Source organism: Myotis nattereri (genome assembly GCF_964212035.1).
Source record: "Myotis nattereri genome assembly, chromosome: 13".
Taxonomy (NCBI): Eukaryota; Metazoa; Chordata; class Mammalia; order Chiroptera; family Vespertilionidae; genus Myotis; species Myotis nattereri.
Genome location: NC_138088.1, coordinates 34,894,608 through 34,966,406, shown reverse-complemented (window position 1 = coordinate 34,966,406; position 71,799 = coordinate 34,894,608). Strand labels below are relative to the sequence as shown.

At 42.6% G+C, this 71,799-nt stretch overlaps 3 protein-coding genes across 7 annotated transcripts; 1 reads left to right on the top strand and 2 right to left on the bottom strand.

Moving 5' to 3' along the window:
• Positions 1–6,038: 6,038 nt before the first annotated feature.
• Positions 6,039–21,009, top strand: ACTA2 (actin alpha 2, smooth muscle; the record flags this gene model as incomplete). 3 transcript variants are annotated; one of them, XM_081104771.1, is made up of 10 exons in its annotated part: positions 8,798–8,926; positions 10,253–10,381; positions 11,613–11,645; positions 11,854–11,898; positions 12,903–13,013; positions 14,536–14,620; positions 14,956–15,117; positions 16,519–16,710; positions 17,954–18,135; positions 20,719–21,009. In XM_081104771.1, 10 exons carry the CDS (start codon positions 8,798–8,800, stop codon positions 20,860–20,862), a joined length of 1,212 nt encoding a protein of 403 aa, XP_080960897.1. In that variant the 3' UTR covers positions 20,863–21,009. The 3 variants fall into 3 exon arrangements, with proteins under 3 accessions (XP_080960899.1, XP_080960897.1, XP_080960898.1); XM_081104773.1 differs by lacking the exons at positions 11,613–11,645; positions 11,854–11,898 and adding an exon at positions 6,039–6,095 and having other exon boundaries at positions 8,773–8,926; XM_081104772.1 differs by lacking the exon at positions 11,854–11,898.
• A 4,809-nt stretch (positions 21,010–25,818) lies between these two features.
• On the bottom strand, positions 25,819–71,353 carry STAMBPL1 (STAM binding protein like 1). 3 transcript variants are annotated; one of them, XM_081104424.1, is made up of 11 exons: positions 70,888–71,353; positions 46,660–46,742; positions 43,554–43,771; positions 41,302–41,377; positions 39,558–39,653; positions 36,932–37,289; positions 35,741–35,865; positions 33,201–33,338; positions 29,506–29,618; positions 28,458–28,557; positions 25,819–27,619 (listed from the first exon to the last, which is right to left on the bottom strand). In XM_081104424.1, exons 2-11 carry the CDS (start codon positions 46,687–46,689, stop codon positions 27,563–27,565), a joined length of 1,311 nt encoding a protein of 436 aa, XP_080960550.1. In that variant the 5' UTR covers positions 46,690–46,742; positions 70,888–71,353; the 3' UTR covers positions 25,819–27,562. The 3 variants fall into 3 exon arrangements, with proteins under 3 accessions (XP_080960550.1, XP_080960551.1, XP_080960552.1); XM_081104425.1 differs by having other exon boundaries at positions 46,660–46,746; positions 70,888–71,308; XM_081104426.1 differs by lacking the exon at positions 46,660–46,742 and having other exon boundaries at positions 70,888–71,339.
• Positions 55,978–56,553, bottom strand: LOC308529367 (ADP-ribosylation factor 1-like; the record flags this gene model as incomplete). The annotated part of the gene is made up of 1 exon (XM_081105432.1): positions 55,978–56,553. Exon 1 carries the CDS (start codon positions 56,515–56,517, stop codon positions 55,978–55,980), a length of 540 nt encoding a protein of 179 aa, XP_080961558.1. The 5' UTR covers positions 56,518–56,553.
• Positions 71,354–71,799: the final 446 nt, after the last annotated feature.

Genomic DNA, 71,799 nt, shown 5'->3' with positions numbered 1-71,799 from the left:
TGGGAAGGGGTTCAGGTTTCTGTATTATTAACACACTCGCTTATTGATTCCACTGCAGTCAATTCACAGACCATGCTTTGAGAACCCTGGTTTGCTCTGAAAGTTCTCATAGTTGGGTGTACTTTTGATGCCTGTGTCCCATCCCAGGTGGTTTAATTTAATTGATCTGGAATGTGGCCTAGGCATTGATATTTTTAAAATTCTCTTAAATGATTTGAGTTGCAATCAAGTTTAAAAATTATTTTTCTATCCCTGTGCTGTCCAATATGGTAGCCACTAGCTACATGTGGCTATATAAATCTAATTAAAATAAAATAAATCAATTCCTACCCACATTGCAGTGATGTGTGTTGACAGGTGGCTAGTGGCTACTGTATTGGACAGTGCAGATACTGAATATTTTCATCTTTGTAGAAAGTTCTGTTGGACAAAGCTAGCCTACTAGTATATCATTGGTGTGGAGGGACATTTGTGGTCTTCTCCAAAAGCCTCTGAAAGGAAGAGCCCCTACACATTCCCTGTGAGTAATACACAGGGCAGGCTACTCTAATCACTGGTGAAGAATAACCAGCTTACCCTGGTTTGCCTGGGACTTGCTCAATCACTGAAAATCTCACGTCCCTCAGGTATGGGTAGACCATGACAGTCACGCTAGAGATCCAGGGCCTCTGCAAAGGAGAGCTTCAGCCAGGAGGAAGCTGGGAGCTTTGAGTCTAGTTGGGGTAGAAGGGAGGATCTGATGCTGGGAATGTTTTCTCTAACTTAAGCCAGCTGGTGAGAGTATTGTCTTGTGTGCCCAGAATTTCATGAGGCGGGGATGTTGAATAGTGAAGTCATCTGCCTTTGCATGATGGTTTAGCCTCTTGCTCCCTGCTAGCTCGGTGGATGTTGACAGCCAGGCCACTACCCACACCTCTGTGTATGTCCTTGAATTCAGTCTCTGGTCAGACTCACACATATCTGGATCAGAATCCCTGCTCCACCCCTTGCTAGCTAAGAAGCCTTTTGTAAGACATTAACTTATCAGAACCTTCGTTTTCTCACCTGTAAAAAAAGAATAATATTTTCCCTTATGGTTGCTGTGAAGATCAAATGAGTTTATAGAAGTAGAAAAATAGCTCATAGTGTTATCTGATAAGTAGTCATTGAAATTATTATTATTTGCCCTCTCCTTAGAATACCTTTGACCTTTATTGTTTAAAAACCTCTTGTTAAACATTTCCTGTGTTTGATGAAGTTCCGTTCAAGAAACATTTACTGCGTACATCTGTATTACTTTCAACAATAAAGATAAGCTTTAAAAAAATAAACAATTACTGCATGCTGTGGTAGGCTCTAGGAATGCAAAGGTAAAATCAACTAGTCCTTGCCCTCAAACACATACAGTCTAGCCTGGAAGTTAGAGGTATTATTACAGAACAATGTAGTAAGTCCCACGAGAGAGGTGAACATAGTGTGGTCTAGGCAAACAGAGGAGGGCCGAGTAAACTGGGGTGGTGGTGGCGGTGAGCAGGGAAGTCTTACTGGGCGGTGGTGACACCTAATTGAGATGAGGATGAGTAGAGCCAGAAGAACTTGAGTGAGGGGTGGAGTTAGAGAGGTGATTGCAGAAAGATGTTCCAGGCAGAGGGATGACATGGGCAAAGGTCTTAAGCTGTGAGTCTGATTTGTTAGTGGAAAAGCCCATTGTTCAGTATTATTGAGGAAGTGTTGGAGCACACTACTTCTGAGTATGGGTACATAAGGTGAAAAGCAGGCAAAATGTAAACGCTGTTAACAAAGGGACAATAAATAGTGCCCTTGTCCTCCAGGAATTTAACTCGGCTTTTAAAGCTCTCTGTGCTTCATGTTTAAACCTTATTTTCCAAGTTATCTTTTGGTGACAACAAGAATGCTAGAAGTTGTTTTGGCTCCAAAATCTAACAAGGTGCTATTCTGCAATCCAACATGCATTTTGTTCTTGTACAAGTGAATAAATAAAATAAAATAAAATAGTACTTGAAGGTGCACTTTTAATCTTGAAATTCATGGCATATTCTGTACACTCTGAAAGACTAAAGAAATGAACAAGCTTACTCTACTTTCCTATTTGTCCTCTATGAGATGGTAGACAGACAGTTTTAGTTTTCTGATCCCTTTCCTAACATAGGACTTGTATGCTATTTCTTAAGTGTCTATTAAATGTTAGCAATATATCCAATGTCAGTGCCACAGGTGAAAAAAATTTAAGCTGAGAAACTGTTATAAATGCCTTGACATGCAACAGGAAATACATCTGTGTATGAAGGGATGGGCTTATGGGGTAATACCGAATAATGGCCTTCCCAACTTGTTCACATCCTAATCCTCAAAGCTTGTGAATGTGTTATCTGACACAGAAGTTTGTTTTTTTTGTTTTTTTTTTTAAAAAGGGAGCTCAGCCAGTGTGGCTAAGTTTGTTGGATGTCCTCCCATGCACCAAGAGGTCACCAGTTCAAGGGCACATGCCCAGGTTGCAGTCTCAATCCCAAGTAGGGTGTTTACAGCAGGAGGCAGTTGATCGATGTTTCTATCCCTCTCTCCCTTCCTCTCTCTAAAATCAATAAAAACACTGTTTTTTAAAGTGAACTTGCAGATGTGATTAAGTTAATGGTCTTAAAATGGAAAGATTATTCTAGCTTATCCAGCAGGGACCAATGCAATCACAAGGGTCTTTCTAAGAGGGAGGCTGGATGGTCAGAGTCAGAAGAGCAGTTTGAATGCTACGCTGCTGGCGTTGAAGGTGGAGGAAGGGACTGACCAGAGCTTAGAGGAAAGGTCACAACCTTGACTTTAGCCCAGTGAAACCCGTTGTGAATTCTGACCACAAGAACTGTCCTACAATAAACGTTTTGTTGTTTGAAGCTGGTAGATTTGTTGTGATGTGTCAAAGCAGCGACAGGAAACTAGCCCAAGGTGTCTTGTTTCCTCTGCACTTTTGTTGTCTGAGAAAGTGTCTTTCTCAGGTCTAGATCTAACTTCCTCTCACAGAACTCCATGATAATAACAGGTAATAGTTACATAAAGCCTCCCATGGGCTAGGCAGTATTCTAGGTACTTCTTGTACCACATCCCTGCAGATGTGGTTAGAGTGGTAATTGTACCAACATGGGTTTGATGAGTTTGTCTGCTTGGGTTCTCTTAGAAGAACTCAGCCTTTGGATCTGAGGATTCCAGAACCTGGAGAATTTCAAGAATGGGAGATGGAAAAGATACCTTGCTCTCACTGTGTCTTGTCAGACAAAACAAATTTTATGAGCTGAACTAATAGCTAATGAGTGTGACCAGTCTAGAGAAAACAACTCCTACAGCCCAATTTTTCAACAGCACCAGAAAATCATTTCCCTTACCAGACATCCATATTATGGGGATGTTTGCCAGTATTGACATGGCCTAATTTAAATCAACAAATTCTGGGAATAAAGAATAATGAAGAAATTGTTAAACAATTATTGAGCACACACTGCTTACTCAGCTCTGGACTGGGCCCAAAAAGAGTTAAAAATTGTCCCAGATCTCAGGGAATTTATAATAAATCATCACTAAGTAATGTTACTGAGATGGTATATGAGGTTTGTAGAACAACACATCTGGAGATGATTCTTGACTTCGTGCTTATAGTTTAGAATTTATTTTATAGCTTTTCTGAACTGCAACCAAATCATCAGACACTACTGTTTTCCTAACTGCTCCATAGCTCCTTGGATACATGGCTGAGAGCCCCAGAGAATATCTGGCCACTCGACTGGAGATTTCTTTTACACACACATTCTCATCCAGAGCTGCTTTCTTTCATGGAAGACACTTGGATGGGTACGAAAAGTATAAATCTCAAGTCCAGACAATGAGACCATTTAATCAACTGCTCAGAAATTTATTTTCAGAGCAGGAGAGAAAGGAGAGAGAAGGAAGGAAAGAGAAAAAAAAAGAAGGGAGGAGGGAAAGAGGAAGGGAAGAAAAAAAAAGGGGGGGGGAAGCTTGTAAGAAAAACGAAATCTTGAAGCGTCTCCTTGTATGTCTGTTTATTTATCATAGTATAATTACTGTCAGGCCTGTGGATGTACACTATAGTCAAGGAAGAAAATGACATAAGAACCATAAAGGTAAATACCAAAACTCTTTCTTTGGTGTTTCAAGGAACATTCACTTAAGTAAAGTTACCAAGGGCTACACAGACACTGCTTGAGACAGAAGTGGGGGGAGGGGGAAACCCCGCCTCTGCTCAAATTGCCTCTGAATCAGGGAAATATAGACTTTTTTTTTACTTCACATCATCCCTGTTAGAAAAACTATTGGCTTAATTCCAAATGTTCAACTTTATGTTATATTATGTCATCTCCATATTTGAACATTTGGACAGTTGTGTTTTCCAATTGATAAAAACTACACACAGTTTCCTGAACAACACAGAGAAATTTATTATCATTTAGTCTTAGTCTATTTGAAAATTTAAAATAATCAACAGTGCAATTTCCCAAAGAGAAATACATCGGTAGCATAAATCAAACAGATCTGGCACAGTAACATGAGTGAATAGATGGCCACAGCTGTAAAATAAAGCCATTCATTCTGGGATTCCCTGCCCCCCTCCACATGTTGGATGTCAGCAGCCTAGAAATATTCAAGGTATCCATCAAAACTATTTTTATCATAAATTGAGTTAGAACCTTAGCTTGAAGGTGGAGGGAAGACCAATATAAAACATTGAGGTTGACATTGACACTTGGGAATGAGAGCTTAAGGCCCGATTGGCATTCATTCAATACCTGTCTTTGAGAAATCCCTGGGTCACCTGCTTTATCACCTGTCAGGTGGGTCAGTAGGGAGAGAGGAGGATCAGGGAGACTTCCCTTAAGCATGCTCTTTTCTTTCTCAAACTGCTTCTGTGACAGGACACTGAGTGGACACTCTACTCAAAGAATGTCCCCTAGTTGTGCTGCTAAATTGCTCAGATTAGCAGACATATCTCATGTACCAAAGAATCAAAGTGATTATGGTAATGCAGACTGCCAAGTTCCCCTGTGAAATACAGCCCAGCAGCCCTGTCTCCACTTCAATTCCTATTCCATTAACACCGCTCACGGACTCCATTTATAAACAGCCTTGACTACCATAAAACCGTCACTCCCTGGATCTATTTATGGACAATGGAAGCAATATCTTTCTTTATTGCTGGCTACCTCTGTTAGAGAGCTCTTAAAAGGTTGCTCGTTTAGGTTCTCAGCTCATTAGAATATGCCAGCAGGACAGCAGGCTGGCATCTTCCGAGGAATGTGCCAGCCGCGCCTGCATCTGCCCCCTTGCACCGGCTCAGTGCCTCTGGAAGGTTCAGCAGTTGTTCTGAAGGCTTGGGGTGTTTATCTTCCACAGGCAGCTGAGCTGCCTCCCATTTCATGAGCAGCGCCGTGGAATGCAGTGGAAGAGACCCAGGCCGCTGGCCACCCAGATTAGAGAGTTTTGTGCTGAGGTCCCTATATGGTTGTGTTAGACTGAACGACTGGCTCAAGTCTGTCTTTGTTCCTTGTTTGGGAAGCCAGTGGGAGGGGAGCAGGCCAAGGGGCTATATAACCCCGCAGCCTTCAGCTTCCCTGAACATCACCCAGAGCCGAGAAGCCCAGCCAGCACTGTCAGGGTAAGTGGCACTGCCCAGGGACATGACTTAGCGATGCCAGCGGCTCTGATGCTACCCAGTATCCTCAGACGCTGTCCAAAGGGATCTGGCTGGGCTCAGGCAATCGGAAATTTTTGAATGAAGACTGCACTACTCATATGATTGTACTATTAAATTTTAGCTCTAATTACCTAACGTTAAAAGGAAGGCTAAGGAGCAGCTTGGTGTGGGGGAGGAGAGGGAGAGGAAGTTGAAATGAAATGTGTGTCACCTGTAAAATCTGTTTATGCTAAACCAACAGCCCAGATCTTATAACACATGTCAGGGATGCAATCTAGCTGTTTGCATTTTCGTAATTTGTATCAATCACACATTTATTTATATTTAGGCACTGGAAACTCTAGTATTTGGGGTTCAGATGTGGTGTGGCGAGTCTTCATTGGACTGGATTTTTGGTGCAGCGAAGGTGTCTGCAACTGGATTTTAGTTGCCTGGTCTTTGGTGTTGGCTGTTTGTGTGTGTGTTCCTGGGTTTCTCTGCCTCTAGCCGGCAGTGTCTTCTGTGCGAAAGGCATATCTCTTGAATGTGTCTGTGAGCTTCCACGCCAGCAGTTGGTCTGGTCGCTGGGTGGTTTGCAGCAGAGCGCAGCAGGAAACCAGCTGAATCTTTCTCCGCAAGTAAAGAGGGAGGGCGCAGAGCGAGCATCTGACAGCTGCCTGTGCCGAAGCCTTCTGCCTGTGTGGTTTGCATTTCTCTCAGCCTGCTCCGGCAGGCAGGACCTTGGAGCCAGCCCTGCCACCCCGGGCTGAACTTTGCCATAAATCAGGGCTTGGCAGGTTGGGCCTGAAATTGGGAGTTTTCACGCTGAGATTTTCCCCTTCCATTTTGTGACTCATGACTAAATATGGTTTGCTTTTCAAGACAGATGAGCTGGGAACTGCAACATCCCCCCCTGCCCCCCCCCCGCCCCACCTCCTCCCACTAGCTACTCATTTTTGGCACAAGATGCGCCCGGTTGGAGTAAACCCCCTGACCCGGGTGCAGTTCCAAAAGCAGACTTTGGAGTGTGTTTTACCTAATTAGGAAATGCTGTGCGTGCTGCAAACCGTCTTGCCCAGGCAGGTTAGATAAGAGCTGGAAATCACTGAGCCACTCCTTTCTGGGGACACAGGCTTCTTCTGTAAGGACCGTGCTCCTTTTAGAGATGATAAAATCCTTCTACGAGTTTTTTTTTTTCTAATTGGAAGTATATCTACTGAATTTTGAGCTTTTTTGGTCTGCATGCTAGCGGATGTTGAGGGTCAGCCTACATTTCTGCAATAAATTCAAACACTCCCCCCAACCCTCCCTGCCCAACACAAGTGGCTGTTAAAGACATGTATTCATGCTGAGCATCTCATCACATTTGTATTGCGTCCTTTTCCAAACATCTTATCCTGTTTTCAGCTCTTACTTTTGGTTTGGAAAGTCTGCTTAGCACATCTGAAGAGAGGCTGTGATCCCGGGTGCCGGCGCCTCTGGCAAATGCCTTGGACTCTGGACTGCTTCTCTGCTCTGTCTCCCTCGCACTCATGTCTCACTTCCCTCCTAGCCTCTTCATCTGCTAGAAAAGAAGCCAACTCCCACAGGGAAGGGCGAGAGAAGAAAGGGCAAGCCATTTCCACTTCCGTTCTTACAAGTGGAATCCACAAGTTGAGGGTTTCCTTCCTAAGCTTGGAGGCACTGTGGAAAGAAAGCAAAGACTAGCAGTAAAATGATCTGATAATGATAATAATCATATAATGCTATTAATGATAATCATTAAAGAACAAATATTTATTGAGAACTCAATGCATGTAGCACCATAAATTATTTTATTTTTAAGAAAAATATTTTTATTGATATCAGAGAGGAAGTGAGAGGGAAATAGAGATAGAAATATCAATGATGAGAAAGAATCATTGATTGGCTGCCTCCTGCACACCCCCTACTGGGATCAAGCCTGAAACCCAGGCATGTGCTCTGACCAGGAATCAAACCTCCTGGTTCATAGGTCAATTCTCAACCACTGAGCCACACGAGCCAGGACCATAAATAATTTTAAATTTTTTTTTTTTTTTTACCCTTAACTGGAGAATATGTTTTTTTTATTGACTTTAGAGAGAGGAAGGGGGAGAGAGAAACATTAATGTGAGAGAGAAACATTGATCAGTTGTGATTGGTTGCCTCAGAGTACATGCCCAGACCGGGGAAGATAAAAACATATACAAAATACACCACTTCAAAATAACCCCCCATCAGTATCTTGCTATATATGACTAATTATTTTGCAATGTATAAACATACATTTCAATGGGATCACCAATGTTACTTCCTCTAACCTATTTCTCTTACATAAGAATATACCTGTAGCTTAGCCTTTTATTTATCTTAATGGCAGCAAAATAATCGACTGCATGGTGAGTAATTTATTAGATTCTCCCTCACTTGTTGGACTTTGTGTTAGCCATGATTTTTCTTAATGGAGAATAACTTTGGCCCCTAAAATTTAAAGCACCTGCTTATTAGAATGTTTTCATGGGCCTACTGTTTTACCAAGGGTAAAATAAAAGTCCTCAAGATTCAAGATATTTTTCTTTTAAACATTTTACATTAAACATTTTAGCCATTCAACATTTCCAAATTTTTCATACTGCCCACTCTTCAAAATCTACATTTTTGAAAAAATTCTTTTAAGCTTTAGGTAAAGAAATGTGAATTTGAGTGGATAGTGACAGCAGATTTCATTTACTTCTTTAACATGTGACGAGTGACTTGTCCCTGTGAGGATCTGGCCTCATAGTCTGATATTCCCACCTGGTCTCTACAGCTGTTCATTCATTCGCTCATTTAGTCAATGTTTAAAGTGCTTATGAACACATGATACATGCCAGCCACTGTGCTAGAGGCCAGGTGTATGAACATGAACGTCAGAATTTTGACTTATAAAAAGCCAACAGTCTAATGGAAGTGCTTTGAGATAAATGTGTTAGATAAGGGACAGCTGTTAGTGCCCCAGGAGTCCAGAGGAGGGCCCCCAAACCCAGCCTGGAAGGTGGGAGTGGTCAGGTAAGTGTCATAACTGCTGGATGACAGCTGGGGCCGTTTCCTCCCTGTTCCTGCAGGATCTTGTGACGCACTCCAGCCAAGATGTGTGAAGAAGAGGACAGCACCGCCCTGGTGTGTGACAATGGCTCTGGGCTCTGCAAGGCGGGCTTTGCTGGGGATGATGCTCCCAGAGCTGTTTTCCCATCCATTGTGGGGCGTCCCAGACATCAGGTGAGCAAGAGTCTGTTTGGAACAGAGAGAAACAGAGCTATAGATTAGGCCCCTCTATGTCTGAGTGTCAATGGGTATCCATAGATTGTCTATTGTTTGCTTCCTCAAAATTATGTAACCTTGCTAAGAATATACCTCTGGTGATTAATGTCAAGAAATAAGTGCCAATGTCATATATAACATAGATTATCTGGTGGGTGTCTATCAGATATAAGCTTGCCCCTTTTTTATAAGTTCTTTTTTGTGTAAATATAATCATTGTCATTATCATCATCATCATTATCATCCTCTAATATATACCTGCTCTTTGGAGAGAAACTATACTAAAACCCAGGTCATTCACTCTCAAAGAGCTTGATGTTAGATGAAAGTAAGCTTTGTTACCAACTGTAATTTTACACACCGTTAGCTGTCAATAAAATATATCTGAACAGCCACATGGTAACTTTTTACATAATATTATGTATAAACAAAATGTTGGAGGCAGCCACATGGTAAAAACTGAGAATTTCACCCCAGAAATTCTCCTTCACATCAGAAATGTATTTTGCGCATTGATATCTATGGCTCTCAATTTGGTGTATATTCTCAAGAACAAATAACAGAAGCCTCGCCCAATGAATACACAGTCTCTTTGTTGAACTGTGTGCAGTGGAGATATTTTGCACAAACCACTCTACGAATCTGTAGTAGCCATGACTGTTTTTGCAATTCTAGAGCAGTCACTGTAGTGCAATGTAAAATTCCAGTAGTGAGAATTCTTTCTTTTCTTGTTTTAAGTGTCACCTTAATGATTAACAAAATACATCTGACAAATGTCTTAATGGTGATTAGTATTGGTCAGAAATCAAGCACTGGTGGTCATTTGTATGTAGACATAATGCTTCAGTTCATAATGATTAGAAAGTAATATTCGGCTTTAAAAGAACAGTCTATAAGAGACAAAATGCCATTTAATTTATATGTAAAATTTCATGCATTCATTCAACAAATAATTATTGCATGACAAATATGTGCCAGGCAATTTGTTATAGCGGTAAAGCAGACAAACACAATCTCTCTGCCCATTGAGGAACACAGAAGGTACAACACACAGGTCAAGTTGCGTTACCCAGAGGGTCCTCTGCCATCTGGAGGCTGATTCAGGCCTATTTCCAATCAACTCAGGGATGTTGCTTAAGAACATAGTGATCATAGGACTCAATATATTGCTCTTGGTACAAAAGAGGACCTTGGTCTCCCAGTAATTTAACCCATTGTGACGGGACTGTCATCAATACATAAGTTTGGGGAGAGGCTGACTCGAAATGCGTTGAATCTTTTTAGGGAGTGATGGTAGGAATGGGACAAAAAGACAGCTACGTGGGTGATGAAGCACAGAGCAAAAGAGGCATCCTGACCCTGAAGTACCCGATAGAACACGGCATCATCACCAACTGGGACGACATGGAAAAGGTATTGGCGCTTCGCTGCAGGCTGAGCCCTCAGGCTGCAGGGCCCTGATTCTAAACGTCAGGCTGCAATGGCCCAATTGTGTTTTTACTTGTTCATGTTTATTCTAGATGATCACAGACTGAGAAAAAAAATCCTGAAGTATTTATTTTAAAAAGAATTCCTTGCCTATCAGGGTTTATAAACCAATTAAAGTTCTGTAGGTGAGAACAGTCATCCGTTGCCAGCAGTGGGGATCGCAGTCTGTTGCTCAGTCAAGCGGATTACGTCCCAGACCTGCATGGTCTGAGCAGCAGCCAGGATGATCCTTCTCTCATCAGAGGCTGCATGGCTCTGCCTCTCAGGGCAACACAGCTAAAGAGCAGTTCAGGAGCTGGGAGTAGCCTCACCCCGCCCATTCTTGAAAGCTTTTCATCAACTTGCCCTGAGCATTAAAAAAAAGGCAGGCGGGGGAGTGGGGGGAGGGGGGAGGGAAGGGGGGCGCAAGTGGGGGTGGGGATAGTTTCACTGCAGAAAAGAGGGCTGTGACATTGTGGATTTGGCACATTCCCGAATGGCCCTCAATATGTTGAAGCACAACAACCAACAGAGTTTTTAAATAAGTATTTAAAAAATATTTTAAAGATATATTTTTATTGATTTCAGAGAGGAAGGAAGAGGGAGAGAGAGATAGAAACATCAATGATGAGGGAGGTTCTTTGATTGGCTGCCTCCTGCACGCCCCCCATTGGGAATCAAACGGGGACCTCCAAGTTCATGGGTGACGCTCAACCACTGAGCCGCACTGGCCGGGCTAAATAAATATTTTTAAAAGTGTCTCTCTGTGTTGCATTTAGGTGGCGTCTTTATCTCCGAGGCCCATGTAAAAGTGCTAATGAGGAGCTAAGTTAAATCCTAGGGTTTTGGTGTTTTATGAGCCACCACAGAAACACAGGTGGTCAGAGAAAAGGCAGAAGGAACAATGAGAAAGTAACATAAAATTTGTTAAGTGCAGCCAAATATATTAGAACCACAACATCTGGAGTTTTATTCATCAGCTCCGTGCGCACATGCACACACTAAGCAGTTTAAAAAAATAGTGCTGCTAGAATTGATCAGTAATAATGCTGGAACCTTGGCTTCTGGACAAAAATTGCATTGCATTAGATTTGTTTGGTCCAAGATTCTGGATTTGGGTAATACTGCACTTTGCTCTGAGGAGAGGATGTTAATAGCGGAGAAAATATTCTTTCAGGTGGTCTCCGTGGAGCTGCCAGCATCTCAGAACGTAAGCCCCTGCAGAACAAATAAAGCATTTCATTGTTTCCAATGGGTGGGGTGGGGGCGGGGAGACAGAGAGGAAGGGAGAGAACTGGTTGCTTTTTAAATGATGTTTCATGGTAACCGCAGCACGTCATATGACTGGCAGGGTTTCTTGGGTACGCTGATGCTTTTAGTCCATGAAAGAGCTTTCAGAAATCTCATTTCCTTTCCAGAAACTACGAATTCAAAACCAAAGAAACCGGGACGAGATAAAGAGTGTATAAAGTTCATCTTGCTTTTGTGAATTTATAATCTTTCCCCAGCAGTTCTTGCTTTGTTTTAATTCTGGAAATATCTAATATTCATGATGCCAGTGAGAATTGTCATACTTTTAGAAATAATCCATTTAGCCCTTTGTACCATGGTGCTGCTTTTTGTGGCATCCAGGGATTAAAGAGGAAGCACAGCACACGTATGTCCAAAGTACATTCACGCAAGCGCGCTGTACGTGGGCACTGGCTTTGGAAATACCTGAAGGCCAAACCTGTGCCAGTGAACGGAACGGCTAGAGTGCCCAGGGGAGGCGGCTTCTCCAGGCCTGGAGAGCCAATGGGGTGGCGGGGGGAGGCTGGAAGCAGGGTGACGTGCCTTCGTTAAGCATATACCACAGAGGGAAACTTCCCTAAAGTATTAAAAAGGCAACTAGGTCTTCAGGCCAGCTGCATCCTTCCATGCATGTTTTCATGCATTTGTCCTGTTACTTAACTAAGTTATTTCCCTTCGAGCATGAACTAAAATAGAATGAGGGCTTCAAGAAGACAAAAGATAATGTTTACTCTGGGCCAGGCACTGGGCTAAACAGTAACTCTAGGGTTTCCTTACTTAATTCTCGCCAAGAAATGCTAAGGATTTTCATATTAGCCACGGTGAGACTGGAGCTGAATGGGGTTAAGTTTGCCTACGGGCACACAACCAAGAAGTGGCTAAACTGGGATTTGAACTCAGACCTGACTCCAAAGACTGTGCCTTGACCACTGCACCATCCTGCCTCACAGACCTGGGTTTGGGTTTTTGCTCATTTATCTACTGGCTGTAAATCCCTGCATAAGATACTCGGAGTCTTGGAGCTTCAGTCTCATTGGTCAAAGGGTAGACACATAATGAGTACTTGTCACATTTTATTTGGCCCCGGTTTCATGGAGTTCATGCTGGTTGGTCCCTTTTCGGGGTCTGCCGTGCCCCAACATCACGTCATTGTGCTTCTCCTCCATCGCCCCCCTAGATCTGGCACCACTCTTTCTACAATGAACTTCGTGTTGCCCCTGAAGAGCATCCAACCCTGCTCACCGAGGCACCCCTGAACCCCAAGGCCAACCGGGAGAAAATGACCCAGGTAAATACCCACTCTGGGGCCCAGCACTTCAGGTTGGGAAAGTCCATCTGGGAGGGGCTGTACAGGACAGCAGAGAGCTGGCCCAGCCCAGCAGGCTCCTCCAGACCCACAGAGTTCCAGGAACTTGGGGATGCGAAAGGACAGGACCATCCTGATGTACTCACATCCTCACTGCAGGAGCTATAACCCTCTGAACTCCACGAGCAATAGGACATTTAAGAGATTTCATTTAGGTTCAAAACTTCTAAGGAGAAGTCATTTCAAAATGCAGGACAACATACAGTGGGGAATTTTGGATCTGGAGTCAGACAGATCTAGTTTGAAAACTGGACCTGTCACTTATTAGCCATGTAACTTGAAGCATCCACTTAATTTCTCAGAGCTTCAGCTTCCTTGTTTAAAAGTTGGGAATATTAGTACTATTACCTTTCAAAAGCTCGCAAAGATTTGTGAGTCACAATGTTTTATAAGTACCGCGCGCTAACCGATTGCGCAACTGGAGCTCCGTGAGTCACATGTTAAATGTGTGCCTTGGTGTTTGGCACACTACACATTCAATAAGTAATAGTTATTACTGTTGTTATTGTGACCAACAGCAGGAAACCATCCCTCCACCAGCCGGACACAGGATTCCGGTTTGGGTGAGCTATGCAATTAGAACACCTAATGTCAATTTCATGCTCACTGTGGTCAAGCACTGGGCCAAGCATTTTATATGCATTGTCTCTTTAAACCTTAACAATGTGTGAAGCAGAACGTATCATTATCCTAATTATGTAAATGAAGAAATTGAGGCTCAAATACATTTGGTGAATGTCCCAAGGTCACACAGCAGAAGTGGCCGGAGCCTGGAATTGACCTCCAATCTTTTGGGCTTGGAGAATAACACATGTAAAGACTGCAAGGCCTTTTCCTGGGAGGAGCTCCGAGCGCTGACAGCAGCACACGAGCAGCTATTCTCTACAGGGAAACGTGTGCCGGGGAGCCGCTCCAGATAGCCAGACACGTTGTTTCCAATGGGCTTCGTTGTTCCTGTGAGTGGCGTGAAGGCAGGAAAATAGTTGAGGATGATGGCTCTCTAGCAAATGATGTCAGACATTCTAGTGAGCAGTCAGAGCTGGGAAGGTTTGACAGATGGAGAAAGGCAGGCCTGAGGGCATCTCAGTGTGCACGAACTGGCCATGCGTGACTCAGAGAAGCTCTTGTTCTCATCTGTTCCCTGGACGGCATGAGCTGGGCGGAGTGTTTGGCCCTCATATGTGGTCCTCTGCCAGGAAACAGGGCTCTTTCCACCGCAGCCAGAGCGACCTCAGAATCTAGGGCTGGCATTGACCCAGCAACTACATAAAAAGTGGAACCAAATACATAGAACCGCAGGCAAACCACAGACCGAGGCCAATCACAGCCCATCTGAGCCTCAGGTTTAAAGGTCTTTTTCCTTACGCCAGAAAAGCCAAGCTCTGCATTCACCAACAAGAAGATTAACAGCGTCACTAATTTAGTTCTTTGGGTTGCTTTGCAGATTATGTTCGAGACGTTCAATGTCCCAGCCATGTATGTGGCTATTCAGGCGGTGCTGTCCCTCTACGCCTCTGGACGTACAACTGGTAGGTGCCTGAGAGGAATGAGAGCCTCCATGGGATACACCATCAGTCATGGGATTAGGTGGTTGTAAATAGGTGTGTTGTGATGACTGAGGGTTACTGAGAATTGACAGGGCCATCCTAGGCCTAATAGGTCTATTGTCAACGTTTAAAAATGAGCCCCTGAGCTTGTATTTGAACAGGACTTCTATTGTTGCTCTCTTCCTACTCTTTCATTTCCCCAAGCCTTGTCCCTTCTCTCCTAGCCAACCAAATGCTTTCTTTTATTTCTTTCAAATAAGAAGCAAGTCACATGCAGGCTGCTGTTGTGACTTTTATTGTGCTCAATTGTCCACCAGGCATCGTGCTGGACTCTGGAGATGGTGTCACCCACAACGTACCCATCTACGAGGGCTATGCCCTGCCCCACGCCATCATGCGTCTGGACCTGGCTGGCCGAGACCTCACCGACTACCTCATGAAGATCCTGACGGAGCGAGGCTACTCCTTCGTGACCACGGGTGAGGCCCGTGGGAAGGAACGGAAGAGATGTCCTTCCTAGTAACGTACAGACCACAGGGACTATCCAAGGAAATGATGGGGGGAGGCTGCAGATGGACTGCAGAGCCAAGCATGGCTTTTTTTTTTTTTAATTGGATAAAATTGCAAAATGATTATGCTGTTTCCTTGGAAGAACAGTAATGGCCATCTTGTATGATGAGCTAGTCAGAGTTGGGTTTTCTGAACACTTGTTAGTCCCCTCCACTCACAAACAGAAAAGAGAGAGTGCAGACACTGAGGATAGTATGCGTGGTGATTGGCAATCTTTGGAGACGTCTCGGCAGGGCTTGGGGATCACTTCTACCACTCACTTGCTGTGTGACCTTGAACAAGTTCCCCAACCTCACTATGCCATAGTCTCTCAGGGGATTGTGAGTAGTAAACGAGATAATGCACATGGAAACCCAGCACAGAGTAAGCATGCCATAGTTATTAGCGAGTATTAAGAACAACCCAGCGGGCAGTCATATGTGTATCTTCAGACTCTGAGCTGGTGCCACCCACAAGAAGCAGAGTCGGATGTTATAGAGACATTGGGACATCCTCAGTGCCCTTGGCCCTGGCTACCTGCCCTCCCCTCATCAGTTTGGCATTGTCTAAATAGGTAGGTTTCTGAACATGCCAGTGGCTGATTCTAGGCTCCACGTTTGAGCCCTGCAGATGTTAAAGTCTCCTCTAGGACTAGGGAGTTAAATTAATTTTGTTCCTGACTCTACTTCCCACAAGTACCCCCCAAGATACTTCCAAAAGGTTCCCAGGGTCCAGATGGAACCAATAGCTTAGGACTTCGGAATGCAGGAGTCTGAAAGGTGTCTGCCTGCCCACTCTTCCATACCTCCTTCCACATGCACCTGGAGACTCTGGACAGGACTGGTCCTGAGCCAGGGCCTGCCTCTCTCTAGAAGGTGATGCATATGTATGCCAATGGTTTGAATTGGGATCTACCTGGTCTAGGAGACATGGATCTCCAGAGCTTTTTGAAAACAGTGAGGGCCCTCAAAAGACTTTTTCAGCATAAGACTTCCAGGTCAACCAAAAATCCAATATAACTAACGGTTGTAAAACAGAGAGTGATCAGTTAATCCTGCAAGAACACAATGTACAAAAGGATTTCCTGCTCTGTGCCTTTCTCTAGCCAGTTGCTTTTATTCCTGTCACCATTTGCTAAGTAATATTTACTAAGGGTCTACGATGTGTGAGGCACTCTGCTAGGAAGAAAAGTGGTTCCCTGGTGGACCTATAATTTAATTGCCATCATGGATTTGGGGTTGCAGAATATTAAACTTACATACTGTTTTGAAGGAACCAGTACTGTGTGAGGGACTGAGGATTTTACCACCCTAATGCTTGTATCTCAACAGCTGAGCGTGAGATTGTCCGAGACATCAAGGAGAAACTGTGCTACGTAGCTCTGGACTTTGAGAATGAGATGGCCACTGCTGCAACCTCCTCCTCCCTTGAGAAGAGCTATGAGCTGCCAGATGGGCAAGTGATCACCATTGGGAATGAGCGCTTCCGCTGCCCGGAGACCCTGTTCCAGCCTTCCTTCATCGGTAGGCAACAGCGTCACATCCTGGGACAGGGAGATCACCCCATCCCCCTACTCAGCCAGCCTTTGGCCACCAGTGCTCTTCTGCATGTGGGGTCATGTGACAGGGCCACAAGGCCAAACAGATTTCTAAATCAGGGCAAAGAAGGTCAGGTTTATCAAGTGAGAAGACTTAAGAAGGCCTGGAAAGGACTTTTCATTCCAAGCAACCCTATGTAGTAGTCAATCCAGAAGCATTCTTGGTGTGTGGTTTAGGGTGAAAGTCAAATATTATTCATGCGTAGGACACAGTGGAGCCACTGGATGGATGGGATGGGCACACTGAATGCTGAGCGTTTTGGAATGGGAGGGGGTGAGAAAAATGGAAGAGCCTGTGCCTACATTAGCACTGACCTTGAGAGAAAGTTTAGCAGAGCTGTTTACAGAGGGCAGGGTGGGGTGAGCCTGGGTTTGAGTATTAGTTCTACTTTCATGTTCTTGGGAAAATCACTTAACTTCCCCAAGCCTCTGTGTCTTCATCTGTAAAATGAGGATTGTAACAATGTCTAAGTCATAGGGTGGCTGTGAGAATTACATGAGATATGTGTGGAGCACTTAGCCCAGGGGCTGGCCAAAACAAGCTAGCAATAATCATTAGATATTGTCAGAAATTAATAGTTAGGTATTATTATTACTACTACTACTACTACTATTACTATTACTATTTTTATTATTCATCATCACAGCACTGCAAAAGATAAGGGCTATTTAGAGGTTCTGTTTAAAAGACCCACATCAGAAATTAACAAAAAGTTCAGATAAAAAAACATTACCAAGATGGAAGAAAGATGAGTTTTGGTGCAAATGGGATGAGCACTTTTCTGATGGTTCAGCTTCAGGGGTGAGAACGAGACAGCAGCCAAGGAGAGACTTGGGGGAGTTGTGAGCAATGGCTGCTACACGGGCTCAGTGCAGAGCCTTCTCCAGGGAGACTCAAGACTTTGCCCCTGATTCAAATCAGACTTAGTAATGAGTATTAAAAATCGGTGACATTACATTGCAGCCCCCCTCCTCCCAGCAGGGCCTCCTCACTAGACAAGAGGTAGGAGGACATGGAGCATTCCAAGGGCCTATTGGTCTCTGAGATGGGAGGTTCCTCGATTATCATGTCTGCTTAGCTTCAGTCAGCATAAGATCTTCCACGTAGCTCTTCCTTGTCTGACCTGGGTCGACCCACCAACCGACTATGGCCTGTGTCTCTTTTCCAGGGATGGAGTCCGCTGGCATCCACGAAACCACCTACAACAGCATCATGAAATGTGATATTGACATCAGGAAGGACCTCTATGCGAACAACGTCCTCTCAGGGGGCACCACCATGTACCCCGGCATTGCTGACCGCATGCAGAAAGAGATCACGGCCCTGGCACCCAGCACCATGAAGATCAAGGTACAGTTTGGTGACAGACCCCACGGCTCTGCTGCTGGTGCCAACCCTGCCACCAGGCGAGAAGGACTCTGCAGAGGCCACACATGGTCACATGGTTTAGGGTTAGGCAGAGGGTCCGAGTGAACAAGTTCCACACTTTCTAGGACATAAGTCAATCCAGTTCATAAGAGAAGTTGAATTATCTTGTACAACATTTAATCTGTAATTATTCTTGTCTATCAGCTGCATTTAGCAGCTGGCAATAGAGATCAACAAAGCTGCCATGTGCCCATTTCTCTTTAAAGTACATATTTAGTTGTGTTTCCTCATCAGAAAATAGTGCATCTCATGTGTAGAACATTAAAAGAAAGTGACAGAGGAGCCAGATATATTTCTGAAGAGGTTTAAACCCTGTACATTCAATAGCATACACCTTTTTTCCACTACTAAACATGATCACCTCTCAGTGGCCAGGAATGAGGATTTGATCTTTACCTGTCTGTCTGGCACACCTTTTGATATAGGGACTCAAAAACACAGGATGACCAAGCTCAGTCCTGGAGCCACCCAGGACCCCTGTAGTATGTCAGGTTTGAGTCCCAGTCAAGGGAGCTCAGAGGTTAAACAGAGATCATTCTTTGGAGGCAATCTCACAGAGGGTGGGCGACTTCTCAAAAGCTGTTATCGCTCTGTGAAATCAGGGCCACGCTGGGACCCTCTTGCCCCGGTCACACGGAGCGGAGCGGCAGAAGGAGCAGTGCAGGTGCAGTTCACACACATGAAAAGCACTCGAACTAGTTCTGTGATTTGCACTTCTCTCTCTCTCTCTGTCTCTCTGTCTCTCTCTCTCTCTCTCTCTCTCTCTCTCTCTCTCTCTCTCTCTCTGGAAAGGGTATGCAGGCCACATAAAAGAGTGCTGGACTGAAGTACTTTGTAGTGTCGGCTCTAAGAGACTGTAGGTGAGAGATGAGACCATTTTCTGAGGACTCTGATCTGCTCTCACCCCCTCCTCTTCCCAGCCTGAAGGGAGCCAGGCGAAGCCAGCTGCTGAGCTCACGGACAAAGGGAGCCGAGGCTGGGGGTCTGTTACAGAGAGAGGCTGTAGCTCGAGTTGAGTAGTTCCTAGTTCTCCAAGCTTGGCTTCTTGAATAGAAATGAATGTGGAACTTTGGGCTCCAGTGTGGTAAGAGAAAACCACTGAATCCTAGGCCATAGTAGACCATGACATTAGGGGAAACAGGAACTGGAGGACCAGGCTACAGGAACTCTGTGCACTAGCTTCACAGCTTTCCTGTAAATCTAAAATTATCCCAAATGAAAAGGTGACTTCTAAAGCAACCAAACCGAACCACAGAGACACCTGGGAGAGGTCCAAGTTTGAATATTGGGTCTGACGTGTACACAACCAGTGTGAGCTGGCCCATTACGTAAGCCTCTCCCAGTCTGTTTCCTCATCTGTAGTGTGGGAGTAATCGAATACTTACTGTTAGAAGCAGTTAGAAAAATTAAATGAGCCCTGGCCATTGAGGCTCAATTGGTCGGAACGTCGTCTCATACACCAAAACGTGGTGAGTTTGTGCCCAGGTTGCGGGTTTGATCCCTGGTTGAGGCAACCGATCAATATTTCTCTCTCTCTCTCTCTTCCTCTCTCTAAAATCAAATTTTAAAATAAATAAATAAATAAATAAAACTAAATCAGATAATACATATCAGGACAAATGCTTAGCATAATGCCTGGCACATAATAAATACTCAGTAAATATTAACTATTTGTATTAAGAATAAATGTTCAACCAGAGCTTGGGGGATAAACAGAAATTAGACCTTTTTACCGTGGTTTCAGAAATGCCTTGTCTGTTTGGCCCAAGTGTCCGCATTCATTTCTACCCAAATATCCAAGTCCGGAGTGGATTTTGCCACAGCCATGTTGGGGGTTGTTGCAGGTAGACAAGACCCCTGGCCTGATTCACTGCTCTCTGCACCTCATTCAATTATTTAAGAAATATTAGCATATAAAATATTATCATGTCAGGCCTCTGTCGGCCAGTGCAGGTTACCCAGGACCTGTACGAGGAAAAAGGTCACCCCAGCCGGGAACCCCTCACCCCTCACTGTTACTCAGTGCATCTCCATGGGATTAATCAGGTGGGAAAACAAACCTGTACAGAAAGTTCTGGCACAATCCAAGCTTTTCATTGTAGACTCTGGTGGGTGTTTCTACAGAAAGTATGTCGTGCTGAATTCTGAGGCTCAGTTCATGGACATCAAAGACTTCATCAGGGCTCTTAAGCGGGGGCCTTGCAGGGCTTGGGGCCAACTTTCAGCTTGCCCAACGGAATTCTGAATGTGGTGGGGTGTTATGGGTGCTTTGGAGTAGACTGTGTAAAGGAAGCCAGAAAAACAAATGTGCTCAATGAAGACTCTCTAAACCCAGAAGCTATTCCACAGTCCGCTGGGTTAGGGTTCAGGTTAGACATCTGACAGCCCAAACTGTCTCTGAAGTCCATGAGACCTCAGCCAGATCCACCAAATCGGGACCCTGGTAGCAGCCAGGCCCCGCCCTCGCGCACACTAATGGCCCTTCTTTCTCATCCTGACCAACAGATCATTGCCCCTCCGGAGCGCAAATACTCGGTCTGGATTGGCGGCTCCATCCTGGCTTCTCTGTCCACCTTCCAGCAGATGTGGATCAGCAAACAGGAGTACGATGAAGCCGGGCCATCCATTGTCCACCGCAAATGCTTCTAAAATCCTTCCCTGCTCTCTTTGTCTCTAGCACACAACTGTGAATGTTTTGTGGAATAATGCCTTCAATTCTTCTCCATATCATGCCTTGCCAAAGCTCTGACTTGTCGCCTATGTGTTTTTTAATAAACCTGAACTATGTTACCTGTCACCTGTAGCCTTGGCCTCTCTGCAGCACCCAGATGTCGCATGGTTTTGTTAGGCTGACCTCACCATTTGCAGAATGGCTCCCTCTAGTGGGACAGCCGAGGACATGACACGACTAGGATGCGTCTGTTACCCAGAAAAGGGTAGAATCGCATTCATATGAGAAGTTCTGACTAAATGATGTTAGTGGAAAGAACTTGAAAATACATAGAAGATAAATATAAACGTAGATTAAAATGTATCAATAGGATAATCTACACTGATTTTACAATTTGCTGAGTAATTATATTATTTTGCTCTGTTTAAACCTCAGTTAGCATAACCCCGCTGGCGTGGCCTATGAACCAGGAGGTCACGGTTTGATTCCCGGGAGGCAGCCGATCGATGATTCTCTCTCATCATTGATGTTTCTCTCTCTTCCCCTCTGAAATAAAAAAGAATATATTTTTCAAAAACTTAACAAAACTTCAGTTAGCCTAAAGGGTGTGTGTGTGTGTGTGTGTGTGTGTGTGTGTGTATACATAAATTCGTATATACAGGGTATCCCCCAAAAATGTATATACACTTTGAATGATTATAAAGCCAGTGGTTATTAATATACAGTTCATTTTCAAAATTTAAAATAATCTACAGAAATTAGTCTTTTTTTTTTTTTTTTTGTCAACGCCTGTTTTCAAATCGATGACCGTTCTGGTCCAGGCACTGCTGATAATGCAAAAAGCAATGGAATTGCAAACATCCAAGACTCATTTTGTTTGGTAATTGTGGGCTCTCAATTCATCAACTGTTGCTGCTTTAATACCATAAACTTTATCTTTTATGTATCCCCATAAAAAATAGTCTAGTGGCACTTTAGGATAAATTTTTTTTGTTCAAAGCTTAGTCTGGCTTCACCCATTATTTCAAATCAGTTAAACCTGAAAAGGAGTGAAAATTAAGTGAGTTATCAGTTTTTAAAGTGTGTATACATTTTGTGGGGACACCCTATATGTTTATACATACACACAAATATGACTTTTAATATACAACATATTAAACTTAATAAATATATATTAAAAGAAGATATGACTTTAAGTTTATTAGAGGAAATGGATTAAAAAAAACCATTAAGAACCATGGTTCTAAAATCTCATCACACATCCGGAGCATCTGTTTCCCTTCTCCAGATCAGTATCTGTCTCTGGAAGATACTAAAGACACAGTTACACCAGAAGGGATGCGACAGATGACAATACTTTCCAAGGACCACAGGAAATCATCATACAAAGGATTTTACACATAACCTCATTTATTTGTTCTTCATAACTGTATGGTGAAAATATTATTGTCATGCTCATTTTATAGATGAGGAAATGGAACTGCAAGCTTCAGCTTCTATTTTACCCACCTGATCTGGGAGGTACAAAGATGTATAACAACACCTTCCCTGCCCTTAATGGTCTTTGTCTCAAAGTGCTTTTCTATCCAGGCAGCTTAGCATCATAAGAGGCTTCCTAGGAGGGAGCTACTGGTCCTTCTATGTGTAGCCACTGGTTGTCGCTGGGAGGGAGGGGTCTCTGTCTATGGCAGCATCTCACTGTAGAGATCTTCGGGTCTAAGATTTAATGCTCGTTTGGTCTAGACATCCAAGCTTCTCTGGGTCTGCTCTGGCCCTATGGTTTGAATAAATTAGGATTGATACTACAAATAGTAAGAGCTGGCTACCTGTCATGACCAGATCCTGTACCAAGCCCCCCTTTTTTATTGGGCCTGGAGGTGCCCAGGCAAGGCCCAGCTGTGAAGCAAGGCAGATTAGTGCTAGTACCAGGTCTTGGGCCTTTCATTGATAGGTTTGGGGCATGCTGTCACCAGCAGTAACTTGTTTGAGAGATTTTAGCAAAGTCTCAAGCCCTTTATATTAGGACCTCATTTTGTCCTACAGCAGCCCAATGGGCTAGGTATTCTTACTGCCTTTATACAGATGGAGCAACAGAAGCTAGGAGTGGTTAAGGAATATACCTAATGTCATACTTGAGCTTGCTTCCCAACCCATACTCAGCCATTAGGCCAGCATTTCTCAAAGAACAGGCCACACAGGTCAAGCTTAGGAGGGGCTCATTTTAAGCGGTCAGATTCCTGGGCTACACCCAAAGCTGAACTAGAACCTGTGGAGCTGAGGCTAAGGACCTGACTTTTAATCATATTTCTCTGGTGAATCTTTAGCACATCAAAATTCGAGAAACACTGTAACATGCTATGATTGAGGGAAATTTTCCACTTGCAAATGTATGCTTATCGGGCAAGGAAACTTCAAACCCACTAGACTTAAAGTGAAGGATTTGTGTATAGATACTTGCAACAGACCACTTTCATAATTTAAGCAAAAGCACCAACCATTCCCATGATCACTTCAGGTTTTACTAAAGTAAAAAAGTCCGTGTACTGCTGTACTTGACGTTTACCACTAGAGGGCGCGAATTCTCTGGTAAAGCAATGGGTGCTTGGCAGTCTCTCAAAGAATCCGAAGCAGGCACGGCCAGAGGCAGAAATCAGGAAAACCAGAAACACCCACTGAATGTGCCTTGGTGAAATGTCCTTTCCTTGCGAGCACCCAGCTGCAGTGCCTATGCACCTTCTTCCATCATAAACCAGTGACTCCTCCCCTTGATGATATAAGATGCCCACTGACTTGAAGGGCTGAACAAGTGGCAGTCTCATTGATGAGCCTCGCGTGAATTTCCAGAAGAGATAAAACCGGCAGCGTGTAGACCTGGCTGCTTCCTGAATCTCTTCTCTCCCCTAACAAGAGCAAAACAGCCTTCTTCTATGACCATCAATTTTCCCACAATAGGCATCTGCAACCTCCGAGGATCACGTGGTTTTGTAGTAAGACTGACTCACATCACACAGCCTTTGTTGTGAGCAGATAGGTGGGAGGAAGTGTTACTAATTTTGTTTAAAAAAGTGAATAATTCTCGGTTGTCAGTGCAGCATCGTTTGTGCAGTCAGCTGAGTGTGAGTCTCTTTAATAGGATTTATGACACAGAGCAGTCTGAGGAATTTCCCATTGCAGTGAGGGAGGTGTCGCTCAGGGCCAACACAGGGATGTAGATTATAGCATAGGGAATATAGTCAATAGTATTATAATAACTATGTATGGGGGCAGGTGGGTAATTGAAATATTGGGGGACCACTGTGTAAAGGACATCACTGTCTAACCACTATGTGGTATGCCTGAAACTAATACAAAATAATATTGAATATAATAGATAGATAGATAGATAGATAGATAGATAGATAGATAGATAGACAGACTGACAAGACTGAGTTAACTCGGAAAGCAAGGGGAGAAGCAAAGGGGTTGAGGTTCGGGTAGAGGATGGACTGTGTTCAGGATAGAGGCCCAGAAGTGGGAGAGTGTGCTACAGATGTGGAACTGGAAGGAGAACCCCCAAAACTGGATCACACATAGACTTTAAAAATGCAACTATGACTTGACTATAATTTTCCAAAGTAGAATTCATAACATTTCCTCTGTGAAATGTCTGTCTTGAAATCAGACACCAATTACAAGCAATTAGGGAAATTTCCAGTGAGAAATTTGGTATCTCTGATTCATTTGCCATTCTCAAGCATTTCATCTTGCAGGTTAAATTCTTTATCTCATTTTCAGAAATGCATCTGGGAAATGAACACTACCTCTCATTCTAATTTGTTTCTGATAGCTACAGCTATTCTAGAATGTTCTTTGTGTAGTCACTTCATGCTCCTTAAAGACTAAAGGGAATAGAAATGATTACGATTCTCCTGATTAGGTCTGTAAACATATGCTACCTTCAAGGACAGCCACTGGTAGAACAAGCTCCTACACAGCGTCGTTAATACAGTTTTTCAGAGACCTCAAGTTCACTGTTCTTAAGCAGATTTCCTGGTCTTGGAGAAAAATGTGTGGCACTGTAGACGCACCAAATCAAAAGATGTTCTTTTCATATTCTTAGATCATGCTTTCTATTTCGTCCCCTCCATATCTAGTTTGAGCCTCATTCCTCTGTCCTTTCATTGTATCAATTATTTTCTCCCCTCCTTAGATCTCTCTGCATATTCTACAGCCTGAAACTTCTTAAGAAATGGCCTAAAATCATTTAACTTCATTCTTTTTTTACAAAAATGGCTTCATCTACTCAGCAAAAAATATATTATGCAGGTGAATCCTATCCTACACATTTAGAACGAGCCCTTGTTCTTAAAAAAGGTTTGTGATTTCAGATATATGTTCCAAAGTAGTCAGTCTTCTCCCTTCCAAATGTGTAAGCCTTGAGTTCAGTGGAAAGCAGAGTAGTATTTTAGAGTGCTGTTACTGGGGGCTCTTGTTGGTCGTTCTCTCTTTTGTTTTTCTAATCCTACCCAGTCAAAAGAGTTGACCATCCCTGATAAAATAAAGTTCTGCTTCTGCATATGGTTCCAATGTGCAGAAGGCCTAGGACCGGAGTTCCACAACAATCAGAGTGTCATGAGAGTGGGTTCCAGCACTCTTCGGCATCTTCACCAACTCTGATTTGACTGTCAAAAATTTGACTTAAAAGAACTTCATAACGTATCGCTCTATCTAAATCACAATGAGATACCACTTCACACCTAAGATCACTATGATTTTTTAAAAACAATAGTGCTGTTGTAGATGTGGAGAAATGGAAACCCTTATATATTGTTGTGTAAAATGGTTCAGCTGCTGTGGGAAACACGTTGGCATAAAAAAGTTAACATACGGTTACACATGACCCTGCAATTCTATTCCTAAATATATACCCAAAAGGATTGAAAACAGATACTGAAACAAGTACATTACACACATGTTCATAGCAGCACTATTCACAAGAGCCAAAAGGTGAAATCAGCACACACCTCCATCCCTCGATGAATTGTGTATAACAAATTGTGTATATACATACAATGGGGTATTACTGAGCCCTAAAAAAACAAAACAAAGTGCTGACGATACATGGTACAGTGTGGATGAACCTTCAGAAAAGTTACGTTTGAGTGAAAGAAGCTAGATGCAAAAATTCACATATTGTATGGTTCCAATTATAGGAAATATCCAGAATAGATAAATCCATAGAGACAGAATGCGGATTGGTTACCAATGGCTGGGAAAAGTGGTAGTTACACAACATTGTGAATATCTTAAATGTCACTGAATTTTATCTTCTGTGAATTTCACCTCAATAAGTTATTTTTCTAATGAAACAAATTAAAAATGATGTATTTCCCTAGGCAAAACTTGGATAGGTAACACATTTTATTGCTGACAGGAAACTGCTAAATCAATAACACACACACTTCATTTCTGTTGGTAAGGAAACCTTGCCTAAAGTCAGGAATAGAACAAATGTCAGCTAGTTGCTTGTTTTCTTTTTCTTATTCATCAGCCTTTATATAAGCAGGAAACATAATGGAGCTTATTTCTTGAGCAATCTGTAAATGCTTTTCCCTCTGCAAAAGCTGTGGAGGAATTTTCAGCATCTTCTTCAGACTCAAGATTGCAGATTCACCGTCATTCCACTGTTACATCCAGGACCCAGCCAGACAGTGACTAATTGGAGTAAACAATTTTAAGGTTTCACAGTCAATGTCTTGTATGCCAACCACAGCTTTCCCAGCCTTCGCTCTCCTCCTGGCTTTATATCGGAGTTGCCTACATGACCTTGTTTGCATGTACTAGCGCCCACCAGGAAGTTCAATGATTTCTGTTTTATAAAGAGGGTTATTCCCTGCACTCTGTGTGTGGACAAGGTAGCATCCCTCCCCCAGTGATCTACTCCCTAATACTAAGACTGTGCCACCCAGATTCTGCTCCGGTTCTCACGCATGAAGAGCCTGCTATGGGTAGCTCAGTGGCTTGTTTCTTCCTTATGACAACTGTGGACTTGGAAGTTTCAGATCCTAGACTATAGAACTAGAGTGTGGCTTGCTCCATGCATGGGGCTTTGAGTCTACGGACACCACCAGCTAAGGGCAAATTAACTTTGCATGTCCAGCTCCATAGACAACCCACTCTTCCCTGAATGATGTTATCCTCAATTTCTTAGCATATGAAGCCCATATACAGCCACATTTCTTCTCACATGTGGGATCAGCTCATCTCCTAGCACAGGGAAAGGTTGTGGAAGCAGATGGCCTGGCTTAGAGACCACCTGCTACTCAGAATTCCTTGTTTGGGATTATATTTCATAGGAATGAGAAAAAATACAGCAAAACATCTAATGCTCTGAAAACATATGCAGAGACTTCTTTAAATACTGGTCATATTATAGTTTGCAGCATAATTTATTATCTGGTCATAGTAGTTGGGGCCATTAATGGATATATTGATTTAACATCATTGTGACCACTCTTGAGACAGAGCAACCCAAAAAGAAAACTTCAAAATGCACAAGAGCAATAAATATCAAACTTTCTGGTCTAAAATGTATAAATATAAAATATCAGTCACTTCTGGAAACATCTTAAGAAAATCCAGGGACCACATGTCCATGGGCAGCTATCTGGTGGTGATGGTGCTAATCTTCAGAACATATCACCTCAGATCCAGCACGATTATTTTTATGTCTTTTACCAACACATGTTTGCATACCTAGGAGAGAAAAAAATGTCTTTAGATCATAATGTTAACAAAATTCTCTTTAGAGGGAATATGAATTTCCTAATTTAAAAATGTTCCTAATTCGAAAAAAATATTTCCAATAAGAACAAATGTAATCATGTGTAACCATTTTCAACAAAAAGAAAATATTTACAGAGGCTGCCAAGTAATTTTTATTTTAAATAAATATTAACTTCAAACTAATGTTTCTCAGATGTTACCGCCAGAGAACCACCAAGGAATCAGTTAGAAAGAAAAGCTGTAGCCAGATAATGTTTCTTTTGGGCTAGACAATGCTAACTAAGAAGTTACTGCTAGGAAAAAAAAAATTACATTATGTGGAAATAATTCATGAGACATTTGATATCATTTTATTTAAGAATTGTTTGCTTACTTGGAATCTGAAGAAAACTGTATTTAATTATCACACAGATTCATAAATGGAAAGGTGACATGGGCTAGTAAGTAAAATAATAGTCAGGACAAATTACAAAGAATAATTAATGTTCTAGATAAGAAAACTCCAAAGTAAGCACTACAATGTTTTATCCCATATTATACTACTAAAAAAAGTGAGGAGGTAAAAAAGTAAATATCTGTGCCTGTTCGGCATGGTTCAGTGGTTGACCTTTGACCTATGAACCAGGAGGCCACAGTTCGATTCCTGGTCAGGGCACACGCCCAGGTTGCGGGCTCGATCCCCAGTGTGGGGCGTGCAGGAGGCAGCCGATCAATGATTCTCTCTCATCATCGATGTTTCTCTCTCTCCCTCTCTGAAATCAATAAAAATACATTGTTTACAATCAAATATCCAACAGTGTCTACTCACACTGAACAGCCTTGGTTCCTTGGTGTGCGGATGAAAGCCCTTCTTCTTACAGGTAGAGACCTCGAGCATGCCAGCACTGGTGAGCCGGAAGATGCCAGTGCTGAGTTTCAGGGTGAAGGAAAGGTACAAAAATTAAGGATCGTCTGGGCTTTCCTGATGCTTTATTTGAATGGCACAAGCATATTCCTCAAACGGGAAGGAGGAAGGCACCACAAACTAGGAATTCCACGGTGACTTTTTGAACCAATCTTACGATGACTGGCCTAGAAGTGAGAAACACTGGAGGGGCCAGTGCGAACTCCAAACACCTGCAAGATTGTCCCAGGCAAGAGGCAGCTGACCCGCTGGGGAGACCATAGCGGAAACGCTGCCAAGGCCCCCTGGAGGAGACTGCAGGTGGCAGATCTTTCTAATTGTTTTAACAATGGCAATAGTGGTGATCGCAACAGCAAATATTCACGGAGTGCTGGCTGTGGGGCCAGGCACGATGCTAAGCCCTTTATGTAGACTGTCATCTTGAGTTTTATGCTCACATCAACCTGTGATGGGCAGGTGTCAGGGATGAAATGGCCCAACCTCACGGTGGTCAGGCATCCTGCTAAACACACCCGTTGAGGGTGGAGACTGGATTCCTATATAACTTGGCAATGAGTCCTGTGCTTATAATCACCCTATAATAATAATCGTCTCCCAAACCTAGAAAGGTTTTGGAGGTAATTAAACGAAGGCTGGACATTTTCCTACAACAGGAAATAACACAGGAGAACTAACATCTCAAATGATAAACTGGAATAATAACATCCAATTTATTTATCCACTTCAAGGTCATGTTAACTGGAGAAAGAAAACCAGCAATTCTCCCACTGAAAAGGACCTTGAAAAGCAAGACTCTAGAGCTAAAGAGACATGGGAACTGGCTGCCACCAATCTTTTCCCTCAAGGGCATGGTGTGTCTGCCTTTTGGAGGGGACACACTTGAACCCAGCAGCCCCAGTCCCAGCCTCACGGGAGCCCCTCCACTTACAGGTACAGGTACTCATTCACTTACTCGTTATGCTTTGGTGAACACACAATGGCAATCGCCTCTGGCAACATGAGCTGATAGGAACAGTGAGTGTGAAGATCGACACTGGACAAGAAAGCCGTTTGGGTCGGATGCGTCTATGGAAAGAGAAGAGGGCCATCTTATGGGGTAGCTGAGTCTTAGCCAAGGCCACAGACCATGCGAAGAGAAAACTCTAGTTATTTGCTATTTCTTTCTCACCATCATTAACCAGATATAAACTTCTTAAAGTGTCTGCTGACATATACCTTCCCTGTTTGCATCTTTGGAAAAACTATGACTTTGAGAAGAGTTTCTTGGGTGTGTTCATGTCCATTCTGCTTATTGGAAAAGACAGAACTGGAAATTAATCATCACAACTCATCTAAGGAGACACCTCTATTATTATCTCACTTTTCCACACAGGGGTCCCGAGGCTCCTTTAAGCAATTTGCCTGTGGTCACACAGCTGGTCAGGAGGAGAGCTGTGGCGGGAAACCCAGAGGTACTTTACACAAAACCCTGGACACGAAAGGAATGTTTTCAATAAATTCCCCACATGGTGGCTGTTACCCCTATGTGGATCACCATTCCCGACCAATGGGAAAACGGAACTCTTCAGGTTGTTCAAGGTGTTTGGGACTCATCTTGCACAGCCAATAAATATGCACATGACAAGAAGGAAGAGATTAAAAAGTAAAGAAATTATCTTCCAGATTTGGGGCTTATATACACATGTATTTATGAGACACAAATCAGAGGTTCATACTTGGATATGAAAAACCCATGTAGCCACAATGATTTTAAAATTCACAGTCAACCCAATTACCCTCAACAAAGGAATGTGACCATTTACATCATGAAACCCAGGTCCTTGGCATGCACTGCCTGGGTCTGGCCTCCTCCACTAGTTGTAGAACAGTGCGGAGATTCCTTAACTTCCCCATGCCCATTTCCTCGACTCTAACACAAGGGTAATCTTTCTTCATGGGATAATGAAAAATTAAATGAGACAATCCATGTGGAATGCTTAGCACAGCCCCTAGCACATAGAAAGAAATCAAAACCATTCGCTGGTGTTCATTTAACGTTGTCATCACTAACGGGCATGGGCTCATAGAAACAGCTTCATGCCATTATGTAGAACAATAGCTTGTTCAAGAGATGTAAGATTTAAAAATTCCTTTCTACCTTATTTACTAGAATGAAGAAACAAATCCATTCATATCTATTTACAGAACGATACATGTTCTGCAAAAAAAAAAGTAACTCTTGGTCTGCAAAGACCGAGATCAACGGAGGAATGGAAATTACCTCATTTTTTAAAACCCAAATCTTTAGTGAAGGCATGGGTGGGAGGGCCTGACTGCCTGTTACCTGTCTCAGTGAAAACCTTCCCTTGACACAGAGAGCCATCGAGGCCTCGGTGAGAAAGTGAGATGTGTTCAGAGGAACTCCAGGGCTCTGGAGGCAGAGAGCAGGCTGTCAAGTAGATCAGTCACTCCGCCTGTCCTTTTCGTTCCAAACTGAATGCACATAAGGCATTCTGAGCCCTTTGTTGCTGCCAGGAGTAATCACTTCTACTTCATGAGGACAAGTGACCCATGGGAGAATGGTGCTTCCCTTCCCCACCTTTTTTATGGAAAAAAAATTGATGACGATGATGGTAACAATAGCAGCAGATGTCAATTATTGCAATTGAACGAATGGCTTTTCATGAATTATCTCATTTAATTCTCACAACAACAAGATGAGAGAAGTGCTATCATTACCCCTATTTTACAAATGAGGAAACCAAGCTAAGCAGAAGAGTTAATAACACACTGAAGGTCATACAGCTCATTAAGCTGAAAAGTCTAAACTCAACTCCAGATCTGTCTGATTCCAATTCAGCCCTTCTTTCCTGTGACTAATTTATATCTGAAAAAAAAAAAAAAGTTAGCTGGAGAATTTGTTCCTATCATTGTGCCAATAAAAATCTTCACAAAAAGTCATTACAATCACTGAAGTTTAGACATATAGCATTTTAGTGTTTTCACTGAACTGTAAAAATTGGTATAGTGAACTAAACAAAAAGCAAAATCCTAGAATTATGCCAAATCCATTATGTAAATGACCCAATTTCATTATTGCATACATTAGATACCTAGGACATCAGGGAAAAACTCTGATTTCTAATTAGGGAAATGTTTTGTAAGATAAACTAGCATTGACTTTTCGATGTAAGCAAATTTAATGGGCTGTCATTCTTCCTAAGTTTATGTTACAATTTATTTGCTACAATTTTTTTTTTTTGCTTTAAAATACTTCTTTTGTTACAGAAAATCACATTAAATAATCCCTTAAATTCAGCAATTTCTAAGCAAACAGTAAGGCACATTACTTACTGTTAAGTAAAACAAATAGACATAGGGAATGTTTTGCAAACTCTTCATTATAAATAATCTCTTATATTTGAGAGGCAGTTTATACTTTCACAAGGCTTTCAACCTGGCATCTTGCTTACAGCTCACACAAATCTGGTGAGGGAGAGAGGGTTTACATTAGCCCCATCTGGCCCGTGAGAGAACCTGGAAGCAAGGAGGTTAAGAGTCCTGACCAAGGGCACATGGAAATTTACAGGTGAATTCTCCTCTCCTCTCTTGAATTACAGAACACCAAATGTTCCGTGACATTGTGGGTGCAGATGTGTGTAGGTGTGTGTGCGTGTGTGTGTGTGTCCTGCCCCTGTTCAGTACTTCTCTATAAAGCAAGTAAAAAATGGTCACATCATTCGTCAGGGGCTCTTGAAGGTCCCCAGGATGTGCCCTGGAAATCTTGGCTGGGACCCCCTAACGGCAGGATGACTTGTCCCTACCCCAGGCCCAGATGTGTGAGACTGGATGGAAAAATATCCCCCGAGAGATTACACTAAGGATAGAAAAGTACAGCATTAGCACCAAAACCAACAACTGCAATTTTCCAAGTCCCTAGAAAAACGTGCTAAGGAATTCCTGACATCATCTCATCTAACACCATCACCTTAGGTCAGTTATTCTGATCCTTGTTTCATGGATGGGAAAGCTGATACTCAGACTGCGTTAGTAACTTGCCAATGAACTCTTAGCAGAGCTGAAATTTAAATTCACATCTTTTCATTCCTAAGCCCATTCTTGTTCCTGCGATGGCCTGGTGAATGGTAGGAACCAGTATTTTCAGCCCCTTCCTTTTGGCCCTAATCTGTGGCTTGTGTATACAGTTTATACGTCATTGGCCCGCAGGGGAGGTACAATGGAATATATGGTCCCTACTTAATATGTACAAAAACCTGTTTAATAGAAACATTTTCCAACATTTTCTTAAAGGGAAAGGGAACGTTAACAATTATCTAGACAAATTAGTTAAAAATCTCAGTAGGCCTCCATTCTACTCTGTAAAAATCATCGAAACTAGTCACTAATTTCCAGACGTCTCTCTCTCTTTTAACCTGGTAGAAAAAAGCACAATATAACCCTTGCCAGGTTCAGATTTGACAGATTTAGACTTAACATTGAAGAAAATGCTTTGATGTGATGACATTTATTGGACTTGAAAAATATTGAAAGGCTGGGACTATTTAGATTAAGCTGAATTTTCTCATGGAGGAAAATAACAACAACAACACACACACACACACACACACACACACACACACACAACTGAGACCCAGAGGGCAAACATACATGGATCCATCCCAGAGTGAGGAGGCCATGCTGATCCTGAACACTGAATAATTCCTCCACGTTCTCCACGTCGCAGTAGTCTGGGCCTGCAGACTGCTTTGGCACGATGATGTGGGTAATGGTAAATTCGTTGTGCGTCTGAAAAACAATTAGCAAAAAGGTATCATCTACTGGCAGAGGAATAAAAAGAAAAGACCTGGCAGAAAAAAATTCATATAGTCCTGAATTTTCTGCCCCACAACTTGCATCATCTTCCCCACCCCTCACCCCTCCCCCAATCACAATTCAAAAACAAAGTACAGGTACTGAACTAGGAAATGAATTATTTGCCCAAAATGTGAGTCAGCAGTTTGGAGCTTGAAAGCCATTTTCACAATAGAAAATGTACCATAAATAGGTATTAGCACCCTAGACCAGTGATGGCGAACCTTTTGAGCTCGGCGTGTCAGCATTTTGAAAAACCCTAACTTAACTCTGGTGCCGTGTCACATATAGAATTTTTTGATATTTGCAACCATAGTAAAACAAAGACTTATATTTTTGATATTTATTTTATATATTTAAATACCATTTAACAAAGAAAAATCAACCAAAAAAAAAAACGTGTCATAGGTTCGCCATCACTGTCCTAGACTGATCTATGGCAGTTTAGTTAATAAATAATGTTTGGATATATTACATCTATAATGGGAATATCAGAACAAAATAATAGTGGGTTTGTTTGGAGGGGGGAACTAGTTCCATACCTTTGTGTTGTTACTAGAGGACATTTCTAAGGCTTTTTGAGGTTGATGGTCTTGTTTTTAATTATATTGGATCTCACTTCCTGACTTACGACTTTCTTCTACTATTGGGAGACTCACTGAGATTTTCCATAATTAGGTTATCTTTTGGATTTGCAATTAGATCAAGAGTAAGTTAAAATAAATTACCCACCTCCAGTATAAGATAATAGTTGCAAGGAAGAGGGTTATAAAAAGGTGGCAGGAACCTCAGTAAGAGCTATTATGCCGTGTTTAGCTGTCCATCCCTCCATAGTACTCCTTCTTTGAGCTCAGAAGCCATAGACTTCTCTCTAGTCTTAGGGTTTCCCTGAAAACTGGCCAGTCTTCCTCCAGCCTTCATTACAGCTTTTCCCTCCATCCCAGTCCCTCGTTCACGGCTCACTTTATGTATTCTTCCGGCTTGGGGTCAGCATCACTTCTTAGACCCTCCCAGACAATGTCAGTTTCCTAGTTACACATACTCTTGATCCTGCACTTCCGCTGAGAGCACCCAGCCCCATTTCTAATTAATCATCTGTCTCAGTCTTTGCAAGTGTCACGTGGCAAAGACTGTTGTAGCTGTTGTAGGCTACCGAATGCCAACACCTAGCACAGTGTCTGGCACATATTTGTCTGGTGGGGGAAGGAAAGAAGGAAGGAAGGAAGGAAGGGAGGAAGGAAGGAAGGAAGGAAGGAAGGAAGGAAGGAAGGAAGGAAGGAAGGGAACTTAGCACAACACATGGTCCTGGGAGGAAGCATCCACAGCACACTGCCCCCTGAAGGGCAAATAAGGTGACCAAGATGGCTGGTCGTTCTGCTGTGCTTGCCACCTGCGCTTCCTTTCTCCTAGGAAAGGGGAGGATGGAACACTGGAATGCTGTAGGAGAATGTGTACTGGAGAATAAAACAGAGCATGTATTCAATTACACAACAGTTCTTACGCTGAATGTTTAGGGCTGAAAATGTTCCTGTACCCAGACATAGAAACTTATACCCAAGGAGACTATGAAAGGCCACTTCCAAAAACATATTATTCATCTTTCTTGCAAGTAAGAAATTAATTTCATCTCCTCTCTTTTATTTCCTTCTATGTTGACATTGTCTTTCATCACATATTTCAGATAAAATCTTCCATACTTAAATAGGGCCTGTGCCATAAGATTTCGTTTGTTGAAACTGTTGCCTTGAAGGAAACCACAAAGCCCTAGTTGTACTGCACGCATATCTGAAAAAGTGGTGGCAAGGCGATACCTCCCACGGATAAAAGCAGGCAGAGTTAATTATATAAATGTATGTGAAACTAACAATCGCAACAAAAATCTGTCTTAGAAAATTAGATGGTTCTGAAAATCCGAAGACCTGAAATTTTACCATCCATGTTCTAGAACAGCGGTTCTCAACCTGTGGGTCGCGACCCCTTTGGGGGTCAAACGACCCTTTCACAGGGGTCGCCTAAGACCATCGGAAAACACATATATAATTACATATTGTTTTTGTGATTAATCACTATGCTTTAATTATGTTCAATTTGTAACAATGAAATTGGGGGTCACCACAACATGAGGAACTGTATTAAAGGGTCGCGGCATTAGGAAGGTTGAGAATCACTGTTCTAGAAGGATAGTTCATGAATAAGGACAGTAGTTTTATGAAATTAATCTCTGAAAAGTTAATAATATTTGCAACTCATAGGATGCTATAGTCTGCTCTGCTTATCACAAGAACATCAGCGCTTTGGAAAGCTTCCTGTGCAGAGACATGAAGCAAAGACCATACCAGTTTTCCACAGAGTATTCCACAGGTTTCTATTCCTCTCGCTGTATTAGATTCTGCCAGCAGCAGAAATTTGTGGCAAAGATCTCTTGATAAAACTACACATCGCAGTCCTTCAACCACTAAATCTGAGAAACAGAAAAGGGAGAAGAAGCTAAAAGAAAACAAATCTTACAGCCCATCCTTCAAAACAGTTTTTGGTGAGTGACTGCAAATAAGTATAAATACCAAAAATTAAATGATTGGATGCCCCACTTTCCATGTGTTAGTTTAAAACTCTTACAAGTAAACAGTGACTAGAAGGAAGGTAAGAGTCCCTAAACTTATAAATAGGTGGCAAAGTGCAAGCACTTTTACATTTCATGCCCCAGATCAACTATTGGCATGGAAGCACAAGTTTTGTTCTGGGTCAAAACCAATGTACTGTTAAGTCACAGGCTACACAGACAACACCTTGCATCCTGTAAGACACAGAATGGATACTCTTTATTGTGTTTCCCATATGTTTTTTATATCTTTATGAAAGTTGGTGGTAAGTAAAAAGATGGTGTTTTCAGAAATAATGAGCAGCAGCTCAATTTATACACTGGTTGTCTACCATGACTTTTCAAAAATAAATAGAAACACAAACTCAATCAGTGTCTGCTGGGAAGAACTCCTCATTTGCTTCTGAAAACTTGCCAGTACAGACATGGCAGCACCCAGCAGCATTAATTGTTGGCAGAAACCCATAATCCGTCTGGAGGCTAACGCCCCATGTGCACGAGATCTTCCTGGCCCAGGGCAAGGCTAACAACCATTTACATTCAAACTGCCAAGCAAAGTTCTGGACAAACAAGTTTCTCAACATCTTTCATCCCCAGCATACAGTGTTTAAGATTCACGTGTTTCTTTGATAAGATACATGAAAGAAAAAAAATAATGCTTGGAGTTCTTCTCTTTTAGACTCTCTGTACCATGACCGAATACAGCCCCATGTATTTGAGTCTCCGCTCTTGCAGGGGCAAATCCTGAATTTTCAGGTTCCATAGAGTACAAGCCACATGGTACAGAAGGATTAGCTCTGTCTATGCATACGTAGATGGAGGGGGTCCTACCACAATTGCTAACGAAATGAGGACCCTCCCAGATGTCCCAGAAATACGGTCCCGTTAGAAGAGAGTCAATGCCTTGCAGGGCCCATTTCACACTTACTCTGAACGGCACTGAGGGTAGCAGCTGGCTTTAAGGCCCTGTTGACCGGAGGAGAGTGGCTGGCGTAATTGGTGGCATCGCTTTTATTGGGTTGGTCGGCAAATACGTTCAGCAGGGAATTGTTCTGGTGTTTGGGAAAGCAGGACAAGGTGCTGCCATCAATCTGCTCCGACAGCGCTGGGGTTTCCTGGCTTCGCATCTGACCTCGGGCTAATTCTTGCTTCTTGAGTTGATCTTCGAAAAACAGAAACTGCTCCGTTTCCAGCTGCTGCTGGCGCATCTGAGCGATCCGCTTCCTTTCGGCCTCTATCAATCGCTGATGTTCCAGTTTTTTGAGAAATTCGGCTCTATATTTGTTCTAAAAAAAAAAGGTGGTTGCCAGAGCAAAAGGTTAGTTTCCAAGGCAAGAACATCACCCTGGGATTAGACATTCAATCTTCCAGCAGACAGAGACGCCGCGAGATACTGCCATCTGCCCGTAGGGACACTCGTGTGACAGTGAGGAGAATATATAACGTCCTAGCCAAAGCCCCTTAACCTGATTTGGGCAGCAGTTCTAAATCCACTCATATATTTTACCAGAGACAGGCCATGACAGTCAACTTCCCTCCATTCCATATTAGAGAGTCAAGGTCAGGATGCTTTGCTCAGCCTGCCTTATAAAACCCTGAGGGACAAAGTATCTCAGAAGTGGTTATATCACCCCAGACTGCAGTGGCTAATATAGGAACCACTAGCCATAGGTGGCTATTTCAATTTAAATATATTAAAATGAAATGAAATTGGAAATGCAATTCCTCAGTCCTGCTAGGAATTGAGTACCATGTGGCTAGTGTCTCCCCTGCCAGCGAGTTCCACAGAGCCCTCCCATCATCGCAGGCCGTGCTGTGGGGCAGGCTGCCCTAGAACCCTTTGCACGTGACTCCAGGACTCACACTGCTGGAACTTTACAGAGAAGGGGGAATCAATAAGAAACGGTTCTCAAAATGCGGTCCAATCATCTCTAGTACAACAAACCTGCACTTTGGTTTAAAATGAAGATTCCCAAGTTCCCGTCTTATCAAAAATATCCAGGTACTAGTAGGTAAGAATATAATTTTTAAGAAGAAGTTCCCCCAAATAATTGTGGAAATAGACTTTGGGAGCTACTGTAAGGTAGTTGGGTGGGGGGAGGGCACAGCTTACAGCCCCACATAGAAACCATATCCTTGTTATGGGGCAGATTCGGATTCAGCAGGCTTGGGTGGGGCCGAAGATTCTGCATTTCTGACTGCTCCTAGGTAACACTGGTGCTGCCTGCAGCCAGGGCTCACCGGTGAGTCTGTTCATCTCTCCTAGGCATAAAGGAGATTTCTCCATGTCATACACGTGGGATGCTGCTACTGTGGACTGTGAAGTCAGACCGTGCAACAGCTGCTGAGGCTGTTTCTCCCAAGGAAATCTGGAGGGGACAACCAGACGCATTGCTGACTATGGAAGGGAGACTGAACTGGGCTTTTTTCCCCTTGCTGTTGCTTTGTCTGAGCCTCCAGAATCCATGTTATCTTTCATAGTCCAAATCCAATCAAGTCATCAATATCCACACCTTCAGGAATCTTCTGATTTCAACATTTTCTCTGTCACTTAGTCAAAAACATCACTCAAGTCCTAATAGGTGTGGCTCAGTGGATAGAGCGTCGGCCTGCAGACTGAAGGGTCCCAGGTTCGATTCCAGTCAAGGGCATCTACCTTGGTTGCGGGCAAATCCCCAGTAGGAGGTGTGCAGGAGGCTGCTGATCAATGTTTCTCTCTCATTGATGTTTCTAACTCTCTATCTCTCTCCCTTCCTCTCTGTAAAAAATCAATAAAATATATTTTTTAAAAAACACACATTACTCAAACCTCACCTCTGGCTATGCTCAAAGAATGTAGGGAAGTTCTGTGATCGTGTTCAGACTAACTGAAGTGAGAGTCAGCAAAGGTGATGGACTCCCAGAGCACATAAATACATGAACAGAAAAGGCAAAACAATCTTTATAAGAAAGCTGAAAACATCAAGAATTCATGTTTTCAACTTGAGTCTCTTATAAACTGGCCAATGTCTTCTTTCAAAGCCTTTCAGTCTCATTATCATTTTCACTCTTTATTTAATAAGAACCCAGATGCCATCACCCCTTGGTAATATGATTATATTTCACTCATACAATTATAATTCTACCTCAGTGGAGTGCTGACTGCAATATATAAGAATCTAATTCACATTTCCAAGGTCTACAAATTAGACACATCAGAAACTATATACTTGCTCTACCTAGCACCTATTACCTCCACTCATCATCAAAGAGCAGTCAGCTGGCTCAAGGTTACATTGGCAAGAGTTGATCAAAAAGCTCTTTTAAAATCTCTGTAGGAAATCTATTTTCTAATGCATCACTTTATTAGATGTTGGAGGGAAATGAAAATACCACATCTTTGGTGCAAGTGCTTAACCTGGAAATCAACATGAATTTTTTATTGGTGTTACATCACTACATCTTTAATTTTTAATCAAATGCATATGACATTTAAAAACTAATATAAAATTGAAATTAAAAATATATTTGCACAGAAAAGGCATGAAATGCATGTACCAATTTATTGGACTTACTTTGCTTTGCATATGGTCTTGGTATTCTATGTTATATTTCTTTAAAAGGTCCTTTTTCAATTCATCTGTCCTTGGAAATGCGATCTCCTTCAGTTTCTTTAAAAAATATATATATATATATATTGATTAGTGGGGTTTTCAGTATAGTCTTTCAGATCATCAACGGAGAAAGAAAAACAGCTGTAATGTGAATTAGAAATCAAAACACAAGGAACCAAAAATGGTGGTGGAGAATAAATCCCTTTTCTAGGCTCCAAAATGTAACTTCTCAGTAGGGGAGGGGAGAAATGATCCCCTCTGCAGTGCTTATCTGCATTTTGTTTGGATAGAGACCCCATTTTGAGGCAGTGGGTTTGCAACTTCACATTCCACAGTATGTAAAGGTATGTAATCATACTCAAAAGGCACACTGAAGAACATGGTAGATAAGTGCTCCTAGGTTTGACAGACTATAAAATGCACTGAGGAACTCTCCATAAAATTCAGATTCCCAGGCCTAAACCCAGATTTATCGAAGCCACATCTTTATTGGAAAGGAAAGGGTTGGGGAATCTGGATCTCAAACAACTTCCCAGTGACTCTAAACGGCTGAGAAACCTGCATAGTCCAAGCACAATCCCCCACCCTTCTCTTTAGAGATGAGGAAACAAAAGCCTAGAGAAATTAAAAGACTTGTCCCCTATGACTAGAATTCGGACTCCAGGCTCTCCCACTGAACTTCTGTTCTCATAATCTTTTGCCATACATCCATCTGGCATAAAGACATGCTTTTGAAGAATTTTGCCTACAAGCAAAAACAAGAATAACCCCAGATTAGAGTAAGTGAGTCACACTGGCAGCCTGGGAACTTGGTTTCCATACAGAACCCTCTGAGGTTGAATGAACAACAGAATTGAGGACAAATGTTACACAATGGCATGGAAATGAATGACCCTTCATATAAGTATGCAAAGAAAAATTTTAAAATAGTGATGACCATTTGACAAAATTTGGGTTCTGCTTACAGGCAGCCTCAGGCTCTATGTAACTGGTAAGAGAGCCTTTATTCCACTATCTGGTAAAACACCTTTGGAGAGTTATTTCACATTTCATGCTGTGATTGGCTTTGTCTACATTGTTTACCTTCCTTCATATAAAAGCAACCCAAACTGTTTAAGACTAATACATGAAAAAGGTATTTTAAATGTTACTTTAAAAAGATTCATTCTCAGGTAAAGATATTTGAAACTATGTATGTTATAAATGTTGATGAGGAATAAATACATTTCAACAATCTGCTTTTTCCTTGAGAATATTTCAGGCTACCCCCTAAACCCTTTATTACCTATTAGGCTAGCACCTTAATACTCAATGCTTTTCAAAGTTTGGGGGTGCAGGACTGCATGGAATAATTACACCCAGCCGGACTGTCTCAAGTACGGAGAAATGGATAGCCATTCTGTCAATCTCTGGGAGAAACAGTGAAATAATTTCTTCTTCACGCCATAAAGTGCTTGAGCACATTCTTGATCTGTCTCTTTTCTTCCCCTTCCCTCCACTTCAGTTTCAATTAGACACCCCACACTGGCTCAGAAATGATGATTAAAGGTCGAAGAAGAAATCGAAACATCATGGCTAATGGAATGAATCTTGGTGCTTAAACTCTCAAGAGGATGAGTCAGAGGAGGAAAGGAAGGGGGTGTGAACCAGTAATGGATACTTGAGGGACATTTGATGCCGCAGGGGAGAATCGACCCCACCATACCTTCATAATGTCCTGCTTTTCGGGGACTGCACATTGCTGGTAATCTCGATGGCTGGGAAGCTTTTCTACGAACAAGCTAGAGAAGGAGAAAGCACGTCTCAGCATTATCTGACAGAAAAAAGATCAATGATCATTTTACTATGAGAAAGAGCCTCCCTTTCAAAAAGGACATGCTAACTAAAGTATTATTTAACCTATATTCATTTCACCTGCCTAATGGCACTGAGTATGATTTTGGCTTCACGGGAGTGTTAAGCTCAGTAAACTAAGCCCTGAGGTTAAGAGGGTCAGGATGATTCCTAAATAGACCAGGCCACTTGGTCTTTCTCAGGGTTCTGGCTACTTAATCCCACCACAGCACCATCATACTTACGTGTGAAGCTGGCAACACAGAGTATCACGTAAAAATGTAAGAGTTTGGAAAGATCGATGTAATCCCTTCTCATGATTGAAAAAGGCTCAAAAGACCACTGGTGATTCCGGAGTGTCATGGTGGATATATCAAAAACTCTTAACTGAAAATTTGTAACCAAGAGAAATAACAGCTAGAATCCCTAGTGGATTAGGTGCTACTTAGGAGGTAATTATTTTTCTTGTTCCTTTTTGAGGAGGAACCAGGGACAGCAGAAGTAAAGGCAAATCCTTAAAGCCAACCGGGTACATCACTTCCAGATACAGTAAACTACAAGTAATGCTTCCACGAGATAGTGTTTCCATTGGATTTTCTTACTGATGTGTCCTCAGCCTGGACAATAGTGTACAGCTCATAATAAGTGCTCAATAAATATTTGTTAAATGAATGAATAACCCTTCATTGATTGTGATGGGCTATAGATACTATTTTTGATCAGCTAATATGATTACTCATATTCTGTTGTTTACAAAGCACGCATGCATTCGTCATTTCACCTACAGGGTAACTGGAATGGTATCATAACTCTCATTTCTCAAATGAGAAAATTAAGGCTTTAAGAGGCGACATAAATTGTTAGTTGCCTAGGTCTTTTTAAATAGAATAAAGTCACAAACATTTCGAGTTGAAGAGACCTCAGAGACATTCATCCTCAAGCCATTTGTAGATAAGGAATTGAGGCCCAGGGAAGGTAAGTGAACTACAAAGCACCACATGCGTAATGACCGAGGAGGATTAATATATTCTGATTAGTCAGTAACTGAGAGTATAGTGGCCTTTCCCTTTCCCACACTTTCAATTCCATAGAAATGTGTGCAAAATTTGAACAGAAAGTGAAAAAGAAATATTACCAATTGGTAACCTGTACTAGTTAGGAAATTAACATTTTTTGGGAAAATGTGCTATCGATGACAACTGATAGCCTCCAATTTAATATTGATTGTTTAACTTTCTAGAAACAATTGTGCCAGGTGGACCAAAGGTTGCCAGTCATCGACTTCTCAAATGTTCTCAGGTTAAGTCCCCAACTGAACTAGTGAAATTAATCAACAAGTGACATTTAATTAAAACAAAAGGGTTTCAGCTTAAATAATTATTGCTAACAGATCTTCCCAACCTGTAAACTGGCAAATTGGTAAAGAAAATCCAAATCCCATTTCTGTTAAGTCTTAAACTAGGATATGTTACTAACAATATCTATCTATTGAGAAGTATGAATATTTTCACCTGGCTGTTTTGAGATAGCCACTGTCCCTCAACATTTTGGAAATTCCTTTATACTTAGCTTATTACACAGCTAAATAGATTGTATGTGTTGTTTGTTGTTGTTTTGTTTTTTTAAATAACTACAATGTTAAACTGACTGTTACAGTCTATCCTGGAATCATATCCTTCTACCATTGCTAACTCATCCCCCGGACTCAACCCATCAAATCAAATTTTTAAAATGTGAATGGCATGTTCCAGATGCTGTAGCGAGAGCTGCACTATGGCTCCTGCTCTCATAAAGCTTGCAGTCCTGCAGGGGTAAAATGGCATGAAACAAGAAATTTTGCTTGAGAAGAGTGTTAAAGGCAGAGACATGCAGGTTACCATGCTGGCCTAGTGACAGGAAATCTCATAGTCCTCATCACTTCCCTGACCTTCTCCCCAGCCCCACGCCTCGGACATGATACGGGATGCCTCTGAGGACATTTACTTGGTCATTTTAAAACCTACACATTTAATGTTTTTGGAGATTGTAAAATTGGTCTGAACACAAAACCATCCCTGGCATCCAGACCATCTCACCAAAATATCACGTCGATATATTTCCAATTCTCTCACTTCAAAGACTTACGTGATAAACTTATTATACAGAACGAAGGCATTTTCCAAGTTTCCTTCTTCCAGGTACACCGAGGCCATTCTCTCCATCTCTACTCCGGACCGGAAGTAGCGGCGCGGGGTGATGTCCTCGCTGATGGTGATGTTACAGCCAAGCTTGCTGAGGGCTCGGACCCGCTCCTCCGGGCTCAGGGACACGTCGGTGTGGTCGGGCATAGCAGCTAACTTTTTCTGCAAAGCAAAGTTTGAACCTCTGATTATAAGAAGAAATGGATTTGACTGAAACGATGGATGTATTTTCTGTACTAAATACCTGGCGCCAATATCTAAGGAAAGCTTTTTTTTTTTTAAATATATTTTATTGATTTTCCACAGAGAGGAAGGGAGAGAGATAGAGAGTTAGAAACATCGATGAGAGAGAAACATCGACCAGCTGCCTCCTGCACATCCCCCACTGGGGACGTGCCCGCAACCCAGGTACATGCCCTTGACCGGAATCGAACCTGGGACCTTTCAGTCCGCAGGCCGACGCTCTATCCACTGAGCCAAACCGGTTTCGGCCTAAGGAAAGCTTTTCATAAGACTTGACAAGATGATGAAAGCAACGTCTTTTTGCTTCAACATGTGATCTACACACACAAAAAGACAGACATCTCCAAGGATGAATATACTTTTTTTTTTTGGAGGGAAGATCTCTTTTAGGTTTTAGAGTACAGTTATGTGGCAGTTCCTGGTATGCAAATGTCGAAGGTCATTTTAAGTAAAATCTCATTGATTCTTTTTCTTCATGGGTGTTTCCATCCTGGGCCACGGGAAGCAGACCAAGAAAAGGGTTCCTGCCAGGGTAGGGCTCGTGTCCTTCTACTCCGAAGGGTCTCCAAGATGCAGCGTGGCTTCAAGGTTGCTATGAGGATTCAGCTCTGCCCCAGACTATATCTAGTTTAATAAGGAGATTCCAGGGCCTCCCTTTTTTTAACATTAAAAAGACTCTCAGACCTCCACATACTAGTAATTACACTAAGTCATCCCTGACTGCAAAAGTAATAAAAAATTACTAATAAAAAGTTAGTGACATGAATATATTTGCATTTTATTAATAAAAACACCATCCGTACACATTTGGAAAAACACAACATATACACATTCAAGGTAATAATTCAATTATTCGGGAGAAAGTACTTCAGAAAGGCGAAAACGTCAGCAAGTTTTTGTTTGTTTTCTGTTAAAGGCCATACAACACATATTTTAGGCTTTGCAGGCCACACTGTCTCCACCTCAGCCATTCAGCTGTGCTGGTGTGAAAGCAGCCACACGCCATAGTATTTAACAAAATGATCCTGGCTCTGTTCCAAATTTTTATTGACGAAAACAAGCTGATGAATTGGGCCCTCAGACCACAGTTTGCTGACCTCTGCTTTAGGCCAGTGCTTCCCTGTACCAGCAGCATCGGCATCCACCAGGCTTCTCAAAAATGCAAATTCCTAACCAGCCCCACCTCATTTCCATAGACTCAAAGTCTCTGGAGATTGGCTTGAAGTTGTAACCAGTTTCCCAGAGGCCCTGATGCATGTGACAGTTTGAGAAGCACTGCTTTAGACCCCTCTACCTTCTTTTGATGCCCCAAGAATGGAGTTAGCCCAGAACAAATTTAGCTTCCCAAGTCTCTCTCAGGTTGTCAGAAGGTAGGTTACAAATCTCACTACGGTGTGGGCATAGCATTTGATTAAGATCTGTAGAAAATTTAAAAAGAATCAAGGTAGACATAGTTTTAGTCTGGCCATGAATTACTGATCCAGTCTTTAGGGACTAGGTGCAGTGAATTAGATGCCTTGAGTTTTTCCAAAGCCATCTGGTCTACCTGGGTGGTAATTTTATAGCAGATAGAATCCTAGAGACCTGGAATGACTCTTGCTTCTAGAGGTTTAATATCTAGCCAGAGAGCCATACATAACTGGGTTTCTCAGGGCCACATGAAGTCCAGAGCAGGGTATGCCTCTTGCACCTTCTATCACTCTTTTGGCTCGGCCTACAGGTGGGTGCATTTCCTCCTCCCTGTTTCTTTCTCCCCAAGGATGCTCTCAGGGCCTGGGCTTCCCACCCTGGAGGCCTCCAGCTATGCCTCCTGTGACTGGGTGGGGAAGCCCATTCAATTTAGAGCAGAAGGGAAAAGGAGACATGTCAGTCTCCCAGATCAGTCTTGAGTGTGAATATAGGCACATTCTATAACCTCCATGGCCCTTTTTGGTACTCTGTGCCTTATGACCATTGGAAACAATGTTTTTAATGTTCCGTAACTCCTCATAAGTTGGACCCGTTGTGTGTAGAGGGTATGCAATATACTGCTGCTCTCAGGGTTACCCACAGGGCTGCAGCGAGGGTCCGAGGGTCATCAGGAGGAGGGTAGGCAATGATAACTTCCACTTATCAAGCCCCTGCGATAGGCTGGGAAGATTAAAAATATTGTTTCCAATTGTCATAAGGCACAGCGTACAAAAACAGAGCCATGGGGATTATATAATGTGCCTATATTCACACTCGAAGACTGATCTGGGACACAGAATAAGCCCACGTGACCTCAAGGCCCATTATTTCCTCTCCTGCACATGCTTCCTCTCAGATGTAACTAGAGAAAATGTGCGGGGTGTTGGGCTGAAAGTGGAAAAGTGAGAAAAACAAGAGTTTCAAGAATGCAAACATTTACACAAGATCCCAAAGCAGCACGTAGGTGTTAACCATAAAATGTTTTCCTCGGTCATCACCACACAAGGCAAGCCTCCACCTTTTATCTGCAAAACAGGCCCAAATGAAGTGGTAGACGGACCTGCTGCAAAGTCAGCTTTGAAAGGCTTCTCACATAGTGTGTTCTGCTAAAGGACTATCCTTCCGGACTCCAACCGGACAAAGCAACACTTCACAATCATGTGGAGAAAATTATTTTTAATTCTAGCAAAGATGGCTTTATTAGTCACTTCCTCAAAGGAGGGGGCCACGCAGATGGATGATAAACGACAAGTGCTAAACTACTTGAAGTAACTGTGATTCATTTCACATTTGGTTTGTTTCCGTTCCCCTTTTTGGGTTTTCCAACCATATGTAAAATATCAGGTGGTGCTACCTACCAGAGAATTCACAGTAAATTCACAGTCCATGGTGCCCTGTCTCCAAAATGAGGGTGTTCAGTGTTTCTTCTCGATCACTTCATCTGTCTCAAAAACAAAAAAGCAGAGCTTAGATGCTTTTTAAAAATAATTTTATTTTATTATTTATTTTTAATTTTACATTTTTATTGATTTCAGAGAGGAAAGGAGAGGGAGAGAGAGATAGAAACATCAATGATGAGAGAGAATCATCATTGGGGATCGAGCCTGAAACCCTGGCATATGCCCTGACAGGGAATCGAACCATGATCTCCTGGTTCATAGGTCGAGCTCAACCACTGAGCCATCCTGGCCGGGTTCGGGTTATTTTTTTTAAGGACTCCTGCCTCAAATCTAAAACTTGAGGGTTATGTCTGCCTCAGAAGAATATGAACAAACTGAAGTAACTTTAATAATCTCAGTTTGTTAGAGCGACCGACCGACCGTTGGAAATAACTTCCTGAAAATACAAAACTGCAGGTGGTTATGGTTTCTTGAAAGTGGAGGTGTGAAGAAAATTAATTATTGCCTACCACCCAGATGAATCTGCTGGGCATTATCTTTCTCTGAATTCTGTGCAAGGTTATTAAGTGGGTTTACTTTCTTCAAAGTGAGAACGATCATAGTGGTTAAGAGCATGAACTCAGGGGCCATGGACTGGTAGTTTAAGTCAGTCTGGGCTTAAACTAAGCCCTACCAGCTATGGAAGTAGAATTCTAAGATGACTCTGTGATTCCTGCCCCTTGTACCCACGGGTCAACTCCCATCCCCTTGAGTATGGACAAGACCTGGAACTGGCATCTAATCAATAGAACATAGCAAAGGTGATGGGATAGTCCTCTCATGTTTATATATGTTGTAGGGCAAAGATGAAGAGATTTTGCAAATATATTAAGGCCCCTAAACATTTGATGTTACGTTAACCAAAGGGGATATTCTCCTGGGTGGGCCAGACGTGATCAGGTGAGACCTTTTGTACTGGGCTGCATATCTGGCACTTCGGCCAGACGGGGCGCGCTGTGCTGTCTGTTCCTGGAACACATAGATAGGAAGGTACTGCCATCAGGTCAGGCCTTGAGATATGGTCTCATGGTCCCTCCTCAATATGCTGTGCTCTCTGTTCCAGGAAAACATAGATAGGAAGGTGATAATGCTATACTGTGCTGGGAACTAACTGCATAAACAAGGCTTTGTAACTTTGTGGGTTTTGCAGATAAAACGCTGTAACTTTTGCAGTCTGTACTGCAGTTCAGCCTTTGCTTCGGCAGAGTGCTGTGACTGTGGTCAGCTGGCCAGCTTAATAAAGGCTCTTAAATTTAAATTCTGAGTCGGTGGTCTATCTCGCTGAGCCAACCCATAACACTTTCAAAGAGGGAAACACTCTCCTGTTGGCCTTGAAGACTCAGCCACCATGAGTCCCACAGCTGCAGGGAAATGAATTCTGCCTATAACCTCGTGGGTTTAAAAAAGACTCAGATGAGGCCCTTACTCTGCTGGACACATCCATTGCTGCCTTGTGAGACCACAAGTTGAAGACATAGCTATCCCCAGACTCCTGACCCACAAAACTCTGAGATAATAAAGTGATGAAGCTGGTGGTGATTTGTAAAGCAGCAATAGAAAACAAATACACTAATTGTGTGACTGCGGGTTAAGTTAAATACCCTTTCTGTTCATCTGAAAAATGGGGTGAACAATAGTACCTCTGTCATGCAGTTGTGATGAGGATTAAATGAATTAACATATAAAGTGTTTAGAATAGTCCTTAGCACACAGCCAATATCTTATAAATCTTAACTATTAATAGAATCTTTATTTTGTAGTTGAGGCAACTGAGGCTCAGAGATGTTAAGTGAATATGCCCAAGTTCAAAAAAATCACTCAAATGTGAGCCTCCTCCTTCTTTATGGTAGTTTAGATCAAGCTTTGCATCACCACTTCCTACTTCTTCTAAAAGTATTTGGGCCTGTCTATGCCACTAGTCACTGATGTGGTGATGGACACACACCTCCTCGTCAGTTCCTCATTTATGAAATTAGAGGGTTAAGCCACATTCTTTCAAGTTATAACATTCTGTGATTCTAGAAATCTCAGAAGTAGATCATTCAACCCATCTGTTATTTTTTGGCCTACATCCATGGCTGAAAAACCTTTCAAGGAAAGTCACACGGCATATTCTAGAACTTTCCCCTTCCTTCTCTCCAGTGACCCTGTAGATCCAAGCTTGCAGGTTGCAGAAATGCACTAGATAGAAATAACCTGGAGAGAGAGTCATGGTGACAGTGTAGTTTAAAACCCAAATTAATTCAGGCACCATTGAATGTAGGCAATCCCATTTGGGGAATTACCACCTCTCAGTGAGAAGAAATAAACCATGAAAAAAAAAAAAAAGACATTACAAGTATTAAAGAAACAGAACAAAGAGGCTTTTGGGGAATTTGGAGCTGGGTGGGAAGAGAATGGAACAAGGAAATACTAGTCATTGATTAGGGTCTTGCGAAACCTTCTGGGGTTACTCAGATCTTTAAACAGAAAAAAATCATTTAAGAAGTTGGAAACATAAGAACCAGTGATTCTTAAATTTTACTTTATCTAAAAATTACATAAACCTGGGTCTTGTTTTAATTTTGTTTTTCCTTTTTAAATCTTTATTGTAGAAAATATTACATATGTCTTCCCTTTTCCCCATTGTAAACCTAGGACTTTTTACAAATGCAGTCTCCTGGAACTCCCCCACAAGGTTCTGAACCCATCAGTTTTAAGCCCACCAATAGGCACTACATGTTAGGATGTGGCCCAGGTGGTTTTGACACAGGAGGTTTCCAAACAATACTTCCAGAGACACTGCATTTGAGAATGTATCAAGCAGGATTCTTGTAAGTAAAAGCACTGATTCCTGAATTCAGAGGATAATGGAAAGATCACAAATTTCCAGGAAGAATATTGTAGGTTACTACCATTGGAAAATAAAAAATTATTTCTAAAAAAAAATTTCCAGGAAGACCAGAGAAACCAGGCTTGGAGGCTATATATCCAGGAAGATCACCCCACATCACACAGCAACACCTGTCTGACGGGTTGGGGAGCCTGCAGCTTCCACCAGCAACACCCGCTGCTGCCCCGGAAAACATGGGGAGCTGCCTCCAGTTCTTCATGGCACTAGTTTCTGTTCCAAAGTTTGAGAGGAGGTATCTGATTGGCCTAGGTCACATGCCTGCAGCCTGGCTGCAAGAGTGGCTGAAAATGCAAATACACAGCTCTTCACACTTCCATGGTAGGCAGTGGGATGTGCAAGGGAGAAAAGACAGCTTCAGGGCTAAGTCACCCAAAACAATGGTAAGTATGCACAAAAATCAAACACACTTCTCTAATGACCTTTTAAATGTATGAAATGTTTAATTCAATATATCTTAAACACCATTAACTCCCACACATAAACTTATGTACAACTCAGAAATAGAGAGTCCAACTCCTCCAAATCTAAGATGAAACAAGTTTGTAGATTGGTTGGTCAACTTACTATTATTCACCATTAACTACTCCATGGCACTGATCCTGCCTTAACTCCTTTACTTTTTTTTTTTTTTAACTCCATTCCTAGCACTTATCAGTTGTAATATGTTACAGTTACTAAAATCAACATAAACAGGTTCTCTTGATCAGTGGCTGTTAAAATGTAGAAAAGGTCCCCAAGATCCTATTCAAGGGTATATGTATGGTCAATATCCTATATAATAAAAGCCTAATATACAAATCGACCAAACAGTAGAACGACAGGTCACTATGATGTACACTGACACAGCGGGCAGATGCTCAAAATAGGAGCTGCCCCAGGCCAGCCAAGGTGGGTGTCAGCAGGCCCCCTCCGTCCCAAATGCCCCACTGGTGGTAGCAGTGTGGGCTGGTGAGCAGGCGGCACCAGGTCAGCCAAGGCAGGAGCAAGCGGGGGGCCCCCGATGACCCTGCTGGTCAGCACACAGATTGGCCCTGATCGCCAACCAGGCCTAGGGACCCTACTAATGCACGAATTTCATGCACCGGCCCTCTAGTTATTTTCATAATATTACTGAAACATTACTTGCTTTTTACCATCAACCTCTAACAATTGTATAGTGGGATTTCCAGAGGTTCAAGTTCATGCAATGCTTACTTGAATATGCCTATAAATGTCTGTTTTAATATGGCAAATAGAAATAGATGTAACCCACACAGCTTTTTAGTGTCCTTAGTAATTTTTAAGAGGGCAAAGGGGTCCCAATACCAAAACTGCTGCTCTACATCAACTATGCACACAAACACACAAAGCAAAACCAAATAGAGCCCCTGGCCTTCAATCTAACCAGACACATAGAAGAATCTAAAAGAGGGAAAAATGAGTGTCAAGTGTCACCTTCCATTTGTGCTACTGAGATCTGCTAAAATAATTAGAAAACTGAGCGTACAGTAAGAGATACCTTACCTCATACAACCTGAGGCCCATGGGAGCAAATGCAGCCCACTGCTGCCTGTTCTGCAATACCCATTCTCTTTTTCTAATATAAAAATGTAATTTTTAGCTGCTACAAAGCCACCCAGGTAAAACCGACAATTTCCAGCCTTTCTTGGAGTTAGGTCAGCTTAGTTCGGGCCAATGGGGTATGAATAGAAGTCTGGATCCTACCCTTTAAAGGAAGGGACATGGCCTCTCCATTGCCCTTGGCCTTCCTGCCTGCCGGCTGGAATACTGCCACACAGGTGAGCCATCCTCAGTCACCAGGAGGAGCCATGGCAAAGCAAGAAGAGAAGAGGAGTGGTCTAGTTTGCTTGCACGCAGACCATGATGACAGAGACCAATTTCCATCCTGTCTAGTACTTTGTCTTTGTTTAGGCAGCTGTATCCTGACACAGGCACTAAGTTTAACCTAGACAGGATGATTCAGTGTAGCCCAGGGAGACTATTGCCAATACCGATAATGAAATACACCTCTTCCCTCATCCCTCCCGCCTCGGCACTATGCCTGTCCCGCCTCCCTCCACACCTTTGGCCCAGGTACAGGGAGAAGCAGAAATATCCTCACTTCCTCCTTTCCTCCCACAGCGCACCTGAGACCTGCCCAGCCTGGGAGATCCCACTTATCCAACCAGAAGTTGCACTTCTTTAGAATCTGTATCACATAATCCCTCAAACATAACAGATGTAAGCTACAGTCCCAAAGGCAATATTTGGTCATTATAAATGTTTAATTTAGCTGTTACAGTAAACTTAGATTTTTAGTTAGTTATTAAAATTTAAAAATTGGGAAATTCATACAAAAATTCAGATTTCAGCTTCTCTTTAAAAAAAGTGATATATATATATATATATATCTCAGAGGATCTGGCACCACTGTGCCTAGTACCTGGAACATTTCATTGTTATTATTTATCTTCTATCCTGCATTTAGAACAGTGACTGCTACTTAATAAGGGGTCAATATACATTCGTTAAATCAATGAATGAAGAAGCAATTTCCTTAAAGTCCACAGTATACTTTCCATCACATTCCCAGGCATGTAATAGAAGCTTAGTAAATATTTTGTCCTAGATCCATGCTAAAATATGCCCTCCCCCCACAAATGCACCAGCCTTTAAAAGCTTATAGGTAGCTCACTTAATTCTCTCAATATAGGTTGATTCGTTGTTTTCAATCATATATTCATTCAACAAACATTCATTGTCCAGATGTGCCAGGCATTGTTCTAGGTATGTGGAGGATGGATAAAGTTTGCAAAGATTTCTGCCCTTGTGGAGTCTACATTCTGGTCAGGAGAGACAGGTTAACAATAAACATTTTGAATAAATAAATTACATAGTAAGTTAGAAGGTAATATGTCCTCTTGAAAAAAGAGTAGAGACGAGAATGGTGGGAAAAGAAATCAGAGAGGCAAGGAAAGTAAGGAGGTCTTACAGATCAACATTCGGACTTTCACTGTACCTGGAGTGAAATGGGGAGCTATAGGGTATTGAGCAAAGGTGTGATGTAAATGACATTGTTGTTTTCAAAGAGACCTGTGGGTGTGCTGGTGAGAATAGACTATGGGGACAAGGGAGGAAGCAGGATGTCAGTGGGGAGAGGTGACAGTGTCTTGGGTGGGACGGGGAGGTGGACAGCAGTGGATCAAGCTGATGCTGGCAGAGCTGACTTGTCTAGCTCCTCACACTTCAGCAGCTATGGTGTAATAAACTTCAGGTGTAAGGGAGAAACAAGACACCCAGAGAATACCAAAGGCAGGAGGAAAACACTCAACGTCAGGCAGGAATAAAACATGAATTCTCTTTTCTCAGTGGTGGATTGACGTGCGCTGGGGCACTGAGCACAAAGGCAGCGTAGCGAGTCAGCCTGGGTGTGAACGTGGGCCCTGTATCTACTTGCTAGTCATCCTTCCTAGACCCTCGCAGCTCACTTTCCTCATTCCCACGCAGGCTCATCACACCTGCTTCATCACTCCAGCGTGGCTTACGCAAATAGAAAACATTCATCAGGAATGCTTGATTGAATGTCGACCTGCTCCCCACTCCCCACCCTAGTACAGCCCACATTCCTGATGTGATAACATCTGAACTACAGCCTGGGACACATTTAACCTGTCATGTACCCCTTGAGAGTTAAGTTCCTTTGCTTTAGAACTTCCTATCTTCTCTAGCCTCTTTGCCTCACTGTATAGCCTCTGAAGACACAACCATTTTCCTCTTTAACTATCCTTCTAAAGAGGAGTAGGGAAGCCCTAGCTCAGGGGTCCTCAAACTACGGCCCGCGGGCCACATGCAAATACAAATATTGTATTTGTTCCCATTTTGTTTTTTTACTTCAAAATAAGATATGTGCAGTGTGCATAGGAATTTGTTCATAGTTTTTTTTTCAACTATAGTCCGGCCCTCCAACGGTCTGAGGGACAGTGAACTGGCCCCCTGTTTAAAAAGTTTGAGGACCCCTGCCCTAGCTGGTTTGGCTCAGTGGACGGAAGGGTCCCAGGTTCAATTCCTGGTCAAGGGCACGTGCCCGGATTTCAGGATCGAACCCCAGTTGGGGGCATGCAGGAAGCAGCCGATCAATGATTCTCTCTCTCTCCCTCTACCTTCCTGTCTGAAATCAATAAATATATATTTTTTTAAAAAATTAAAAAGAATAGTAGGGGAATGTCTGCTTCCTGTTAATCCTGACATACAAGGCCTTGGGGAACCAGGCCCAGAGGAATTATCCAAACCATATATTCACAGTGAACACACAAAGAACAACCCTTCTATGTCCCATGGATTCAGCTAACAAGTAGCTCCTGGAACCAACTAAGCAGTCCCCCAAGGGGCCCAGAGAGCATGTGGCAAAAGTGAGTGTGGTCCGTGAGTGGCCTGCGAGGGGCAGGAGCCCCCTCCAAAGTGCCATTTCACAGCTCTGAGCTCATGGCAGTTTACTCTCCCTGCGCCCTCACAGTGGTACAGCCCAGCAGCAGCACCCTTGATGTAGGGTCCCAGTTTGATGTCTCCATGTCCCAACTTCCCCGCAGGAAATGTGGAAGCAGCTGGGCAGTCCAGCCTCTAAAAACCAGCAGCAAATAATGCCAGGACAGAACAGCAAGAAAAATATCTGGCCTCGCCCAGTGTGTATGGTGTGACCTTTTTAGCTTCGATTCCGTTAACTTTCTTTTTCTTCCTTTCTTTTTAAATACCTTTTTGGTGGCTAAACTCAGAATCCTGACCCACTTTCACACCCAAAGCCACATTTCCCGAATACAGAGAAGACACTTGCAGGCAGGGCACAACCTCCCTAGAGACTGAGCACCAGAGGAGAGCCAGCGAGACTTCGCCCAAACGCCTCACCTTCTCCCTGGCACCCTGTCAACCTGAAGGCTGTGGTGAACTGGATCAGCAGGTGAGAGAGGCCAAACATCTCATGCCACCCCCTGGAGTCTCATTTCTAATTGGCCAACCAGCAGCCTTCCTTTACCCCACTGGGTCAGAGTTCGTGCTTACCTGATGCCATGTACCGCGCTGGAAATAAACAAAGGAAGTTGTCATAACGTAGACTGTGGGCTGCAGTGATCTAACCTGATTTGGATAAAGGGAGGTAAACTGTCATTCTCCCACTTTAAATGACACAGCCAGAAAGGAGGATCGCCCGAGTCATGCTCTGACAGATGGGGACCTGCTTTAGGGAAAAAAATGACCTGGGCTGTTCATCGTGAAAGATTTAAACATCCAGTTAGTACATCAACAGTCACTTTGATGTTTTTATACTCAATGCCATTCTATTTTCTTAATGAGATGATTTAATTAATATGCGTAAGAAAACACTGGAAAATAAATTTTAGGTGTAAGGGAGAAATTCAGATTTGTACACACTTATTTTGCCATCATAAATCCATTGGAGCATGTTCACTTTGTTATCCTGTTGTTGAAATACTAAAATTTCCTGGAAATTATGTATTCTAAAGAAAAGCCACCCATAAGCCACTAAAATTCTAATGTACATATTTTCCTTTTTAGTGCACTTTGCTTTTAAGAAAATGCTATCCAGAAGTTATCTAATTCAATGAAGCATGAGTCAGAAATAAATTTTTAAAATAACATCATCTTCTTGCCTGCCAGTTGCCTGAAGCTCAGAGATGAGGTCAGTCCTTAGGCATTATTAATGAACTTTATTTAATTTTCATACATTTTCTAAGGACAGTACTTCAGCAAGGTCAATTGAGTACAGCACTACTATTGAAAAGCAAAAGCTCTCCTGGAACGCTTCTCATTTAGTGCCCCTCCCCTGTTCCCCAGCCGCAGGCATCCTAACTGTCCCACATGCCCCAGGAACCAGCTGCATTCACATTCTCAGTCATGCCCCAGACAATCCCTTCAATGCGGTGGACAAAAGCAAAACAGTCTGTGTCCATCCATGGCCTTCCAGTCATCCATTTCTAAATGCTTAAACAGCAGGTGGCGGTCTGCTGTTCCTCTTTGCTCACTACTCATCCCTTTCCTGTTTTCCTTCCCCATAGCTGACATCCCTCTACTTTATTTATTTATTTTTAAATATATGTTTTTATTGATTTTTGGAGAAAGAGAAATATGGATTGGCTGATTGGCTGCCTCCGTTGCATAATGCATGTGAGTACCAGAAACAAGAATTATTTAAATAAAAACCTGGGTGTAGGCTGCATCTACACATGCACAGCATGATGAAGCACAGAGACCAACCATGGGGACAGCTTCCGGCACTCACACCACAGGGATACATCTGCCAATGGACAGGAAAGCGAGGGTGAAGGAGGGAGTGAGGGGGAAGAGAGGAGTGTGGCTCAGTTCTGGTTCTGGAACTGATTGGCCAGCCAGTCCAGTCCCTCATAGAGCCCAGCCCCAGTGATGGCAGAGGTGGCCTGAAGGTACCAGTTCCTGTGGTGCAGAGAGTGCAGGCCCAGCTTGTCTGTGATCTCAGCTGCGCTCATGGCATTGGGGAGGTCCTGCTTGTTTGCAAGCACTAGCAGGACAACATCCTCGAGCTCTGTCATCATCCTCATTATCTCCTGTCTGGCCTCGTCCATGCGTTCTTGGTCAGTGCTGTCAACCACAAAGATGAGACCTTCTCCGTCTTTGCAGTATCGGCTCCACAGAGGCCGGATCTTGTCCTGGCTGTTTACGTCCCACACGACGAAGCTGATGTTCTTATACTCCAAAGTCTCCACATTGAAACCTATCGTGGGCATGGTTTGCACGACCTCATTCAGCTTCAGTTTGTACAGGATGGTGGTCTTCCCCGCAGCGTCCAGGCCCACCATGAGAATGCGCATTTCTTTTTTGCCAAAAAGGCTCTTAAAGAGATTTGCAAAGATATTTCCCATGCTGTAGACCAGAGGGAGTAACAATGGCCAGAGAAACCCTTGGCAGTCACGGTGCTGCTGCTGCTGCTGCTGCTGCTCTGAGCCAGGCACTGGTTCTATTTTGTCACTCTAGCAGATATTTGTTGACCCTTATTCTAATTCTTTTCATTGCTCTGACACTTGCACACTCACTACCAATTAACTCAGTATTTAAAGTTCAAAGTCCAGAGAAAGTAAGTGACTGGTGCAGTTTCAATTGGTCTAGATTAGATGATTCGTCACCATCATCCTGGCTCAACAGAACTGTTTTACTGGACTCTCCTCAGGGTGGCACTTGGCTAGGATGATGAACCAGGGGGCAAGGCACCTATCTATAAGGAGTCATTGCGGATCACTTCAGGGACCACTTCAAGAAGTTTGGCCAGCGCAGTACCTTGCACAACCTATCTCCCAGGCACAGAGCATCCTTCTTTTTGTCCCTGCAGTTCTAGGAATCCAGGGGAAGTGAGATGGCCTGTGGAAACTCTGGGAATCTCTGGCTTTTCTTGGAAAGTTGGATTTCTCTCAACACTGCCCCATCATCCCTGAAGAAGCAACAATTGACTGGAGCTGAGTAGAGACTTTTATTATTATTATTATTAATTAAATCTTTATTGTTCAGATTATTACATTTGTTCCTCTTTTTTCCCCCCATAGCTCCTCTCCACCCAGTTCCCACCCTACCCTCCTCCCTCACTCCCCATCCACCGTCCTCATCCATAGGTGCACGAATTTTGTCCAGTCTCTTCCCGCATCCCCCTCACCCCTTTCCCCCCTCAAGAATAGACAGTCCATTCCCTTCCTATGCCCCTGATTCTATTATAATCACCAGTTCATTCTGTTCATCAGATTATTCACTTGATTTTCAGATTCACTTGTTGATAGATGTGTATTTGTTGTTCATAATTTGTATCTTTACCTTTTTCTTCTTCTTCCTCTTCTTAAAGGATACCTTTCAGCATTTCATATAATACTGGTTTGGTGGTGATGAAGTCCTTTAGCTTTTTCTTATCTGTGAAGCTCTTTATCTGACCTTCAATTCTGAATGATAGCTTGGCTGGATAAAGTAATCTTGGTTGTAGGTTCTTGGCATTCATCACTTTGAATATTCTTGCCACTCCCTTCTGGCCTGCAAAGTTTCTGTTGAGAAATCAGCTGATATTCGTATGGGTATTCCCTTGTAGGTAACTGACTTTCTCTTGCTGCTTTTAGGATTCTCTCTTTGTCTTTTGCTCTTGGCATTTTAATTATGATGTGTCGTGGTGTGGTCCTCTTTGGATTCCTTTTGTTTGGGGTTCTCTGCGCTTCCTGGACTTGTAAGTCTATTTCTTTCACCAGGTAGGGGAAGTTTTCTGTCATTATTTCTTCAAATAGGTTTTCAATATCTTGCTCTCTCTCTTCTTCTGGCACCCCTATAATTCGGATATTAGTACGCTTGAAACTGTCCCAGAGGCTCCTTACACTATCTTCGTATTTTTGGATTCTTTTTTCATTTTGCTTTTCTGGTTGGGTGTTTTTTGCTTCTTCGTATTTCAAATTGTTGAGTTGATTCTTGCAATCCTCTAGTCTGCTGTTGGGAGTCTGTATAATATTCTTTATTTCAGTCAGTGTATGCTTAATTTCTAGTTGGTCCTTTATCACAACCTCGAGGGTCTCATTAGATTTCTTGTAGATCTCATTAAGTTTATCGGCAGTTTCTAGAAAATTCTTGAAAAACCTTAAAAGTGTGGTTTTGAACTCTATATCGAGTAGTTTGCTTTCCTCCATTTCTGTCATTTTTGTCCTTTTTCTTTGTCTCTGCACTTTTTATGCTTCCCTGTGTTTATAAAATGGTTTTCTGTGCTGAGTGTCCTCTAGGGCCCAGTGGTTCAGCCTCCCCAATTACCTGAAGAGGACACTCTTGGTGCACCCCCCCTGTGGGCTTTGTGCACAGTCTTGTTGTAGTTAAGCCTTGATTGTTGTAGTTATCACTGGGAGAAACTGATCTCCAGGCCAATTGGCTGTGAGAATCAGCAGTGGGAGAACTTCTGTGCTGGAGACACCCCTCTGGGGCAAGACTTGCTTCACTGGGGCTTTGGTGCTCACTGAGTCTGCCCCCTGAGTGTGTCCTTTATGGTTCCACGGAGCTGCAAACTGGATGGTCCCACTCTGACCTCTGGGTTTCCTGGCTCCTGGATCTCTAGGGAGGTGCTAATCTAGCCTTTGCCTGAGGCTATCCAGCAAAAGCCTCCCTGCAGGGCTTGGGCAGGGCAGGTCCCCCGGGATCAACAGGGTGGGGCTAGCAGTTATGGCTGCTCTCAGTCTTGCCCTCAGAGGCTCTGCTTCTCAGTGTCCTGGTAATTGCTGTAAGCCCCTGGGAGAGAAAGCTGCCCTAGAGTTCCGACCGATGCCAGACAGTCCCACTTCTCCCGTATGAGTCTGGGTCCCTAGAGACTCTCCCGGAACTGGAGCTCAGAGCCTGAGACTCCCTCCCGATTGAAAACAACAACCGTGCCCTCAGCCGCCAGCCCACTCCGCATGCACCTCCGCACCTTTGTATTTTACTTCCGTACTGCGCCTCCTCTGAGTCTCGATATGTTTTTCTCTTTCCTTCTAGTTGTAGAATTTCCACTCAGCCAGCCTTCCTGTGGTTCTGGATGATGTCTGTTCCATCTTTTAGTTGTATTTTTGAAGTGGTTGTTCGAGGCAGCAAACTCCGGTGTTTACCTATGCCGCCATCTTGGTTTCTCCCAGATTCCATCCCTCTACTTTAATGTTAAGTTTCCTCCAAGTGATTCCTAGGCGATCTACCCTGTAATTACTTGGTGGAAGAGGAGAGTGGTTATTACAAGAAACAGATTTCTAGGCCCCAGCAAGTCAGACATTCTGGGAAGGATATCCCATGAATCTCTAGATTGATGAAACTAGATAAAGCAGCCCTGGAGACCTTTTATGCACATTAAAACTTGAGACTCACTCTATCAGAAAACATTTCTCTAAGAGAGTTATAAATGACTCCCAAATACCTGGCATTAGTCAGCTGAATATTCCCTACTTTAGAACAGACTCTTGCCTTGGCTTCAAAAAGTAGACATATTTCCTTTTTCCTCCTACTTACCTCACCCTGCATCTCAACTATTAATCTTTTGTCTTTCTTCTTAACATACCTTTATTCTGTAAGATACCTTTTTTTTCATGTTTCAAGTAAAGCTTGCCCTGTACTTCAGCACTGTGTCTTCAAATGTCCTCCATCCATTTCCACCAGGACATCCAACTGATTTCTCACTCACTAAGTTTCAAGGCTGCTATGTCTTTCCCACAAATATTACTACCAACTAAATTCATTCATTCATGTCTTTATCCAAAATAACTTATTAAGCACCTAGTTTGTGCTAGCAGCTAGTGATACAATGGTGAGCAAAAAGACAGTATCTGATCTTATAAAACATACATTCTGCTAGAGGTATGGGATGGGGCAGATAGGTATAAATATACTAAACAATTATCTGCACCATTATATCATTAAAACGGTGGTAACTGCTACAAAGACAAAATATGGGCAACTTTTTAAACATGTTTTTATCGATATTTAGAGAGGTAGGAAGGGAAAGAGAGAGAGAGAGAGACATCAGTTGGCTGCTTCCTGCATGGCCTCCACTGGGGATCAAGTCTGCAACCCGGGCATGTGCCCTGACTGGGAATCAAACCTGTGACCTCTTGGTGCACAGGTTGATTTTCAACCACTGAGCTACACTGGCTGGGGGAAAAAGGATTTTTTAAATATGCATTCCTGTTGAAGAAGCAATTCCAATTCTAAGTTTTCTTCATTGACTATCCTACCCAAGTAATTCTCATTCTCTCTCTCTCTCTCTCTCTCTCTCTCTCTCTCTCTCTCTCTCTCCAGCATGGTTTAAAAATATTAACATTTTGGAAATAAAATTAAATAGCCATCAGAAGGGGGTTATTTAAAATAAAGAATCTCTACTTTTATGTATATATGCATAATCCGTGGACACAGACAGTGGGATGGTGAGGGCCTGGGGAGGAGGGGCAGAGGGCAGGAGCGGGCTAGAAGAGGTTAATGGGGAAGAGTGGGCGGGGGGGGGGGGGAGAGGAACTATGTAATACTTTCAACAATAAAGATTAAAAAACAAACAAACAAGAATCTCTATAGAGGGTGAAGCCATGAGAACGGGCTTACATCCATACTCACGGAATCAGAAAGTTGTTCAACTTATAGCATTAAGTGAAAAAAAGCAAGTTGTAGAATAATATAAAGTATGACTCTATCCTATAATACTCTAATATACATGCATTTAATGTATATTGGCATTTGCAAGAAAATAGTCCAAACAATGTATACTGAATGTTTCTCTGCTGTTCTCTTAAAGATGGAATCATGAAGGATTTTACATTTAGTTCACTTCTGAACAATTTGTTACAAGTCTGTTTCACTTCATAATCAGACAAATTACACTTTTTTAAGCCTGTAAGTTTTGAGTAGGTAGCTCCAGATTTGAACTCTAGCCCTGCCACATCTGTGTTTCCAGATGTGTGACTTTGATAAATTATTGAGTCTGTTTCTCTGATCTAAATTGAGAATCATTGTGTCCCCCTTGCTTTGCAATATTGTTAAGGCAGTTGTAGTTGTAGCGGCTATTCAAGGGCTAAATCCAGAAGGGCTGGTCTGGCCTGTCGGCTGAGCTGGGTGGTCTTAAGTGTCACACCCACACATGCAGTTGCTGGAAATAGAAATATACTGGCTACAGATCTGGGACACACAGCCAGAGAACCTTGCTGCATAAACCCTTCACAGTCAGTCCTGCCAAATTCGAGGCTCTAATTGCTCACCCTAGTTCCCTCTGGCCTTTATGATGACAAACCAGTTGGCTTTGCCCACGTGTCCCTTAATCCTGTGATCTGGACCGGGTACTGTATGTCCCTAGCTCCGATGTAATGCTTATTTCATCAGGTTAGCTCTCTGTTCCAAAATGCACTCTGGTAACCAAGTGCCTACAGAAAGAGGTCTAAACACACTCACCAGCCCCTCGGGGCCAGAGATCTGACCCCTTTTCTTGCGCATTACTAGATTTCATTTTCCACTGTCCCCCAAAATATGTCTTCCCCTACTTCCTTTTTTGATCAAACACTTTATGCCCTATCCTGACATCTGCCATTCTGTCTAAAAACTCCCACCAGCCCTGTGGTTTTCTGAATCTGTCCATCAAAAAACAGGTGTTATTAAGAAAATGAAACAAGTATAGAGTGCCATTATGAAAACTCCAAGGCAGCCTTGATGTGTATGTTATGCCATGAAAATGTCTATGGAAATCAGGAGGTAAAATGCAGAAAGGGTAACAAAAGAAGCACAAATCTGAATATAAAATTAGATTTAGCTTTTATGTAGGTTTTTTTTCAGTGTGGTTTAAGTGACCACCTGTATCAAAATCCCTCAAGAAGGTGGTCAAAATGAAGGCTCCCAGGCCCCACCCAAATTTACTCAATAATCTATGGGGGTGGGATGGAAGACATTTTGTTTTATTTTCGGGGGGCGGGGGGACCCGTCTGAGAAGCACTGCCCTAGTTACCTTTCTAAGGTTTTCAATAACATTATATTTGCCAAAGAAAAATAACCTTTATGTCATAACAGGGTGATGGTCATTTACATTTCTTTCAAATCCTACATTTTAATCTATTGAATTATTTCTTAATTGAGAAAATAAAGTTCCATACCCACTAACAATTCCAACTGATTTGCATCTTCTTATTTATTTTTCTTAACATACTATATTGATTCAGTTTCCAGTTTCTCTGCCCCACAGAACAAAATCAGAAACATATGCAGGACTTAATCCAGGCCTCTCTTTTCATTCGTTCCTCCTCTTAAAGAAAACTTATCTTGTGGGACAGTTTACAAACCAACGTTGCAAGGACAAAACAGACTGGGAAAGAGCTAGAGTCCATCCACCAGAAGACTGAAGCAGAAAGGGCTCTGCTCAATGGTTGAAATGCTTATTTCCAGGATTAAAAACTATGGCTCCAGCAACAGGAAAAACACACTCACCTGGTCCTTAGCTGAGCTGAATTTAACCAAGATCAGCATTACTGATTGTAGTCTTCCTTCCACCTTTAATTAAAAGGCGCACAATTGCCCAGCCATTCGAGTTTGAAATGTAATTCGAGTTTGAAATGTAAACACTCTCAAAAGGGACCCACACTGGAGTTTCTCTCTGAACCCAGAAAAAGGCAAAACAGGCAGGCAGTGTTCACCCGAGCCAAGGAGGGTTCAACATGAGTCATCACTGGCTTCCTGTTTCCAAATTCTCCCAGACAGTCATCAAATCAAACAATCAGAATGAATACTAGTAAGTTGTGATGGGTCCCTGGACAGTTAGTTCTTAGATGAACTCTTACTGAATTTGTGGTTCAGTCACTATGATGCCAATGAAACATAAGTATAGCAGAAGTTTAAAGAACAAAACACCAAATTCACCAAAACTCAAATTCTATCATTCTTAATCAAGTTTAAACTCACTAAATTTTTTGAAGTTTATCTTTGTTGGTGAAAGTATTACATATGTCCCCTTTTCCTTCCCCACTGACCATCCACCCTGTCCCCACCCCTCCCCGCTTCCAGGCCTTCACTACACTATTGTCTGTGTCCATGGGTTATGCATATATGCATATAAGTTCTTTGGTTAATCTCTTCCCACCCAACCCCTCCCTACCTTCCCTCTGAGATTGGTCACTCTGTTCCATGCTTCTATGTCTCTGTTTCTATTTTGTCATCAGTTTATTTTGTTCATTATATTTCACATATGAGTGAGATCATCTGACACTTGTCTTTCTCTGACTGGCTTATTTTTCTTAGCATAATACTCTCCAGGTCGCTCCATGCTGTGTTAAAAGGTAAGAGATCGGAGAACCAAGATGGCGGTGTAAGGTACAGACCTGTGCGTGCTGCCTCCCACAACAACATTGAAAATATCAACTATAAGACAAAACAGCTATCATTCAGAGCCATAAGAAAGCTGGCCCAGTGGAAGTTCTACAACTGGAAGGAAAGAAAGAAGAGCATTGAGACTGAGTAGGATATGCAGAGGCACCAAGAACAGAGGTACGGAGTCGCGCGCCAGGCGGGCTGCAACTGGATGCACATTTTTTTTCAATCGAAAGGGGTTACAAACTCTCGAATCCAATGAGCTTGTTTAGGGCGGGATTCTGAGGTCCCAGACCCCTACTGGGAGAGGCAGGATGGCCTTGCAGTGGGTCAGAAAGCGAGAGTGGCTTTCTTGCTGAGCTGCTCGCCGGCACTCAGGGACGCTGAGACGCGGAGTCGTGGAGAGGCGAGGAGTCGCAGAGACGCCATTGCTGTTTGCTCTGCCCTGGTGATTCCCTGAGACCCTGCCCTACTCAATTTACATCACCACCCAAGCTGTGCCAGTGGCACAAAAGGAACCACATGCGCTTTTGCAGCTTAACCCAACAAACTGCAGATTTCAACTCCTCGCACCCATAAGGGACACACTCAAGAAGCAGAATCAGGTTCGGAGGAAGCCGGAACGGGAGCCTGCTGGGCCGGCAACATGGAACCGCAGTACCAGCAAACAGGTCCACCAGATCCAGTATCACATGGGACGTCGGGAGAAGGCAGACAAGCAGTCTGTGCACTTAGTAGAAAACAAAACCCAAGCAAGCATACCAGAAATTCAGCCAGCAAGAACACCTGGAGATTTTGTCCAGCAAGGAGCTGCCCAACAAAAGATAGAATGCCAAACTTCGTGTTGCTGAGAAGGCCCCATTGAGGCTGAGATGGCCCCGGTGAGGCTGAGATGGCCCCTGTGAGGCTGAGACGCCCCTGGTGAGGTTGAAACGGCCCCGGTGAGGTTGAAACAGCCCCAGTGAGGTTGAGACGGCCCCGGTGAGGTTGGGACGGCCCCTGTGAGGCTGAGACGGCCCCTGTGAGGCTGGGACGGCCCCTGTGAGGCTGGGACAGCCCCTGTGAGGCTGAGACGGTTCCTGCGAGGCTGCGACGGCCCCTGTGAGGCTGCGACGGCCCCTGGGAAGCCAAGAAAAATACCACATGATCTCACTCATTTATGGATAATAAAGACCATTATAAACTGATGAACAAAAATAGATACAAAGGCAGAGCAGTATTGAACAGACTGTCAAACTACAGTGGGAAGCCTGGGGAGGGTTGGCGGGGGGGAGGGGGGGTTTAAGAGATCAACCGAAGGACTTGTATGCATGCATATAAGAATAACCAATGCACACAAGACACTGGAGGGTAGGGGAGGCCGGGGGAATGTCAAGGGGGAGAAAAAAGGAGACATGTGTAATACTCTTTGTAATACTTTAAGAAATAAAACAAAATTAAATTTAAAAAAAAAAAACATGAAAAAAAAAGGTAAGAGATCCTTCTTTTTTTTTTATGGTGGTGTGGTATTCCATTGTGTAAACATGGCATAACTTTTTTATCCACTCATCTATCAGAAAGAATATATGCACCTCTATGTTCATAGCAACGCTATTTATAATAGCTAAGATCTAGAAACAGCCCAAGTGCCTATCAGTAGAGGAGTGGATAAACTCACTAAATTTAAAAACAGTTCCTTGACAAGGAATTGAACTTTAGTTAAATAATGACATGTAATTTACAAAAAAAAAGGTAAAACAAAGGAACAAAGGATGCACACCATATTTTTAAAGAGAGCTGAACATTTTTCTTCAACTAAATAGTCATGTTTTACCCACAAACTTTACACAAAACCAAGAAAATTTTTTGCTTCCTTAGAAAAAAACAATACTAGTTACACATTTCTGAAAGTTAGTTATAAGAACAAGAAATTATATAAGGACTAATATAATGTTAAAATATTAAAACTGGTGATGGCATATTGCATCCTAAAGCAGCATTAAGGAAATTAAGAATTTTGTATTATTGGTTGCTATAGCAGCCTTCCCACCTATAATTAAAATCTGGCCTTTTATAACTAAGACGTAATTACTTCAACAAGTCAAAGAACAGCTAAAATTTACTCTGTGGTTAATCTATAAAATATTCTGAATAAAAACAGTTATAAAATGTCATCATAACTCCACTGTCAGTCATGAATGAGAGATATATACGATTCTAGGAGTATGGAGAGAGGTGGATGGCACAGAAGTTTTTCAGAATACTGATACCTGCCCAATAATTTAATGTACACATTCTCATTGGTAACATTTCTCCTTATACCTAATTGTTCATTATATATAACATAAATGTCTCCCTAATATAATGCACTACATATTATATATAAATTATAATGTATACATTATACCATGTATACATAGAGAATGTATATATAAGTATACTAGTATAATACATACCTAATATAATGCATATAACATCTTCATATGACATATATAATATATATTATATAATTACATAATATTACATTGCACATTATTTATATAATATATAATACTAGAGGCCCAGTGCACAGATTCATGCACCGGTGGGGAACCTTAGCCTGACCTGCAGGGATCAGGGCGAAACTGGCTCTCTGACATCCCCTGAGGGGTCCCGAACTGTGAGAGGGCACAGGCCAGGCCAAGGGACCAAACCAGTGCACAATCGGGGTCTGGGAGGGACCGCAGGAGGGCTCCAGGGCGTGTCCTGCCCATCTCACCCAGTCCCAATGTTCATTAGATTCCACATATGGCTGGACCCCAGCAGCAAGCCAACCTACCGGTCAGAGCACCTGCCCCCTGGTGGTCAGTGCACGTCATAGTGACTGGTTGAAAGGTCAAATGGTCAGACACTTAGCATATTACGTTTTTATTATATAGGATAAGCTATATGCTATACACTATATTAGGAAGACATACCTCCTTTCTTCCAGCTCAGAATCACTGGGTATAAGGAGAGATGTTACAAATAAATATGTATTGCATATGTCAACTCTTAGGCAAAAAAAAAAATAAACAATTTTTAAAGCAAATGTAAAAATACAAATTGAAACACTTCTTAATAAAGCACTTAATGAGAAATACCACTTACAAAATACTAAATACAACTAAAGCAAAAACTTTATACAAGAATCTCTCTGTACCTCAATTTTTAAAGTTGTTTTATGAATTAATAAATAACAACAACAAACACATACAGCACAACTTTTTGCCAGACACTTCTAATCACTTTTCATTTATACCTATTTATTCATTTAACCCTCCCCCAGGTCTTATGAGAGGAAAATTAATATCCCTGTTAAAAGATGAGGAAACTGAGGCTCAGAGAAGTTAGTAACTTGCCCAAGGACACACAACTAGTAAATGGCAAAGAGAATTCATGTTCCTAACTCTGCCATCACCCTTAAGATAATGTGTTAAGCCTTTGCACAGTGTCTGGCATATAACACATGCTCAGGAACTAATATTTATTACTAAATATCTGTCAAATGTTTGCAAGATTCTGAGGTTACACTAGGGCTCAGTCAAAAAGAATGTGGGTGATGTTCCATGAATATGGAATATGTGAATGATGACCCTTGTGCCACAGGTTTACAATCCCTCTTGCACATAAAACAAAGACTTCTGATGTCTGACTGTCTTGAGTTTTTGTTTCTCCATTGCAGCCTTTGGATGAAAAGTGCGGCTATCATTATCTGACACCAGATTAACACCTCCACTCCCTCTTTCCACTAATCCACTCCCCACCCAATGGCCAAAATATTCTTCGAAAAGATGCTTTCATCACTTAATCCTTTCCAGGAACCTCCCTTGAATTGGCCACCTTATCTAATCAAAATTCCACTCCCTGGCTTTCACAGGCCTTAGTACGGCATGAAAGGAACAGGCCTTTAACCCTTGTTCAAGTTCCTACTAATCAAGTAAATACCTGATAAGAATGGCCATGTTTCATTATGCAGAGGATATCAGTATTTGTATTACTTCAACACAGTGATAGCAATTTTTTATTGTACTTATTTTGGACATAGCCTATTAGAAAAAAAATTAAATGTTTAAGGGTCTCATTTAATTTTTGTTCAGAATAAAACAAGCTTGATTGGAGGACATGGACAGAAGAATGCCAGACAGAAAATGTGCATTATTAATATGCATGATCATGTTAATATCCAGGCAAACTTCAGACAGCTTTCTAATAATCTTTAGTCCTGAAATTAAAACATGAATCATAGGCTAAATTTCTAATGACTTGGAATGGAAAGTTAGAACTATTAAAAAAAAAAAAAAAAAAAGCATAGCACTCTTAATATCCAAGATCATACAATGCAATCATTTCCAAGAGGACTTTAAAAGGCTAACTAGAGCAATTAAAACATGAATTACTGCGCTTATATAAAGGAGCTGCTTTTAATAAACGCAAGTTACTAAGTAACCGCCAGTCTGAATTAGTTTCTAAGCCAGCCAAATCAATGGACAAACACAACATGGATGAAATTAAAATTTAGAAAGAAAATCAAATGCCATGTGCTGTGAACATTTAGCCATTTGCCAAAGGTTTCATTGGCTTTTCCATTTAGCATGAGGAGATGCTGGATTGTACTAGAAACTCATGTGATTTGCTTAGAAATGCAAATAATCTGTGACAAAAGGCACATCCAGATTATTCCTGGGCTGAACATCCTGATGTCAACTCAGGATTTTTTTTAATGTAAGCTCACACATCTCGCTGGACAATTCACATGTTCATGGAGTGAGCAAGTCAACAGGTGCCAATACAATACTTGTTGTCTGTTTGTTTGTTTTATCTCGAAGGGATTGTTATTGTTCCTTGATGGAGGAAGTTGATCTTAGTTGAATATATGCATGAGCTTCAATTTGATGAAAGGTTCCTATAAAGTTATGGCTAAAAACAATCAATACTAGATGTGAACTAGTTAAGTTGGGAAGTAAAGACATTCCAGACTTGTTTTTCATTTAACAAACATTTATTGAGCATCTGTGATCCGTTAGCCGGAAGGGACAGAAAGCTGACTCTAATATTTTCAGGGATGACTATGAGTCATTTTTTTGTGGTGTCATTTGAAGTTACTTATAAATCTTTCACAGGGTTGAGAAAAAATGCTAGCTTTAGACAGAATCCCAAATCCAGCGGATTAGAATGTCTCTAATTTGTAAATGTATCCTCCGGGAAGGCACCTGGCATTTCCTGGGTAGCATCTACATGTTTCTTCTACCCCTCATATGTTGAGCAAGAATTACCAGACTTTTCTTCTCTGTGAAAAGCAACCTCACTCCCTGGATTGATGCTGTAAGTAGGACTGGGAAGAGTCCTTGAAGGAGGAATATGATCAAACTGGTTTAGTTAAGGCCTAGGTGCTAAAAAAAAAAAAAAAAAAAAAAAAAAAGTGACTATTACTAACAGTTCTTTAACTATTTTTATCAGTCCTTCTCAGGAGCCAACCCAGAGACATTCTCCTCTCCAGGAGCAAATCTCCTCGGGAATACTGCTCCCCTCAGTGTCTCTCTCTAAGCCTCACACTGGCAATCAGTCCTATGAAACAAGGCAAAAGTAGGCAAGAAACTGGCCCTCAAGACCACAATATGGGTAAAAGACTAGGATCATCTGTATGATCATTTAAATGTTGCTTGTTTTATTTAAAACAAGCAAACAAAACAAGACAAAAAAAAGTTTCTTTTTAAAATTCCCAAGAATCAACTGATACATAAATTCCAGTTAGATTCCCTAGTGGCCCACAATGTGCTGGATATATGCTTGAACTGAAAAGAGGCAGCCAGTTCATTTTCCAGGTAGATTCCAGTAACATTTCATGGCTTCGAATAAAGAAGCTGTAATGGGGCCAGTAGTAAACAGGAGGAGTCTATTTCTCAAAGGCATTAACTTGAATTTTTAAAAAAAAATTTGACATATATAGCTACGAAATGCTACTATAATACAGTTATAGAGTACATTTTTGAAATTTAATTGAGCATCCATTCCACAAACATAAATAAGACTGTCCATTGAAACAAGGTCTGGGGAAAAATAAAACCCAGTGGCTTAATCTCTATAAAGCCATCATAGAAAACTATGAATAAAAACTCCACACAGAAGTCAAAATGTCAGGTATAGCCCTGGCCAGCGTGGCTTGGTTGGTTGGGTGTTGTCTGTTGCATCAAAAAGTTGATGATTTGATTCCTGGTCAGGGCACAAGTTGGGGTTTCGGGCTAGAAACCCAGTGGAGGGCATGCAGGAGGCGGCCGATCAATGATCTGCTCTCACATGCGTGTTTTTCCTCTCCCTCACTCTTCCTTCCTCTCCAAAAATCAATAAAAAAATCTTTAAAAAAAAATTCTGGTGTAATTTATCTGCTGGAACAAATCTGCTGTATTTATTACCATTGACAGGGCCTTGAGCATGAAATCATAAATCAGCATCTTACTCATATTCATTATAATTTCAGAAACTCCCTAAAACCTAGGGCTTCATTTTCTTCTTAGTGACTAACAGGATGCTTGTCAATCACTGTGATCAGGGGAGCTTAGTTGGAAAGATGTCTGTTTTCTTAACCACCTGATTTCCAGAAAGCCATCCTATCCCCAAGGCACTCAAACACTTAAGATCCTCCCCCTCCCATCCTCTACTTTAGATCAACTTCTGTTTCTGGAATTACTTATGACGTATGCAATTTTTAATTTTTTTAAATTAAATTTATTGGGGTGGCATTGGTTAATAAAATTATATAGGTTTTGTAGTATTTTTAATTTCACCCTAGGCTCTTGGCTATCAGCAGCGTGGGTTGTTGTTTTAGAGAGTTCTGGAAAATTATGTTCCAGTGACATTATACTTCTTTGTGCATTTCATTGAAGATATTCAGTTAAGATGTAAATTACTCATGAATTACTTAATGTCTTAAGACAGTTTATGCTAATAAACACCATAAAAGTAAACGCCATCTAGAGGCACGTCACATGTCCTGCTGGGGCAAAGGTCTGCGTTCCCAACCCTCGCCCTCCCCTCTCCACACCACGCACCCCCAAAGACAGCGCGGTGATCTCTTTCAATGACGACACCGTCTCCAAGTCGGAACCAGAAACACGCTTGTAGGTCACTGGCAGAGTCCCGCCCTGCCACCCAGAGCCACAGCTTCCTGCCTTCCCCATCAAGGTGAAAGGAACCCCCAGGAGCCGGCTGGGGGCGCACAGAAGCAGCGCAGACGCAGGCGGACGATCGGGGCACTTGGAAGGAAGTGAAGAAGCAGCAAAAAACATTTTCTTCCCGCGGAACAAACCCCAGACCCGACGCCGCCATCGGAAGAGGGACAGGGGCGCGCCAGGCCACCGTGGACACGGACCGACGGGTACCCTCGCTCGTGCCGGGGCGCACTCACACTCACGCTGACAGCGCGCGCGCCTACTCACCAGCAGCCCTGGATGTCCGGAGCCCGCGTGGGGCGGCGACTGCAGCGGCTGCCCCCGCGCCTGTCGTGTGGCCTTGGCATCCGTCTGGCCGCCGCAGTCCCGGCCGCGCTGGCTTTTGCTAGAAGGCACTGCAGCCCGGCGCTATGGCCCCCGGCGTGGAGGCGCCAGCCCCATGGCCTCGGCCGTGCGTCCACCCCTCTCTGTGGACCTCTCGATGGAGCTTTGTTAGTTTCCCTCGCTCTGGCTGCGTGCGTTGTTCCCCTCTTCCTCCTCCCCTTCGCTGCCGGGGGCCCCGCAGCACCGGGGGCGATCAGAGACCTAGCAAAGCCACGCGCAGGCAGGGCCGATCCGAGCCTGCTGCAGCCGCCCCTGCAACAGGAAAAGAAATTGTCGCTGCGATGGTCCCGGCCTCCCCTGCCCCGGCCCCTGGGTGCCGCCTCCGCCTCTGCCCCGCCCCCTCTTCCGCGACTGCGGCCTCCCGCATTCTGCAGAAAAAGCTCGCAGGTGGAGGCAGGTCCCTGCGGTTGCCCTAGAGCGAGAGTCAAATGAAAGGGTGCGACTTTCTCATCGGAAACCCAGCAAGTCCCCTTCTTGGCCCAGAACCACCCAGACTCTCACTTAGCTCCACCATTCATTTAGCCAAAGTGGACAGGAATGGGTGCCTTTTAAGACTGCAGTGTACACACCGTGATGCAGATGGATTTGACTATGAACTCCACTGGAGTCAGGCAAAAATGGGGTTTTAAAAGAAAATCCCACCTATACCTCCTATTAGGAATTCCATCTTGAGATTTATCCATAATCTGCCCCCACCATGAAATACTTTATCCTCTTCCCCACCCCACCCCCACTTTGTCCCCATGGGTAATGCAAACTATTATGACATCATCTGGATATTATTACAATTATCAA

Bases quoted from the DNA above. Each gene is read 5' to 3' on its own strand.
- STAMBPL1 (XM_081104424.1), bottom strand. From the start codon at position 46,689: ATGGACTGTGAATTTACTGTGAATTCTCTG. The intron at 37,290-39,557 runs GTAAGTCCAATA...TTTTTTTTTTAG, and splicing joins AAGACCATATGCAAAGCAAA to AACAAATATAGAGCCGAATT. The intron at 28,558-29,505 runs GTAAGTGAATGA...CCTGAAACTCAG, and splicing joins TGTTCACCAAAGCATAACGA to CACTGGCATCTTCCGGCTCA.